This window comes from Vidua chalybeata, chromosome 8 (assembly GCF_026979565.1).
Source record: "Vidua chalybeata isolate OUT-0048 chromosome 8, bVidCha1 merged haplotype, whole genome shotgun sequence".
In the NCBI taxonomy this organism is placed as follows: domain Eukaryota; kingdom Metazoa; phylum Chordata; class Aves; order Passeriformes; family Viduidae; genus Vidua; species Vidua chalybeata.
The window spans coordinates 16989635-17050100 of record NC_071537.1 but is presented as its reverse complement, the minus strand read 5'-3'; the positions used below and the strand labels follow the sequence as shown (position 1 = coordinate 17050100).

General features: G+C 39.9%; 1 protein-coding gene across 2 annotated transcripts; it reads right to left on the bottom strand.

The window, feature by feature from the left end:
• Positions 1 to 21150: 21150 nt before the first annotated feature.
• PANK1 (pantothenate kinase 1) lies at positions 21151 to 47466 on the bottom strand. 2 transcript variants are annotated; one of them, XM_053948886.1, is made up of 7 exons: positions 47055 to 47466; positions 39176 to 39528; positions 30254 to 30507; positions 28516 to 28692; positions 27994 to 28117; positions 23237 to 23362; positions 21151 to 22623 (listed from the first exon to the last, which is right to left on the bottom strand). In XM_053948886.1, exons 1-7 carry the CDS (start codon positions 47305 to 47307, stop codon positions 22564 to 22566), a joined length of 1347 nt encoding a protein of 448 aa, XP_053804861.1. In that variant the 5' UTR covers positions 47308 to 47466; the 3' UTR covers positions 21151 to 22563. The 2 variants fall into 2 exon arrangements, with proteins under 2 accessions (XP_053804861.1, XP_053804862.1); XM_053948887.1 differs by lacking the exon at positions 47055 to 47466 and adding an exon at positions 46608 to 46685.
• Between the last annotated feature and the right edge of the window lie 13000 nt (positions 47467 to 60466).

The following is a 60466-nucleotide window of genomic DNA, read 5'->3' as shown; positions in this document are numbered from 1 at the left end:
AAAGTCAGATAGCCCTACTATCATGTCAGAGCCACAAATTATTTTTCCTTTAATAATGCTAATATATAATCATTGTATTTTGTAATTGTGCATTAAGATAATCCCCAGCAGGAATGGTGGAAAAATCTCTAAATATTGGACAGACAACTGTTCAAGACAAAAAAAAACAGGATGTCTGTAATTTCCTGAAACAGACTTTCAAAAGCAACTACTGATGAATGTGGCTTTACAGGGTTAGGTATTTCTGAGAAGTCATTGCACAAATCACATTTACCTTATTAAAAAAGCATAATATATTATAACAGATCCATAGGTACATTCCAATGAACACATCTCTCTACAACTAGGCTCACGTGTGTCCCTGCACAAACCCTTCAGAAAGTAACAAAAGGGAAGCTACTAAGTTGGGAAGGAAACATTAAACACTAAAATGATAGGCAAGGAAACAGACTGAAGTCAAGAGGAAAAACACTTACTAGGCCACACAAAATATTCTTCTGACCAGGAAGAATGCATTTGACAGCATGCACACAGTGAAATATGCATCTACTCACAAGTAACTGTTTTGGTGAAATCACATGCTGGAAGTTAACAAACAACTGAAGTGTCTTGGGCAGATCAACACATTCTTCATGCTCAGTCTTCCATTCAGCCTCACTGGGCCATCCATTGTTTCAACTAGATCCTTGTTTAATACTGTATTTTAGTTTTTAGGAAAACTTTAAAGCCTTGAGAGAAGTACCCCAGGTTCCCTGTGCTGAGTGAATACTGGTGCAGCTGCTCAATGACATCATTTTCAAAAATGATCAGCAGGAACTTTCCATGATACTTAAGGGTGTGCTCCTGCTAGTCAGCATTGCAGCCCAGAAATACAGTTTCTCAGTGTTATGTTAAAGAACATTTCTCTTCATTGAATGTTTTTGCTTTGATAAGTGAAACACAGAAAAAAAATCACCTTGTTATACCTTAAGTATGTTTTACTATTGCTCTCCAGATTTCTATTTTAATTTCTTTAAAAGTTAGCCTCCATTTTCATTTTCTCAGATGTTCCCATACATATCCTTAGCTTGTATCCTCTCAGCTCCACAGACAAACACAACTGTCAGCAAGCAGAATGTTAAAGTAAGTGTTCAAACAAGCCTGGGATGGAGATGTGATTGGAAAGAATATTTGGAGAAATATCTGACCACAAGAAGCACAGGATTATCTTAACTCATAAAAAGCATGAGACCAAGGGATTTGCACCTAGGAACCCAAGGGTGCCTCTGGCAGGAAAACAAACCTGTAAGTAGTGAGGGCAGAAATTTTACAGAAGAGAAGTTTGAGTTACTCTAACAGTAAATGAGACACTATGTAGAAAAACAGGAAACCACTTTCCCCAGATTGTATCACATTTGTCTTTTCTCTTCACCATCTACACTGTAAAGCCAGATAGCTATAAAAGAAGGAGGAAAAGAGCCCATCTGGAGGAGCAAGACATCAGGGAGTCATCTTGTTAAATGTTAGAAAGCAATGATAAGAGAGCCCATAAAAGGTGAAATTTTAATGTACTTGAAAAGGGAAAGAAAGAAAGAGGCTGATGCTATCTAAGAAAAATAACCTAGAAATTTATGTAAGAACTGGTTATAAAAACATTGGTAAAAATTCTCTGTTTCTTCTTCCTATTAAACCCAGTCCTAATTACAGCAGCTGAATATTTACAACCCCAGAATGAGCACAGCCTGTCAAATCTCCCATAAAACACCCAAAGGCTCCTATGAGCAAACTCTCAAATGGAAACACTTCAGAATCAAACTATGCAGCCTCTGCTTTTTCATCTGATCCCACAGGCCAACTTGCTGGCCATTTATCATAGCTCCTGAAACACTGAATTGGAAAGTTTATAAAAACAAAAACCTGGATAAATAATTCAATAATAGATTGTAGAACTAAGTATAGGCTTTCAACCTGGTACCATGCTCCAGGATGTACTCCATACAAGTTATAAGAAAGTTTAAAAAGAAAAAAAAAAAAAAAAAAAAAAGAAAAAAAAAAAAAAAAGCAGTCCTGGCTTTTTGCTCTCATCTTCGTTATTCACATTACTGTTAAGGAGCCATGGTGAAGAAATGCATTTGCTGCCTGTTTAGACTGGACAGTCATATGAGGATCAATCATTCGGTCAAAGTCTCACCACATGTCAGCTTGGGAATGAAAGAACAAGATTTAAAAGGACGACCCAACAGTTATCCTCTTATCCTGTTATTCCAGCCAACCTTGTGAATGTCTCTTACCTAGATCTTGTTATCAATAATCCTTTTAGTGGGATCAGTTTCACTTTAAACTGCTTATTACATGGATGAAAAAAGGAGCAAAATCAACTCAAGAATTATCAGAAAGCAAAAACCATTTCTAAAACCAATGTTCATATATTGATACACAGAGGATGATATTCCTTAAAATCTTCTCACTGTGAAGCTCTTTTCTTTCTCTAAAAATGAATAGGTCCTAGTGATTTTTTTCAAGAATCTCTTCTATTTACAATGGAAATTCAGCCCTTATAGGGAATAAACTGTAACTACCAAGAAGGTATTATTTAAATTGCATCTTCTGAATTACCTCAAAGAGTAACTTGGAGCATCCCAAAGAAGAGTTGTTGCAGGGAATTGTTGGTTTACCCATAAATTCATTGGCACCCTAAGAACAAAGGGATAATCTTGATCTCACACTAAAACTGATAAACAAAAACAAAGGTCCAATTAAATTATTATCTTGTTTTTTAGCGACGAGATCTCTCACTGAGTTAAGTTTCCACTTCCAATTCAGTACCACTGGTGTATCTTGGTACCCTGAAAAACATTGGAAAGATGTTGGCAGCAACACCTGCCTATGAACCTACCTAAGAAAAGCTCTGTTGCACTCTCCAAATCCTTCATCATTAGATATTTTTTCTTCTTGAGTGGGCATTTCATGTTAGAGCAGGTTGCATTTAATAAATTTTAAATTGCTACAAAGTTCTAAATTCACCTGAAGTAAAAATAGAATCCCAACAAACTTTTAATGAGTCCACAAGCATTAGCAGATTTCCTTTTCCACCTCCACTGCCACCCTAAAACACCCTCCACTGGTTTCACACACTGTCCTGTCTGTCACCACCTTCACATCCTCTGTTTTTTTCCCCAGACAGATTTTAGTTGGTGCATTGGTCTTTCCTGTCAGAAGGCATTGATACACTGACAACAGCGTTTACAAGCTTGCTATATTCTCTAGAAGCAATAGAACTAGGAGATTTTATTTTCTTGGAGTTGCTTTGTGTATCAAGTATTCACAACTGTCACCCAAGATTTACTTTCTCATTTAGGTAAAAGTAAAAATTGCCTACTTAAGGAGTACTCTGCAAAGTACCTCTGCTGATACACCCAAGGTGCCTGTGCATCTCATCTGAAATAATTTGTTAACCCACACTTTCTGGCAAACAAAGCTTGCAAACTGACAAGTGTCATTTTACCATCAGTCACATGTGGGCTGATTTTATGTAGCTTGCACCATAAGCCAAATGCAGAATTACATCATATGGGTTGCAATCCCTCAGAGATCACCCTCCACTCCATTAACTTCATTAAAAATAGACCAGACGTGTGGGATAATTCTATTTATTCTTTCCAACTTGCCACTCCATCAGGCTAAATTAAATGGGCACTGATAGAATGAACTCTGACCACAAAGAAGAGATTAAACACTGGCTTCATGGAGAGCAGAGGATGGTGGAGCAGGCAGGGAATGAGTCACAGTTCATCCTAAATTTCCCGTTCTCACTTGCACTGCTTTGCTCCACTGCCCTGCCTACTCTACATGTGGATCCCTAAGCTAACCAGAAGGGGAACTGTTCAAAGCTTTGGATCTGTGCTGTGCCCCACAGAGCTAAACAGGGTACAGAAATAAGAGTGTTTGCTTCTACAGGAAGCTGGCTCTGGCTGGGATTCACCGGGATGTCTCTGCTAACAAAGCATTTTTGCTTTGCCAATTTGCATCACAGCCACGTGCCAACCTGCAAAAATGAAAATTAAATATGACCAATTTAATTGTTCTCCAACTGCATCCTGTTTTGACTGCTTAGATTTTCACGTATTTAGGGTGGAAGCCAGGTCCTTCAATACATAATGACAGAAACTGCATATTTTTGCTGAGAGTTTCAGGGTCCTTGGTGATCAGCTGTGATGCTGCAATCAACACATTGTTCATACAATACTAATTTTTCTGCTGTCATCAAATTGTATTTTATGGCAGCTGCATTTCCCAAATTAAATATCTGGGCCACTTTCAATGCAAAATACCAGATGCACAGAGAAATAGTCTGAACTGGAAACAAAATGAGGAATAAAAAAATTGTTGATTCTATACTTAACACTGAAAACAGCTTTCATACAAAAAACTCCAGCTGCTATTGGAGCACAGTATTGATACTGGTCAAGTGAAGAAACTACCTGGTCTTCGTAGCCACTCAGTCCTTTCAAGAGGGAAAGTGCTACTCCTCTCAGCTGTCTTTTCTTGCTCAGCTGATTTCCATTCCAATATTCTCTCTGCCCACCGGAGAGAATTTTTTTCAGTCTGTTTAAAAATGCACTTTGGATTTCGGCTGGTGTTATCACACTATAGCTGCCCCAAGGACCATTCAGACTAAATAAAGAAAACTTACTACAAAAGTTTAGAAAGAGAACAAAAGGGAGTCAACAGGCAGAGGGCACTTTATGGAGAAGCTTCCCAAATGGTCTTTAGTCAAAACAAGTAAGTGTTGGCTTGTTAGATGAAGCAGGTCAGATAATGTATCTTTCAAGCTTTTATGGAAGAAAGTGTAATTTAAGGAGATGTTTGCATGAAAGCAGGGTTGCTGAGAGACAGTCAACAGGGAGAGAACTCTCCAGGAACGTGTGGCAGCAAGGACATGATCATGGTCAACATTGATAGGCAGTGGTTTGTTATACAAACTGACAGGATTGCATCTGGAAGGCTGCAATGTTTGAAAATAAAAAAAACAAACAAAAACAGCTAACTACCAGAAATGTTTGTTTCTTTAAAAAACTGAAAAATTGCTGCCTATGAGAAGTGTAACAACATCAACATTCAAATGGCAATAGCACATCAATTCTTCAAGGGCCAACTCAGACCAGTCAGCCCATATGATGAAAAGGGAAACCTTTATTCCCATCAAGTTCAGGGCAGTAACTCATTTTAAAACCAGCTGGGGATACTTATTGAACACTGACACTGAGGCACACTGGTATGGCTGAATGTGATGTCCCTGGCCCAGCAAATTGCAAGCTCAGTAGCCGGGAGACTGGATTCAGCATTTCAGTGACAGAAAGCACTTGAATGTGGAACCATTTGGGGTTTAACTCTCCTTATTCCAGGCTTTCCTTTTCCTGTTCTCTTAATGACTTTTATGGGAAATAAAGGTGATGAGCTTGAAGGGCTGATAACAGCGGCCTCTGGAGGAGGGAAATAAACACAAAGTCAAGAAATTACTAATCCAGATACTCTGGTACTTTTGGGAATGCATAGGAGTAAGATAAACATGGAACCCATGCCCCATTGCAGTATCAGCCAAAGAAGACAGAGCAGAAAGGAGCTGGGACAGTGACCCCAGAGTAGCAGCACAGCCCTGCACTGCTCCCTTTTCAACTGTGCCCCCACCACCACTGAAACAGCCCCCAAAACACTGTGACCAGCAGGAAAACCATTTGAATCAGGAGAGATGTTAACCAGGAAATCCAACAGCACCACAGACTACAAGAAACCCCTAGAGAGGCAAGGGTTAGATCCCACTTCCTACATTTGCATTTCACATCTGGGAAATGTGAATCATTACATCAACATTTAGAAAAATCCAGAAATAGCAGCAAGGAAGGAAACTTTGCATTAAAAAAAATAAAAAAAAAAAAAGAGAAAAACAGGAGACTGTTTTCATCTTGAACTAAGGGGGAGAAAAATGTCAGCACTGTCCTACTGAGGATGAGAAACTGAATTCTCAACTCTGAAAATACTTCCAGGTCCTATTCAGAAAGGGGGATACTGGAATTTGGTGGTTGCTAGCTAAAACATCTTCTCTGTTTTGATACTCAAAATCTGCCTCTAGGATCTTCTGCAATAGCTGGGAAACATCTTTCATTTTTTAAATATACAAAAAAAATGTTTCCTTCTTCTATTTGTTTTCTATCAGGGACTTTGCTTCTGACATTGCAATTGAGAACTGAAATTTCTTTTACCATATTTTCATCTGCACTCTCATCTAATGCTTCAAATGGATTTGAGAAAAGATTTCAATCATTAGGTACACAGTTACCCCAGAAGAAATGGAGTGTAATGTAGAAATGTAGAAATGGAGTGTATGTAGGCAAGTACACTGGCAGTCTGTGACAAAAGTTGAGGAATCCCTGAAGTTTGGTCACATATCTTGGCAAGATATGGCAATAAATTTGATGGTATTCCAGCCACTCACAGATTGCACAAGAAACTTGGAGAGCTGGAAAGAAAAGGATGGCAAATGGGTTCTCTATAATTTACCTACCAGTAGGTTAAAAAACCAAATATGTACATTATAAATAAATATCCACATATGGTCTAGAGCTTCCCATGATCATTATTTCTGGACAATTATGACAACCCTATGGTAGCAACTAATGTATTTACCATTCAAAAAGCATTCAAGGACAGTATTCCCCAGAAACTGAATAGATGCTACTGACAATGAGAATTAAAGAAAATAATGTTTAATAGTAAAAGGAGCCCAGATTATTTCCCATGTCTTGTTTTTAATCCTATCCACTTAAATAGCATTACCCAACTTGCAAGTTGATGCAGAATGTAAGTCTGATTCCTGGTGCATATAGGCATGGATGTACAGTCCTTACACAGACTAGACATATAACACACATTAAAAAAATACAGTTGCTTCATTTTTCTCTTATTTGCATGATGCTCTGAGGCAGCATTCACACCAAAGCCCAGAAAATCATGTTACAATAAAATACCAAAAAAAGAAAAAAGACCAACAGTTTTTCAGTGCAAACTGGTAATGTTGTTTAAAAGTAAACACTAAAGACTCTTCATTTACTGCTTTCTTGCTTCATTATCTCATCAAACAAAACAAGCAAAACCTAATAAATATGACACATAAACCAAATAAGAATAAAAATACTTTTACTTTTTTTTTTTAATAAGTCAAATAAAAGCAGCAAGAATATCTTGGTTTGTGGATAACCTGTAGTTGTCCAACAGTGAGCTGCAGTTGAGAAACAACTCTGCAGTAGCATTAGTATTGTATGCAAAGTAACTGACAGAGTTACACTAACTAAGACTAAATTCATCCCAACTCACAAAATTGCATGCCCTCAAGCCAGTTCTATAATTCCCAGCTGCTGCAGGCTCTGGGGAAGAAATCTGCCACAAATTGCTGGCTAATCTTACCAATGAAGAGCTCATCCTGCTGCTGAAGAGATTATCTGCTGACTCAGGGGTCTGCACAGTTTAAACTGCTGCAGAGAGAAAAGTGATGGATTTTGATCTTACAGTGTAAGGAAAGATAAGTGCCTCCTGGCTATACCTGAGCTCTGTGGGCTCCTCTCTACTGCCACAGTGTGCCAGACAAGTGTCATCTGAGCGGCACCCAGCCTCCAGTGCTGAAAAATGCTTCTTCCAAAAACAGGAGGATGAGAGACCTGAACACCAAAGATTTCATACTTAGAAGATCACAGCTTTCCCTGCATGCAGTTATATCCAGCATCCTACAAGCTGCAGAGAGACAAGGAGCCAATCCAGGAAGAGAGAGTCTCTACCTGGGTGTCTTCACCCAGAGCAGCTGACTCATTGCCCCACTGCAACAGCTCTCCCACTTCCCAGCAAGTGCAGAACGCTTCTGCCAAGGAAAACAAAACTATCAGTTCAATAAGCTCCATAGGATGCACCTTCATTTCCAGTGAAGAAAAACAGAGTGATTCGTTTGGACAGCTTCAGTTTTGGTTTTTAAAAATTGCACCTTTCCAAATGTCTTCATCCCACAGGCTGGGAGCTGCAGGCAAGCTTAGCTTGCAGGTCTACTGCTCACAGTCACATCAATGTGTGCCAGTTACCACAGGCAACAATACAGCTCATAAAATAGGTCTTTTGCTCTTGTAAGGCTGCTGTAAAGAAAACCCTCTTAGGAAAAAATTGATAAAATTAAGATTTTTATTTATTTTAATCTGCTTTTTTAAATCTACAAAGATAATCCAAACAGCTGCAGTGTACCACCACAGGATAGAAAAGGTAAGATATTGTTCGTCAATGCCATGAAGTTTCCTGTTTCAGGTTAGAAGGAAAAAGTTATTTTTCTCTGTTGAATAAAGACACTAACAGCATGGAATTTCTTCCTCAAGTTCTATGAACAGGAACATGTACCATCATCCTCTAAATATGCACTCCTGCTAAATGGACAATGTGCTGTTTTCTTACTGGTTACAATAGGATCATGACAGAGAAACAAAGTGTCTAAAGTAGGAATGAAAACAAGTCCTAAAACAATGCAGAAAAGCATCAGTGCTTTCCAGACTAAAATAAATGGTAGCAGATTATGGAAAGCTTACATTAAACTGACTTCTTAGTCTCACCATATCAATTAAAACAGTGCTATTTGTCTAATTGCTTCTGACATTCATAATTTAACAGCAGGTCTACACTACATTCAAAAGTATATTTAACAATTTATGTAAATGTAAAACAGAGTAAAGTGCATGCATGTAACAATTATGATCTCTAGGATTAGAGGCACCCTCTTAGGGGTGGTTTAATCTTCACTTTCAGAATTGTAGGCATTCACCTATTCCAGCTAAATCGAATCTGATTAATAAAATTCATACCCCTATCATGCCTAGATCTGTTTTCCAGAAAAGAGAGAATATACTCCAAGAGAGAACAGTATAGGGAACATATCCTTTAGTTGCACACATGGCTGTATATCATGGAAGTGAAATCATTAGGTGAAAACTCAGAGTTACAACAGAAACAGAGAATCCTATCTTCGTGTATACAGCTAACTAACTGCACGTGCACACAACTGCATTAAGCTATCTGAGCATTCAGCTACATTTTTCAGTCAACTGCCATAACCACATGTCATCCTCCCCCTCTGACCACAGTTTGATAAGCAATTACTTCTTTCAGCAGCAGTGATGCCAGCAGAAACAGCCCTTACCTCCTGCTCCCTGCCACGTGTTCCTTCCTTTCAGGCCACCTTCTCAGCCCTTGACAGCAGCCACACAGTCAGATAGATCAGGGTAAAAAGTTATGAGTAAAAAGGAAGAAAAGGTGCTTTTGAATCCAGTGCAGGCCCCCGATGCAGTTCCCCAAGAGCCCCACAAATGGTTGTGCTAGTCCAGCTCAGAGGGTGGCAGGGGGCTGCTTACGCAAGCACGGTTCTCTCAGGAAACACGTGCCAAATCTCTCCCTCAGGAAGCAATTGTGTTTGCACCAAAGCATCTGAAAAATCTTCCCCCCCTGTGCCCAGGCTGTTGGACCTTGGCCTGGGAATATGGATCCGGAAGGGATCCCTGGGGGTGTCCTCGTCCCTTCCTCACAGCTGCAGACAAGAACCAGCTCAGCAAATCCGATCAGCCCTGAGCCCGTACTGCAGCAAGGCAGCTGTCAGGTGAACGGTGCACAGCTTGAAGCTGAAGTGAATGTGCAAGCTGGGGCAAAAAGAAAGTTCCTAAGGTTTCCCCTGTTTACATATCAGCTGAATCAATTCTGATAAAGCTTTGTAAAATCAAATTACACACTGGGCTATATTGTTTTTCATCATCACTTTCCACCTTCAGGTGAAGGCAAAAGTTAATGATTGAATTTTAAAGTAATTAACGTGGAAAGCCCTTAGGGAAGCCCAGAGAAACCTTCCATTAAAACACAGCTTCTGTTACACTGCTGCAAAAAATGGAAAAATAAACATTAAATACAATGCAACTGAAAAAAAAATTAAACAAGAACAAATTATGAGCTACGTAGGACTAAAAAAAAAAAAAAAAAACCAAAAACAAAAAGACAGTAACAGCTAATGATTTGAGGTGAGCAATAACATGGCCCTAAATGAGGCATAATAGAATCACTCTGAGGAAAATGCAATCCTGTTTCACTTCATTAAGTTTCATGTTATCTTCCAACTTCCCAGCACTAACAAAAACGTTTCCTCATTGCCATTGTAGGAGTGGACTTACAACAGACTCAGCTGTCCCAGCCAGCTTTTTAACTTAATGAAATCAATTCAGTCAGAATGCTATCACAAAACCCCAAATTCATCCCAAATACCTAATTAACAACTTACCTGTAGACATATTAAACAGAACAGCTCAATACATGAGCAGCAAATTATCAGAAAGTTCAAAATAAGGATAATACTCACTGTATCTTTCAGCTTATTTTTTTCATTGAATAGATTCCCTGAATTTAGTCAGCCTGTGTGAACACACAGTTTTCTACAAGACACGAACCACTTAGCCCGAGTCTATTACTGCACACATGATTGTCCTACAAGAGACTAAGAATTCTCCTGGAAATACACTGTGTTAATATCCCAGAAGAAAAATCCAGGCTGTTCAGGACACGGATCGCTGTGATTAGCTACTTCCACAGGTAACTGTCCCTGCGGAAGGCCAGAGGGCAGCTCTGCAGCCCGTCAGGGAGCAACCTGTGCCTCGGGTTTCGGAGCCCTTTGGGGAGCCGCTCACACACACAAACACACACACACACACACACACACACGCACACACACAAACAAGCCCACGAACACAAACACACAGAGCCGTGCGCGGGCATCCCGGTGACAGCCGCGGGTCCGCACGCACGGGGACGGCGACAAGGCGCAGCACTGCCTCTCACACCTGCCTCGGAACAGGTACGTTTGTTCTGCTTATGCAACAGAAATAAAAGATACCTGAGCTTCCTCATACCATCCAGCAACTTGAAGCGCTGTTTATCCTTAAACGCTGTTTACCTGACTAGCATCTTCTAGCATCTTACCTAACCTACAGCTTTTACATATATGCATGTATATACAGTTCTGTCATTAAATACTGCCGTTTACATTCCTTTTTATTGATTTTTCAATGTTTCCGCAGTTCTAAGGCTCCACGACACAGGCAGGGCTCGAAAGTGACTCGGCTGCAGGCGCACCGCCGGGGAGCCGCGCTGCCCGCCCCGCTCCGCGCCCCGGCCACGCTGCCCGCGGGTCACCCCTCTATCCCCCCCCTCTGTCCCCCTCGCTGCTGCCCGGCCCCGCAGCCCCCACGCCCTACCTGCAGGCTGCAGCCCCCACCTGCAGGCTGCGGCCCGGGAGGAGCCCCCGGCCGCCCGTGCGCGCTGCCCCGCGGGGGCGGTGGCTCCGCGGGCCCGGGCGGGGGCCGGCGCGCCCGCCCCGCCAGCGCGGCCGTGACCGCGGCCCCCGGCGCAGGAGGCAGGGAAGCGGCTCGGTTTCGGCTCAGCCGCCTCCCCGCCGGGGTTGCCCGGCCGCCCTGGTCGCCCACCTGGCCGACTGGTTGCCCCTCCCCGCAGCGGGGCCCGGTGGGCTCGGCCGAGCGCTGCCCCTCGCCCGGCTCCGCTAAGCTGTCATCGGAGACAGCCGGAGTCCCTCCTTCGCGGCACCTTCACCAACACGAAAAAGTGCGTCTCAACAGTGCCACGGGAGCTTTCAGCGCATTAAGAGGGATTTTTTTTTTTCTTTCCATCGTGGCAAAGTCAGTACTGGGATTTGTGGATAAGTGCTCTCAGGCTTGTTCTAAGTTATTTTAAACGGTTCCCAAGTCAGGCAACATTCAAGAGTGGAAATAACACCAGAACTTGTGCATAAGGATGGTCCTCTCTCACACTCACCAGCCCTTCTTTGCCATTAGGAATCATGCTGCTGTTTGGCAGTTTTTAAATTTTCAAACACAGTTCAAAACCCCAGACCAGGGAAAGAACTCATGCCGATTTGGACCCTAGACTCTTGGAACAAGTTTCAAATTCCAGCAGCCTTCTGTTTATCCAAGAAAGATAAACTAAGTGGCCTGCTGAATACTGCATGTGTTTTTGGGCAAGATCTGGAAAGCAGCAGGTCTTTGCTCAGAAAGGACACCAAACATCCTGTGACACTTTCCATGAGATAAAGTGGGATTTTTCCTTACCCTTCTTCTTGCCAGACAAGAGCTGCTTGGTCTTCGTCTTTCCCCAGGACTTTGCTGCCTTTCAGTGCTGCTATGAAGAGCAAGTGCAAAGCTGCCAGGAGTGTGCAAGCAGAGCCCTTGGAGGGTGGCAGGGAGCTGTTTGCTCTGCTGGTCTTCAGGATAAGTTCAAGCATACATGATTTGGGTAAGCATGGCATCTTCAGGGCAGATTATTAATTGGAAAAGACTTTACTTTCTAGGTGACATTAGAGCTACTCTGTGCCACACAGCAGCACAAGAGAGCCAGGAGAGACTGATCTTTCCTCTCCTTCTGCACACTGTGTCATGAAGCTGCACACCACCTATGCAGACCTTCCCTAGCACCAGTACACGTGCCCCTGTGGCATGTGGCCCACAGCAGCCCAAGAGAAAAGGGGCTAGGTTTTCCCCATCATGCATGTGGGTAATAAAAAACCTCTTACCTTGCAGCTCTTACTTTCTTGTTGAGTTTTTAATTTTCCTCACCCCCCCCCCCCCCGCCATCTTGTTTATGGTTCTTTAATATTTTGGAATGATTTTTAATCTTACCTGTATTAAACTATGTTGGAAGATTTCCTTTGCCAAAACTACCCTGATAACATAATTGCAGCATAATTTATTTGAACTGCTTAACACTACAAGATAAAATTCTGAACAAGAAGGTCTAGGCATTAAGCTGCTGATCAAGAGATTGGGGATCTCAACATTGCAGTGATCTTCCTCTGCAAGTCTGGTTGGCAGGACCTCTGTGACAACTCCCCATCAGCACGGGGAACAGCAGTGGTTATCTGTATTGGCTACTGACATTTTGACATCTGGCTCAACAACAGGTAACACTTCTCTGTGGTGTGGAAAGGATATTGTCAGAGCACTACAACATGTTGTGCATTGTACATGCCAGGGAAACTCAGACAGGCAGAAAAACCACTCATGCTCTGCTGACCTGTCCTCAGCGCTACAACAACAACTTTAAAACACTTCTGTGCTAATTAATTTTCATATAAATTCATTTTAAGCACTGAAGTGTCAGAAGCTAGATATCGTCAAATTGAAATACATGACTTCATTTGGTTCTTGGATCAAAACTCTAACACTAATAGAAATACCAGGATTTGGGTTACAGGCATGTTCACACATTTATGACAGGCTTCCTTTTCTCACTAATGTTTCTCATGCAAGTTTCAACTGCTGACACCACATAAATGACCAGGCAACACGAAAGAAGTCACAGCCTTAATCCTTCCAAAATTGCAAGACTATGAATGTTGCTTTCCCTAGAACTGCAATCAAGATAGGAAAGGAGCACACGCCCTCACCTGGAGTGCCCGACCAGGCAAAGAAAACACAACTGGGCAAGGGCTTATTTTGGTTTTGGTTCTTGTGCAAACAAGAGTCATTCCTTTACACTCTTTCACGCATTGCAAACCACAAAAATAAAGTGTAATACTAAAGAATTCAACAGGTAAAAGAAAAGTTTTTGCAGTTTGGAGAATGGTTAGGTGCCATGAAACAGTGGATGGATGGCCTTCCTACACAATGAATGTTCTAAATTTGAGCCTTTATATACAAATACCTGTTAGACACTGAAAACCTTACTACCCTCCTCTCCCATCTCTCTGGGAGATCAGCCCTGCACTTGCAGCCAGCCAACTGTACAGGGACAGGCTGCAATGGCGTGCTCAGAGGAACATTTCCACATCTGGTCACTAACATTTGGATCTACAACCTTTGGTATGCTATAGCCAAAGAACCCAGCTTCCCTGGCATCTCTAAAAAATTAAGCCAAAGCCTAGAGAAACTACAAGTCCCTGTGGTTCCTTCAGCCCTCTCTCTGTGTCTATAGTCTAAATTTTGCCAACTCCAAGGCAAGAAGGTAAAGTACCCAGCACTTGAGAGCTGAGGCTCCTTTCTGGAGGTGAAAGCAAGCTCTGTTTCATACTGACACACAAGATTTTAGCAAGATAGCAAAAGACTCTGATGCATTCCTAAAAATATGTGGCTGTGTAATTCATATATGTAGCCTGGGATAGAAAAAAGAGAGTATGTAATGTTCTCCTCACTTTTTCATGGCCACTAGCAATTCCTGGAACATAAGGCCATCATTCGGCATCAGACCAAAAGATGCATTTAAAACCAGGCAGTTTCTAATGACAATCTAAACTAGATGAGGGTATGCCTTGCTACCTACAGCATGTATCATCTTCAGAATATTGAGAAATTTTGGCAGAAGCATCCTCTCTTTCTCAATATGAAATAAGTATAGGCAGATCAATACTTAGTATTAGTTGAACAAGAGGATGATTCATCTCCTTTTACTGATTACAAACTTCCACATTTCAAATCTTTAATCCACGTCACAGAAGTCCTTGCTCCAAGCACACACTGTAAGATTTCTGGACGCATTTATATGCACGTATTTTAAAATATTTACATTCCAGCTAGCAAGTGCAATAATTTTTCACTGAAAAACACAGATTCATCACTAAAAATGTCCTATGGAAACATAATTTAACAAAATTTGGCTGTAGAAATGCAGAAGCTTTAAAAAAAAACTTGTATTTCAAATGACTTGCTTTTGGCAGCCTGCTAGGTTTCCTTGCTAGCAGGCTTTATTTTGGTGGAGAAAGTGAAATGAAATGTAGACATTTTTAAATTTCCCATCAGAAGAAAAACTTAATTAGACATTGGAATTTTTCACAGCATGGGAATAATAAATTTGAATTAGTCTTACTTGGAAGCAAGCCTTTGCACAGCTATTCCAGTTTTTCTTCCATATTCACCAGAAGCTTGGGCTATTTCAATCCATACAGGAATCTGACACCAAATACAGGCTGTAATGTCTCTCCAGTCTGAGGAGACCTAACCATTGTCATCATTCTACAACTTTTCAGTGCATCCTGGTTTTGTTCTTCTGGGTGACAAGTACGGCTTGCTGTGCTCTCAGAAGAAATGGTGTTGGCAGCTTGTCCTGCTCATCATCAACACCCTTGCCTGTAGCAGCTCCCAGGGAAGCACAAGCTAAAGAAGGGTGAACTGGGAATCAAGGCCTCAAGGCAGTGCAGGTGGTCTTTATCCTGTTCACCAAATCAGCACACAAAACCAAGTAAAAGAAGATGGTACACCACCACCAATTCTTCACACCTCCACAACACAGAAAACAAGTCCTTTGGCAAGAATTTTCTGTACCTCAGACAAAACTCTGGCTGGTAGTTGCTGCTGCTGGGGCTTTCAGAGAGAGTTCCTACCCAGCCTGGGGTATACTGTGCCCCTGGACAGGTTTTTGCTCTAGCTCACCTGTAAAATACACAGCTTAACACTTAGGACTACTTTCAATTCAGTTTTTACTACCTAATTGTTGTATTTGTTGTGTTCACAGGCTGGGGGAGAAGCTTCTTTGGTTTAAACTTTAATACATTACTTTAGATAAAATATTCCCATTGATAGTATCTACAGCAAACATTTACAGAGTTAACAAACACAGAAACTATTGTCATTCCACACAGAAAGTTACAAGCATCAAAGACTTCTGTTTTATTTGGAGAGGTACCAGATTAGTTCCGGGGCACTTAACGCAACACAGAATCCTACAGATAATTTTTTTCCACCAGTGCTTGGTACAACAATTTTTTCCCCCATTCATTTGCTTTTTCCTCTGTGAGTTATGCATGTACAGACACAGGCCTAAACCAGAGCTAAATAAAAGAAACTATCTGCTCTGAGTAGCCCAATATTTTGGTAAATATTACAACACTGATTACCCATGGCCTTGCATTTCAGTATCAGCCACGTGGCTGCAAGGGTGCTGCCATCCCAGCACTGCCAGGGCTTGGCTCCCTGTCCCTGCAGGGCAGCAGCATTCCACACCTCAGTGCTCTCCAACCAGTGCTGCTGCCTTTGTAACTGGTGACAAACTTCATCGACAGATTTCTGATTCAAGCCTGAATCATATTTTAGTACAGTGTTTTCTTGTTTGTGTTTTTAAAAAGTTCTCTGCTGTTCTGCCTTTTTGTGAGTATGTCCCAAATTTCCCTTTACTGAGTTGCCAGTCATACACCACTGCTTTCTAGCACAGCAGGGGAAGTGGAATGGTCAGGGGCTGAAAGCGAACTGCTCTAAATTACCTTCTCTCCTCCAGTGGGTCTGTAAGGCAGTAGGCTAGAAAAGGAAGAGCCAGTTCTTACACTTTTGTGAATAAAGATATTTTAATGGCATAACAATCTCCACACACAGGACAAACTTCTACAGTGTCTCACACGCATAGTCAATGGACTCCAGAGGGGTATCAGGAACAGCTCTTTTGCTCCTAGCCTGATCAAGGGGCTTATCATGCCAGACTTGGTGTCTTAGAACTTCATAGTAATGTACACAAAACTTTAAGCAAATTCCCATAATGCTGTGAACCAGATGTTCACAAAAACCTCACAAAGGCACTTTTATAATTGCCTTTCAGGTAGGAGAGGTGGAATAGAGAGAGATATGTCGCATGGCACCTAAAAAAAAAAAAATCAAGCTCCAAATTAAGGAGGAAAAGATTAGAAATTGAAAAAGGAAGCCTTCTTGACTAAAAGTAAGCTGACCTCTATGGTTTGTCTAATGAATAAAAGGTGAATTAGCCTGCAGGGTTTGGTGCCTTTTCTGCTTAATTTTTTTTTATATAATTTCTTATGTGATGAGAGCAAGGAGTGGAGAGGAAATATAGTTCCTGAATGTTTTCTGCCCTAGCTGTAAAAGAGCAGGTGTGAAATGTGTTACAGGTCAGCCTGCAGCCACCACGAGGAAGAAGCTTTAGCTTTCCTTGCACTGCTTTTCTCCCTTCTAAGAGGCAAACCAATGATGCTTGGGGGCCACTACAATGCACAGGCAAACCTGCTGGAGAGAAGTCTACAAACCTCCTATAAGTGAAGAGAAAACATACTTTCTAAGCTAAAACAGAAGTGACAAACACTGGGAATTTGGGAGTGTTTTTGGCTTATCTTGTAAATACTTCTGGATTTTTTGTGCACAGCCTTTTGTAGCCAAGTGCAATATGCTGAAAGCTAGCTGGGTAACAGCATGCTCCACGCTTAGGACATAGGAACAGCATGTTTTTGTTTACTTATTCAAATAGCAGTAGGGGTGAGGTGCTCAAAAACCAAAACAATTCTACTAAAAGGAACTAAATTTTTTTAAAGTACACTCAGCATTTTGTGATTCATTTAGCCAGCCACCTGTGAAAATGCTAAATTCATTTGTTTAGGGGCTTTTCAATTAATATGCATTATTTCACAGTTAATTTTTAAAATATAAAAAAAAGAGCAACTTTCAAAAGAAGAGAGTGTTCTCACTGTTCAAATCAATACCAATAATAAGGTTTTATCTCCAGGTGAAGCCTATCCAGTCTTTTCAGAGAAGCCTCTCATAGCTTCAGTTGCCTTGTCCACATTACACTACTGCATTTCACAAAACAGATGTTCACAGACCACCTTGGCTGTGCTGCCTCCATTGCCTCCTGCTGACAGTCAGCATGTCAGTGGGGTAGTGCCAGCAGGAGGACAGAGGGGGCAGATGTAGATAACACCACTACCCCAAATCAGTATTACATCTACAGCTTGGTAATGGTTTACTGTCTTACATGAGAATATTTCCATTGCAGTCTCCTAACTGATGCAGCTGTTCTAAAAGCTTGTAGGAAAGCATTTTGGTCAGAATCTTTCCTATGGGCTTGAGATACTCATCTCTTCATCCTTACTGAAACACAGGTATTTCCACTTCCACCCAACCTAGCATCTGCATTAGAAACTCCTACAAGCTGAGACCAGCTGTTTTGGTTTTGTGCAATTTGTTAACATATTAATGCAAAACAAATCCCCTGACCAAGTCACAGCACACCAGTGGCCACACCACCTTGTTGCTTGAAGCAGTGATATGTCTGTTGTGACAAAATGCATTATCAATCCAGTGCCTGCCCATGATGAGACTTGCTCTAAGCATTGCTCCCTGATGCTTTCGAGGATGCAACAGAAAATCTGTACTCCCTTGCAAGGAAAAGTTCATCTCACGAAAGATTTTAAACCCAAAAAAGCATGCCATTTTGGAAAAAAAATTCCTAACATATTGTATGAGAAAGTGGTAACATGGTTAGCTGAGACCACATCTTCACAGATGGGTATAAATGGAGATCTCAGTAACGAGTGAACTCTACTCTGTGTGTGCACTGCCAAGGCTGCTTTGGTACCTCAGCATTTGCTAAAGGGAAAATTCTGCTTTGTATCAAGTGCCCAGATTCACACAAACTTTTAAGTTTGAAAAGAAATGAATGGATCACCCACTCAAAAATCTGGAAAACTACAAAGTTGTCAACTTGGAAAGATGTTTCTGAAGGTGGAAGTGCCCTGATCATCACAACAAAATAAGCAAAACGACTTAAGACAAGGGAATGACACATTGTTTAAAGTATAACATGACACCATTTCAGGCTGTTTACCCCACCTTCATTCCAGGTACCAAGACACAGAAGAGACCATGGTCTTTTTCATAGCCTGTGTTTCATTTAATTCCAAATTCAAAGACACCTTGTACTTTAAAAACAGAACCCAGTAGAACTCCTCATCCAACTGGAAACAATAATGTATGTTTATTTTGTCATCAGTTCAACCCCATATGGTTCTCCCATCTCTAAAGTTCTGCTGTGTCCTGCCAAAAATCACTTGCAAGTATCTTGTGACAGTCTAATGGGAACAGAAGTGCTGATAACAGTGAAACACCAGGACAGCTTTGCTGAGGTTGGAATGAACTGCAAGCACCCTACTTGTCCTAGAAGTCAGATTCTTGTACTGCCCCCATGCACCCCATGCTAGCCTTCTCTATCAAATCTGATAAAGTAAATACTCTTAGTTGTTTCTCACTCTTCATCCAGCACTAGGGATTTCCCCCCCAATACTTTAGTCCAAAAATCTTACTTTAGATCGCAGACCCTTCTTCCTAGGGGATGTAATTAGACTTTTTGTCAAAACCATTTTAAACTGGGCTGTCTTGCTGGTGGTGGGGAGAGAATGAAGATAATGTGTGATTCAAGAACAAATATTCAAGTGCCAAAGAAGAATAGGCTATGACAATTGAGAGTGATGAGTCTGACTCATTCTGCTTCAACTTACCTGAATAATTACCGTACCGTATTTCAGAAAGAGAAGCTAGATTAACAAAGCTTGGTCTCTTTAATTTATACCAGTATTTTCAACACATACTAAATCTGCAGACTCACTGATCTCTCTTAGGGAAATCTGCTTCTTCAACTTCATTTCCAAAACAAAAAAGAATCCAACAAGAAAATCCAAGAATCTGAATATTTCTAGGTTCTCAGTAATACTCTTGGATAGTGCTGGAGTTGAACTTTGCTTGCACAATCTTCCAGTTTGTACCAGTTATAGTAGAGGTTTATCTGTGTAGTTGAGCAAGAATGTTTTCAGACTCTTTAGATACTTCTGGATGAAGTGGGGCACCTTGGGGAACCCCTTCCAACAGGTGACTGTAGACAGCAACTGGATACCAAACACAAGCAGAAAAATTCAAGACAACACCAATGCTCTCAGAAATGCCCCAAAGTACTCCCCTAAGGCAAAAATATTGTAACAGTGGCAGAAGTCAACCACACTGACATTTATCCAATACCTTAATTACAGAAGGGGGACATGAAGGAGGAAACCAAGAGCTGGGATTAGTTGAGGCAGGCAAAGTCTGAAGGTAAAGCAGCAAGTTACAGTACTAGCAGATTCATATGATGGTACTGATGGGGAAACAGGAAAAAGTAGTCAACTGTGGATTTCAAGGCAACAAAGAAATTAGGCTTTTCTCCTTCAGGAAGGGAAGAATTGAACATACAGTGTTACTTTCCTCTATTTTTTCCTACTTTGTGACTTTCCACGGCTCTCTATCCTAGTTAAGGTCTGCTAATATTTTTCCCAATCAGGCATGCACATTTATGTAATGTACAATTCAGAGTACTTTTTCTCATTCTTTAACTACAGAAATTCACCTATTAAACTCTTTAAATTTGAAATCATCATTTTTAAGGTAAAGTTCTATTTTGTGTTTTTCTTAGAACTCTGATCAACTTACCTGACAGTCCCTAGAATCTCAGAGCTAACTTCAGGGCTACCATGACTGTGCTTTTCTTCTTCAACAACACAGCCTCAATTTGTGCATTTAAAGCCCTTATATATTTCTCTGAATGGCTTGCTAGGATTTTTTTCAATGTGTGTGGATTTTTGGGGGTTTTTTTGGGTTTTTTTTTTTTTTTGGTGGGTTTTTTTTTGGTGTTTTTTGTGGGTTTTTTTGGTTGTTTTTTTTTTTTTTTTTGAGAAGGAGAGGACTTTAATCTTAAAAGAACAGCAGGTTTTTCATATTTGTTTACTTATCACTATAGTCTTCCTTCACAATTCCAAATGTGAAGAATGCAAAGACACCTAAGTGACAGATATTCCCACGTCAAATTCCCTTCAGAAACAGGCAATGGACAGAAAGAAAGATCTTTCTCTGAAACCAGCAGTTCCATGGCTGAAGTCGTGCTTCCCTCTACTGGTTATTATAAGAAACACAGCTACCTCTTAACATTCTGAAATTTTCCTTAGAAAACCAAAACAGTGTACAAATGAATCTTTATTCACAGGCAAAACTTAGCCAATAACCTTGATAAAAGTTTTCTTTTCTTTATTAAAAAAAAATAGAGGCACTGAGCAGAACCATCTGCACTTATCTCAAACTCAATATTACAGAAAATATCAACATCAACATGCTAATATTATCTCCTATTTTTGTTTACAGCCCTTTAAAGTCAACTTCAAGCAGGCAAAAGGCTTCAAAGAATAAAGCTTTGTTATGAAGAGTAAAAACATGTCAAGAACCAAACCATTATCATAGAAATAAACAGCCATGTATGTCACAAAAAAGTGCTATGTATGTCACGTCATTACTTTCATGAAATGAATTCCACAGATACATTAAAACTGTCAAAACAGTAGTGGTCTTTATTTCCATCACACAAGTTAACACTTCAGTTAATATTACCATCTTTCAACATTTGGGAGATATGTCAGTTAATGACTTAAAAAAGTGAAATATACCCCCTTCCAAAAATATACTGAATTTTATACTGTCCCTCTGAGGAGTCATTTACATTATATTGCAAGGACAAAATAATTTATGAACTGTTTTTCAGCCTCTCATTTGTGAGCCCTCAAGGTGTCTGAGGAGACCAAGTTTATACAAGCTCTGCAGCAACCTAAGTACATGGATTTCAAAGGGATCTCAATTCAACTTGGGCAAACAAATCTAGAGAGGTTCACAAGTCCGAAAAGGTAGAAAATACTGTCTTGGAATAAACACTCAAATTTTAGTGTCCTGGAGAGGAAGTTAACACTGGTTTAAAAGCAGAAAATACTTTAGTCAGTATTTTTCTAATTTTAGTAATTAGGCTTTTAAAAATGTTGTTATCAGTTGTTTTCAATTAAGAACAAGTTAAAACTTGCAGACTACAGAAAAATAACTGAAGATAATCTCCCTTTCCCATCTAATACCAAGTGTGAATAACATCTTTACTATAGAACTCTTCATGTTGATCAGAGGTTTTATTCAGAAACAGATTCTCATTCTAGTGTCAACTGAATAATTAAAATTTTAGCTCACAACCTCTTTAAAATTTTTTATTATAAAGAAGAATCAGCCCTGCAGAACCAGTTGGCAGTCTCATCCTGTTGTAATTCATAACCACCGAAAAATTACAATCTTAAACCCCCTGCTATTACGAAGCTTCCTCACAGTCCTTTGAAGAAATGCATTTAGCCACAGAATGATTTGCAAAATTTTTTGGGGGGGAGTGGGCAGAGAGATGTTAAAGTATCTCATCTAATGAGGAAAGGAAAGGCAAGAAAATCAATGACTAGTCTTCACAGTAAAATGCATCAGCTTTGTAGTTTCATTTGAAACCAAGAACAAATCATGAAACGTCATGAAAATAAGATTAAAAAAATCTCCTAGAGTGATTACTAAATGAAGTTAAAATTACCACACGAATCAGTAAACCCCAGAAGAAAAGCAGATGCCTCGTATCACAGGTCCTATATTAAACAGTATCCATTTTTTAAAATAAATCCATAAAATCTGTATGTTTGGCCACTTTGCACATTTTCCCCCTATAAAATACAGTGTACAGAAAAAAAATCTTGTAATTCCCAGTATGAATTCTGAAGTATAAGGTCAAAACTCAGAAATTAAAGATCAGCTAAAAGGATTTTAAATTATTTACAAATCCAGCAGGTAGAACTACCATAATGGCTTCATTTCCATCCTTGTAGTGGCTTTCACTCTTACCCAGCAGCATCTGCAGTAGGAATCTCTTCAGACAGGTTCATCACTGATCATCTGTCATTTTAAGCATTTCTAGAAGAGCCCCAACAGCTCCAAAATAACCCTTTGAACAAAGGCAAAAGAAAACCAAAACCAATCAAATTCCAAAATAAGACATAACATGAACACAAAGTTTTCAGTTCTGTTAAGGCAACTAAAAGAATGTCAGCCCTGCCAAATATTTGCTCTCTCTAAAATATAATTTAGTAAAATCATCCTTAGGTAGAAGGGCCTGATACTGGAAAAAGTCTTACTTAGTTCTCCAAAATTATAAAAAAAAATAAATTACAAAACCATAATACTGATGGCTGGAGTAAGGCAGAGCAGTTTCCATTATGGACCTGTTCATCTGGTAGTCACCTCAAAATTATGCTTGCAAAAATGAATTATACTTGAGTTTCTCCTATACCAGCCCACACAAATGAACATTGCTGCTATCAGGGTCAGAAAGCAAACACAAGAAATGGGCAATGTTAACAACACATATCACGAGATTAGTGATAAAACCAAGGAGTTAACAAGTAGAGTTTTCAAATGAATTTGTAAACTAAATAACATTTATGCAGAAATTAGCTTGTGCATTCAATTCAAAACAATGGCATTTCTCCCAAGTTCACCAAAAAGAACTACAAGAATTTTGTACTTACAAATACAAGTTCAACACATTATTTGCTTACCTCATGTTCCAAAAACAGAGCTTTTAGCTGTCCCTTGGACCAATAATCCATAGCATATGCTAGCACCTTCATAGAAATCATATTAATTCTGAGAAAGTTGCCAACAAACACCACCTTATCGATATTCTGTAAAATTGAATTTGAAAAACATACCAGAAAAATTATATTCAGCTACATTATTTGGCTCATTTAGCATGTACCTCTACCTCTACTACAATGCTAAATGGGAATTTTAGGTTACATTTAAATACTTCAAACTGAAAAGTCAAAAAATATTGCAGTTAGTGACCGCTAAGTAAGAGACATTGCAAAAGCAGGGAGGTGCAGAGTTTTATTTCAAAGAAAGTGAGAGACTATTATCGTAGATAATCAGTATTTGTTTAAAATATTGAATAAGTGTCACAACCTTCCCAACATGACTCAGAGTAGGTGTCTTTTGGTATTTTTAATTGTATATGGCTGCACTGAAGACATCTTTCCCCCCTTGCATGTTAAATGACGCAACTTTCCAAAGATCACTATGATTATTAAATCCAGATGGAGAACCTCTGAAGGGTATCTGACAAGGATTACATTAGAGATGAGAAGGAGCATCTTTCATTATCTATTATCAGGACTGTGACTCCATTTTCAAAAAGCAAGTGAAATGAGGCCAACATAATAATACTTGATATGTATGGCATTCCTTTGTTTCAAAGCTCATTTGAACTCAGTTGTCACAGGAAATTAAGATTCTTTCAACCATCAGCACTAGGCTGCCAGTGAGAAAGCCACAGACCATCCTTACTTGTATGTACATCACTGCAGTAAGCAGTGGTTCTGTGTGGTGTTTAAACAATGCCCCTGACTATTTAACCAAGCCCAGTTCTGCCTGTTTCACACTAAATTGCACTTGCATTTTGCATTGGTGTACCAGATGATGCTCACCAGACACTAGAACTAGTCTAGAAGATTCAGTGGGAGGCCACATGCTGGACATAAAAGCTTTTTAAGGAGTCCTGAAGAGCCCTAGGAATGTATCTTCTGCAGAAGTTTGCCAGAAAGGCTGCACAGGGGCTAGAATTAGCAATTCTCTACCTTGATCCAGCTCCATAAAGCCCAACACTTGGCTCTGCAGCAATTCCTGTGCTACAGCCGTGCCATGTCCAGGGCTGTGTCTGTGTCACAGCCCAGGGGACATCCTCACTGGAGTAGCCAGTGCTGGAGAGAGCCCATCCCAGAGAGCGGAACTCATTCACCGGCCTGCGCCGACTGAGCGAGGGACAGCCCTGACTGCCCTCCGACAAACACAGCAGCAAACGTCACTGAAACCATTTCCCTTCAGCCATCTATCTCCTCAGGCTCTGCAGTCACATCAGCATGCATTCATACTCAGGAATTTATGAATGAAAATAAGAACTTCTGAAATTTCAAAATGCTGCTATGGAACATGGCCAAGAGCACCCTGCATCCTTGGATAAGACAGTTTTGTCTCTGAAGCAACTTCAGACAAAGGAGGGACAAATGTGTAACTAATTAATTTCCTGTAATGCCATAGCATAAAACTGTTTAGAATCTACATTTCAATTTCACATGCATATGATTTTTTCTAAATATAAAAACAAAGCTACTGTTACCAGAAGCAATACCTAACACAGAGTATAAAAATTACTGCAAATTTTGAATCTAAAAGTACTAGTCGTATCTATTAGAATAACAGTGTAAACCAGCATGCAAATTTCAATTTTGTTTCAAACATTCCTTGAGTTGACAAGGTGAAAAACTGTATTAATGGAAACTTTCCTAAATTTCTGATCTGAACTAAAAACAAGTTTAGCATTTTTCAGAAGCTGAAATGCTACTCTTAAGGGAGTCTTGTCAATTTACTTTTAAATTGTTCACTGCTGAAACTTTCAAAGCAGAAATCTTAAACTGCTGAAGAGATGGTGGTGACATACTTATTTAAGCTAATGAAATTACAGCATCCTGGAAAAGACATGCACTCTTTCACTCTGGGGGGTCTTGTTAAGCTATTCAACTACCCTGCAGCAGAAGGCTATAGTATAGCTTTATTACAGCATATTCACAGTATTTACCAATATAACTGAATAGGGAAATCTATATCAATAACACAATAAAAAACCTGCACATGTTTTTGCAAGGCAGCTTGTTCAGATGCAAACTTACATGTTCTGCGAGTAAGAAAAGTATAAACCAGGAGATCAGTTTCCTTTATGCAGTTCTGCTGTGCCTAGGACAGGCCATTTCAAAGGGTTTTTGGCCAAATGGTTCCAGACTATGGAATTTTTCTACCCCACTGCCAACTTTGTGCAAGCAAATTTGCTTTGAAGTTCTGCAGACAGAATATTTCATTTATTCCCCAGCCTTATTTTTTCCCCGCACATATGCAAGTCATTTTCAACACAATATTAAAGCTGCAATCATTGGGAAAGACTTATCAAAAGTCATGCTTCAGGGCATAAATTGATTCTGTCAACCTGAAAGTGAGCTTTACCATAACCCTAATCTAATACATACAAGCTCCACAAAAAAAATTCATATTCAATTGTTTATTTAGCTCTTATTTGAGGATTTGATTCATCAGGCCTGCTGTAAGTCAGAGCATGTCTCCCAAAGGCAATTTAGGTGTCTAGATTGTTTAGCAGAGTGATAGCATTAGTTTGTTTTTTTCTCCCAAGAGCAAGTTATCTGAAGATTAGCTTACTTGAAATGATACTGCATGTTTTTCTTTTTAACAGTATGTAAAGCAACTAAGTGAAGTTTTCATTCTCTAAAATTACAAAATCATTTACTTCAGGTGTTGGAGAAATTCTGCTTTGACACTGTGAAATGAAGAATATTTAACACATCAATTCATATTCCTCCACCAAATTCTATGGATCGTATCAGTTTTTAAGAGACCTGCCCCCAGAACAAAGATGTCAAGAACTTTTTCAGAGTGACTCAGAAGCATTAGTTTGGTTAGCAGCTTGTCTCCTCCTCTGTGGCTCCCTGCTGCAACTCTCCATGCTTTGATAGCCCTGTACAATGCTGCTTGAACTCCATGCCACAAGGCAACACTGTAAAGAAGCTGAAAGCAAAGAGAACACCGAAAGAGAATCATCCTGACTGAAAGAGACAAATTATCAAAAAAGAAAAATATATAAGTCTGTAGCCACTTTTCACAATGAAGGAAGGTTATCAGTGGCATTGGATAGGGGCATACACTACAACTTCTGCTGATCAGGTCCTCCAGAGAGGAATATGAGCAAAAAACATAATAATGGCATATAAAGTCAAAAGAAAATAAAAAATGAACAGCATAGCAGTGCTGAAGAGACTTAGATCCCATGACTGAGGAAAAGATGGCAGATGAAGTTCAAATTAAAGAAGTGAAATGACACAACTGAGAGGAGGAAAGACAGACACTTGATTATGCAGACACAATGATAGGCTCCAAATTAGCCACTTTTAAGGTGATACCATGGAGGGACTGTTGATGATTTCTTAGAAATTAGTTCCATGTTCACAAAAATGAAATATTATGAACTTATTAGCAAAGGAGCTCTGAACACAAAATCTATCCATATGTCATCATATAAATTCATTGAGGAATGACACTCTGAATATCATATGAAGACCTGATAATTCAATCTTAACATTACAACCATAAAAAGATTAAAAAGACAAGCATAAAAGGGCATCTTGTCTTTTTGTAGGTAAGGAGACTAAGTATTAGGACCTTTTGTCTTGGAAAGACCAAGAGGAAGAAGTAGCAAAAGTTGATTAAAAATCAAATCAAAACCCACATCCACAAAAAGCACTAGTGATTAATTATTTACTATTTCTGATAAAGCCATAAGCTAGATGGGACCCAATAAAGTGATCAGATGGCAGTTTGGTGATATCCTTGGGCTTGTTTTGTTCAATTTTTCTGATTCTGTGTCTGTGTTGTTGATTAAAAATATAAAAGCAGCAGCATTTTTTTTTCTACCAACAGAATGCTGTGCAGCTAAAACATTATGTATTATAAAATTATATAAATTCATTATCTGCTCAGAACAGATGAAAGGTATTAGTTACCACATAATGGTAAAGGATGAAATCTGCAGATAAAAGCAAGGGCCTGAATGTTTGGGTTTGTGGTGGGGTTTGTGTTTGGTTTTGGTTTTTTTTAACTGCTGGAAGCTGTAGTGTATGGATGGAACAATCCATCCCTATTTATCATGCCTAATGAGAAGAATGTAATAAGCGTCTGATAGGCGTCTCAGGCAGGAAAATGAACTACATTTTTCTTCCTTCTGACACAATGCAATGGAACTTGCATGTATCCAAACATTTAACACAATACACAATTTGAACCCATCCTGCTATGAAAACAATCCAAACAAAATAGAATTAATTTTGGATACTATCATGCTATAGTAAAACCTGTAAATCACAAAGTAACAGAGTAATAATTAGTATTAAAAACATGTTAATATCTATGTATTACAGCTTGAGAACAAGTGAAAACTCCAAGATGAAACTCAATGCCTCAAAGAGATCTTTACAAATAATTTTTCTCCCCTCTTCCCTAGCTTTGAAGCTTGAACAGCCTTACACTTTGCATCAAAGCATACACATAACAAGCCACAAGAGTTATGACATGACATTAAATATATGCATATTTACCAAGGCCAGTGACACACCTACCATATCAGCAATTTGCATTTTTGCATCCTGATAATCTCACTATGCTGTTTTTAAAGGTTTTAAGCTCCTGGTAAATAACTTACCTCATTCAATGCACACATGCGAGCAATAGAACCTATGTTGTTGGTGATGGTGACCAAAGTAGCTCTGGCCAAGTCCTCTTTACTGATGGAATCTCTCTTTTCTTTACTCATCATATGACCAAAGCTGTGTGAGGAAGATCATATCTTTTAACATGAGATATTCAGGAATGATAAAAGCCCTTAAAGTTTCCTCATTTAGCAAGCTTTGCTTGGATTTGATAACCATTCATTTGTGACAGATTTGAAATGTGAAAAGGGATCTCATTAGAAAGGCAGAACAATGAGTAAGGACACTTCCAAGATAACTGTAATTTAAATGGAAGCAAACTGTATCAGGCATTACTTACACCTGTTTAAAAAAAAAAGCAAGAAGTAGGTGAGAGAGCTAAGGACAAACCCCATGACACACGGAGTGACATTTCCACATGGACACAGTGCATAGTCCAGGGATTATGCACTCAGTTTAGCATGCACAGGAAGTTTCCCAAGGGACTGCTTACAAACAGCTCAATTAACACGCACCTGGACGCTACCGCAGATCCTTGAAGGCCAAAGCGCTCGTAGTCTCCTCCATAAATATCCTTCACCAGCTTATCCACATTGGTGCTGTCTCCTTTCGCTGCCATTTCCAGCGCTTCTTCAAACGTCTCGCAGCCAGTGAGTAAACAGCACAGGCCCAGGAACGTTCCTCCTCCAAGGCTGCAAAAGCACAGTCCCTTCAGCCCAGCAGCTTGAACCAGCTTTCACCACAACCCTTCAGAGTGCCATTTACAACGTGCTGTACACAGGTGCCAATTGTATCTCACAACTCCTCCCGCAGAGGAGCAAACACAGGCACTCTGCGCTGAGCTCCTATTTAACACAAGTGTGGTTTTAACAGAACTAGACTTGAGTCTTTAATCCCTGAATAGCAAAAATTATACTAAAGGGTTACCTAAGAATAAGGTCCAATCCAACACCTCAGATAGCACTTTGCTATTTGTAGCACTCGAACAAGTTTTCTGCACAAGAATAATTAACCAGCATAGCACTCAAATGAGTGAGGAAAGAATGAACAGTGAACAAAGGTAAATCTATAAGGGCTGGCAGCCAAGACAGATTTTGTCCCCCCAGCCAATGGCAGGAAGGAGTCTGGTTGGCTTCTTTACAAAGCAAGCCCAGCATCAGCCCTGAATGTTCTTTCCCTGCAAGAACTCTGAGCAAGGAGCACTCACTTGAATATTTTGTAAAGGCTCAAGTACAATATTTACCAACTACATAAATTTAGCAGGGAGTATTTAACTGTGCATAACATGTTGCTAACTCATTAAAGCTCTACTTTGAACTTTTCAGTCTTACAGACATGAACTTCAACTTACTAATCTCTACATCCTTCCTCATTCTTTTCTTGGCCACTGACAAAGTTAGCTTCTTTGCAGTGACTGTAGTCACAGTGACTGAAGCCACTGAAAACAAGGGGCTCAGTGAGACACCACACTTGCACTTCCTGAAAAAAGCACAGGAGGTCACATAGGAACACTATTTAGTCCATGTTCTTGGATTATTGGGTTTTTCAGAACACATCTCAGAGAACTGTAGCATACTCAGTATTTGAACAGTAGAAAGCTCTGCATACCAGCCACAGACAGTATTGATTTCATCACCTGTAACAAGTCAACAACACACTGCAGTCATGTTTTTCCTTCCATAGTGGAAAGGATTAGAAGCATGTCTACCAAAGATGCCAAAATCTCTGTGCTTGAAAAAGATCAACAACTGCAAGAAACCCAGTGTCTCTCACTGAACTTGTATCCATCTGTATTCAGACAGAGAAATAGCTCATGGCTACCATTGTGACAAAGGTCTGCCCTAGGTAAGGCAATAGAAGATACAGAAGCACGTCATGTGCAGCATACAGGAGAAACTTTAATATGTATCATGCACCAAAAAACAGAATGCAAGGGAGAGAAGACTCATTTGCTGGGACAGTTTTATTTTGGTAATTCACAGCAAGAGATGGGAAATAGGTAAGAGACTATTATAATAAGACTAATAAGAAGAGACTAAGGCAGGTCTAAAGTTGAACAGATCAATGATTTCCCTGAGATAGATTCTCTCTCTGAAGGTATCCTAGGATATTTTCGGCCTTGCTACTGGTAGGCTTCTCAAAGAAATGGGAATACATGCACAATTCGGAGCTGTAGCTACTTATCACACTCTCTAATTCTACCTGTTCAGTTGTGAAGGAGAAAACAATTTAAAAAACCAAAAGTAAATTTACCTGGATCCTGTAACTCTTTTGTAATTGTCCTTAGAATACACAGCTAGGATGCTGACCCCTGAGCCTATGTTAACGAGCAGCATAGGATACGGATTATCAAGGCAGTAAGGCTTTTTCTGGCACTGTTCAGGATCTGTAGGATTTTCAAAATAATAGCACTCTGGTTGGCCATTGAAACCAACAGAATCAACATAAAGGAGGCCCTGGATCAAACAGTCCAATTCATCCAGTTTATAGAGCTGTAGATCAGCCATCTGTAAAAGAATAACAAGAAATTAAGACACACACATTTCCTAGCATAATACAACACTGAGAAGGACAAAAGGTTCCACTGAAGCACTTGGATCACTTTAATAGTAACACATTATGCTATTTAAGCAGTACAAAGATCTAAGCATGGAGTCTGAAATAAAAATTCACTATCTGCCTGACAACAGGTACCTCCCAAAACAATGACATGCTGCTACACAGTAATGCCATCCAGTTTCTTTGCCTTTGAGACATGCTGGGCTCTGCAAGCAGGAATTTCTCCTCCTTCTTATTCTGAGGTAATAAATGTCTTCCCCCTCATTCCCAGCCCAAGAGGAGCTGTGTTCTGCAGCTTTTCTGCAGTATCAGACATATGCCTACACAGCAGCATTCCTCAGGATGCAAAGTACTTTAGCTCATCATCCAACTACATTTTCCAGCAATTTAATGAAATTTTCAATTGAAGAATTAAGATGTTCATGTTATGTAAATATGCATTAAATATACAGTGGATTTTTTTTCGTACATATCAGTAGTTATTCTGGTTAGTTTTTAAATTACAATGAGCAGTTTAAAATGCCACATGAAAACGAGAGGCATAACCCCTATGTTTAGTGAAAAACCATATAAAAAATCCAAACAAAAAGATTGTCAGGCCCATGCCCCCAGCAGAATATAACTTCAAGAGAAGACAGACGAACAGTAACAAAAGCTGACAAAAGACATTTGCTCTGAGATCTCACAGGTCATCATGACTGTACTTCAACAGACATGTCTACTTGCCATAGCATTCTATTCACTAGAATTAGAAATAACGTCCCTTTCTCAAAACAGGATACACTGACCAACTGTAGAAACTCTCCTTTCCATTGTTAGGTAGAGGAGAGGGCAAAAAAAACCTGTGAAGTTGTCCATCCAAATCCAGAGGTCATTTTCATCCTCATGCATGAAAAGCAGGTCATGCCTAACTCTACTTTCTAGCAACAAAAAAAAAAAAAAAAAAGAGCAAGAGTATATATATTGGAGTTATACAGTTCACAGCTGGTTCTTCAGCATTTGCATACGGCAGGATGTTTTAAAAATGGCTAACAGAGAAGATATACATGGGTAACTATGTCCTATTTTTAATTCTGGAAGCTATATTAAGTCACTATAAAGAGGGAAGATATTTCTGTGGAACAGGCGTGGTCAATAGGTTACATTCTTTTAAGCTATTTAAATCTCCCCTGTTAAGACTTTGCTCTACTTGTACACAGCTCTAGCTTGCCCTAAGTGAAAGCCATCCCACTCTTTGGGTCTGTCCTTTTGTTTTACTTGCCACTCCTCAAATCCTAACCAGGGAAAAGAAATAAGACCAAAAAGACCCCAAACCAGCAGTCTCAAAGACTTCAATATAGATTCAGTTACTCATAGGACAAGCGAGAGAGGTGGAAATAATTTCCTCTTGTTTCCGTCTTTCCTCCTGCAACTTCTGCGATCCCCTCTTTTTTTTTTTTTTTTTGGTTAACACATTGCTACACTAATTAAAATTAGAGAAATGCAGCATAAAAGAACCATTTAGCTAGTAAATACAAAGAATCAGCATAATTTGTGAGAAAAAGTTTTTCAAGAAGTATTAGAAAATTCTTAAGGGTACTTTGCAAATATCTTGGATTTAATCAATTTCTAACTATTAGACCAAGAGGAAAAGCTCCAAGACAAGGTATGATGCAAGGTATCAACATAATAAACCCTTCATGCACTATTTATCACAATGAACATTGCATGGAGTCCCCTAAGCCATCACTCCTTACAGGATTTATTTAGTTCAACAAACATTGCACATACCTTTGACACGAGGAAATATTCTGTACTACCCATGATCTTTCCCTAGGCTGTGTGCTGTACAGTGTCAGTTTCCTCACCTGGGTGTGTAAGTTGGATGCAGCATGACCAAACACGATCTAACACATGCACAAATGTGCTGTGAACCAGGAGCTGTCGCACAGACGAGCCATTAGCAGGTTGATGGCCTCTACTGTCCAAACCTCCATTCTAATGTAACCCAAATGCCAGCCACAAGCTGCTTTTGTCTGATCCAAGCTATACTTTTATAAACAGGCAAGCACTAGCCAGAGACCTTGCAAGACACAAACAAGTAATACAAATCAGAGTAGAACACTTCTGACACCAGTACAAAACCACAGACAAAACCCATTGATTCTACAAACGCTCCAGTCACCTCACCAACTCCGTAAGAACGGAACAAGAGAAACAAATCAGGTTCTTTCTCAAGCACTACACATAGAGGTTTTATTAAGTCCAGCCCTCCATGTATAAAAGACACACTAAAATTTGTTCTGCTTTTTATAGCTCTGTGCTATATTTAACAGTTGATATACTGTAAGCAGAGAAGTCCTATTACTGCTTTCTTTTATGTATGATATTCATAGCAGACTGAAAAACTATTTTCCTGTGTCATTGCAACAGTCTGGTTTTGATTTTTGGAATAATCAACACAGGCATCAGTATTCTATGTCAAACCACCTTTTGGTTCTTTGTCAGAACCAAAAGCTCTGCAGCCACCAGACACCAGGCTCCAAGTAGCTTACTGAGCCACCACTGTTCTTATTTCTAAACAGAAATTAGGGCAAAGTTTCAAGAGATGTAGTAACCCAGTGTTGTACAAGAAGCCACGATTGAGCCACGGTCACAATTCAGTCCCTTTCCCTGCCTACACAACTGTGCATTTGCTCACAATGTCTCAAAGCACCAAAACTGCACTGCAGAATAGAGGCACCTGTAACCATTGTAACTAATTTACAAGTAGGCAAATATTTCTTCCTGCTGCCATAACCTTACCTACCACACTCTACTCACTCTCAACTTCCAGCTGTTCAAACCTCTTCTCCTTAGAGGTACCAAAGTTTATGTGCAAATATGCATAACAAAAATGGAAGCTGTGGCTAGAAGCACATTTTAATAGGATGTTTTTCCTACGACATTTACAAAATGCATTTGCAGGTATTTTCCAGCCCTTTACAATTCCTAACGTGAAGGCAGACAGCAAAATGGTCAACTTACCTACTCTGCACTCCTGTACCTATATTGAGCACAGTGCCTCTCTAGAGGTTATGTCAGAAGGTTGTGCTATGAGAAGAGCAACTGCAGAACAAAGTAGTATACAGGACCCTGGAGGGAACATTTATTATGATTACAGAGAAACCACATGTACATTTTTTTAAAGAATATTTTTTCTGCATTATAGCTAGACTGTAGCTATTCCTCCTTTTTTTAAGACTGCGTTTTAAATACTGGGAAAGAGAACAAAACACTTTAGACCTCAAGAAACTCTCCAGGACCATAAAAGGAGTGACTTAGGACTTCAACCATGCTTGCAAGCAGGTGCAACACACCAAGAGAAAATAGCCAACATTTCCCCTTATGACCTTAGCATCAAACTCCTGAAACACAGTAGATTTCAAGGATACAAAAATCTGTTGCTACTGTGTACAGATGCTATTCCAAGAAGAATGAAAGACCATCTCTGGTACTCTTGCAAGAAGTGCTGGAAAATTATGTTACCTGCTGAAATTTAGATTTGGATTTCTTTGTTATTTGCCATGTTTGTTTTTTAAATAGAGCGCATAACATTTTAAAAAAAATTATCTGCATTCATGTATCAAGCAGGAAAAAAAAAAAAAACCATGATACCAGCTTGTCTGTGCTTTCAAGTATGGAAGCAAGTAAGTCAAAGACTTGGGTCCCATTTGTTTCTTATTAGAGGTGAGCAAATACATCCACTTCAGCAAGGTAAACACGAAACAGCCTCTACAAGTGAGTTGAGGGCAGCCATGACATACATGCTCTGGGGTTGAAGTCTAATGTATCACCATTGGTGTGCAGACATATTTTCAATGAAGCTCCAGCTCATTAAACATTTCACCCACTTTTACTGTATTCTGATGAGTACAGGAAAGTCTGAACCTAGATGCAGTTGCAAGTTCATTTTTTGCTTAGATTTTCCATGAGAAATATGATTTTTTTTCTGTTAAAAAAAACTGTTAGAAACATAACATCTTGCAAGTCTTTAATTATCAATTACAACAGTCTCATTTACTATATCACTCTAGCTTTTATGTCTGCTGGGCATTGCTCCAGTTTTTATTTCTTAGAATAGCTTACAATCTAGCTTTTCCTTCTATCTCCTCCACTTTCATAAAGACTTTATTTTCTTTATATTTTGATTATCTTCATTTCAAACCCCAACCATGCCACTATATGGAGCTGAAAATAAATACTCACATTCAAACAAGACAAAGTCTAATGCAAATAAACTGCAAGTCCAACATTCACTGAGGCAGAAGATTCTCTCTATATCAGCTTTGGGCAAAAAAAGCACTCATCAGGAATCCTGTGCAGAGCTCTGCCCCCTTGCAAAGCAAGCCCTAAGGATCTCTCCTCTCTCTTGGCAGGGAAGATTGCACATTGTGCAATTGTGCACATTGTTTCTCCCCATACCCTCTGAAGAGGTTACTTTACCTGTTCTCTGGATGCCTCTTTCAACTGCAGCCCAGCCCCTACAGCCTGAACAGCTGCTTCCAGCCTCCTCAGCAAGAAGATTTTTGAGTCTCACACTAACTGCAAAAGAGTTACACAGCTTACTCATCCTACAACACAGGACAGTGCGTTTATTTGTTTTAAGATGAACACAGTCTACAAGTCATCCTCAGGCATCCGGCTCATACCACAAAGTCAAGCCTTAGAATTAGCTAATAACTGGCACAAGAAAATCACTATCCAACAGCCAAGCTCAATTTAAAACATTTTCCTTTACAGGAAGGTCAAGGCCTGAGTTTGAGTCTGTGTTGGTAAGAGATTTCCTTCTTCCCCTGTCCCAAATGTTCTTGATTAAGTGATTGGGTGTTTTTAGCACAGATGCTGCTCCCACTGAAGACAGCAGTAAAATTTCTATTAAGACAAATCAGGTTCTGCAGGTGTCTGTTCAGGAAAGGAATACAGAGATCCCACCTTTGAGCCATTGCAATCAACAGCAATTTTATAATAGAGCAGGTTTTAATCATAAGTCTGAATAGTCCTATCTCCCCTCATCCTGCCCATCCTTTACATTGAGTTGCTTTACAAAACTGAGTGGCAGCCTAAAAATTTATTCCTCATCACATTAACAGCAAACTTCTGTGCAAGTAACATATCTGTGCTATCATGGAGGAGTCACAGAGCACAGAGAGATTCATCTCAAAGCAAGTCAGTCTAAGTACTCCTTGCTTTTACAGAAGTGGTTATCTGAGCATTTACAGAATATGTGAAGTGACAGTACGTAGCTGGGGAAAGGAGGAAGGATTATCAGAATTAGGCTGCAGATTCATCCATGCCTTAACACCACTGTTACCTGAAAATAAACACTGCCAGCTATAAAGACCATTCCTCTCCTTCAGAGAGGAAGTAAAAAAAAGAACAAAAATGCAAGAAGAAAACCCCTAGGCTGGAAACAGTCCTTTTGGTGAATTACTTACTGTTGCTCTCTTCAATGAACATTAAGTATAACCATATGGTTGGTAAAATTATTTTTGTGGTCTAGTTTAATGAACAGAGTCAATTTTCCTACTTCTAGGGTAAGCACTCAGATCTTCAGAGCGAGTCACATGATTTTCCAAGCTACTGACTGCCAAAAGATTCAACTTACTGCCAGCAATCAGCAAGCAGACCATGGAGACTTTTCAGGTATCCACCTCTCCAACACTGAAGATCATATGAGGGAGGTGAAATAGTTAAACCTAGGTAGCTTTGTAGATTTAGTTGCCTTTTTATAGAAAAATAAACAATCTTAAGGTAAACAGACTATATGTATGTTATTTTTTAATACACAAAAGCAACAGAGATCTCTAGATCAAACCCATTTAACTCATTTAGGGATTCAGAACCAGACAGAGGAACAGAGACAAGTAACAACAGGGTATTTGCCTCTCTATTTTAAGGAGAAAAAGCTTCTATACTCTTAGAAGGCCTCCTTCCTTGGGATTTGAAGGTTGTTTTGCAATGTATTGGATCTTTTGTCCGAAATCTATGCAATCTTACAGTCACATTGAGAAATACTGTGAAAAGATTTAAAAGCATGTACAAAGGAAAATAAAGGGCCGGAATAAAAGCAAGTTAGCTAGATCAAATGAATTTACTAACATTTAGACAGATTTTTTAATGAAAATAACAACATTCACAAACATACCTTAGTTTTTCCACACTACTTCTAAGTAGAAAACAGGAAGAATTAGAGTCTCCTCCATATAAAGCATTTTACAAAACTGAATCCTGCAGTAGCAAGATTTAGACTTGGCACATATTCTCTATTTCTAGAGGTGAATTAGTAGCCAAATACTTGAAACAGATATTTCAGAGCTTTGACAGAGCAGTCCTGAAGCTGTTGTCCAGTACCAATTTATACACAGCAGAACACACTGATAGCCAGCTGCTGTTACCATGGCTAATGAAGGGTGACAATTTAAGTGCCAGTACCCAGAAGACACTGCCCTTTGAGAGAGATTAAGCAAGCAAACTTCCATGTGTTGGATAATAGTCTGCTTCTGTAATTCTCTGAGGATATTAAAGTTTGAACCAAGAAACACTTGCTATAAAGGAAGCTATGGAACTGGATAGCTGTAAGAGGCGTCCAAAGCACTCACTTTAGTGGGAGTGTACTTCACTGATAGCTTTATGCTAGAAAACTCCCCAGCCAGCCTTTATAGGGTTTGTCTTAAACAACCTACAAATGTTGTAGCACACAGGATGTTAACAACACTGCTGAGGTGTGGAATTTCATGCCTAGGTCAACCAGTCATTTGCTATGTGACCTCGTATTTGTGTTCAATAGCTGGCAAAACAGCCCCAACTCCTCCAGCCATGGCTTCCCCTGCTATATTGACTACACTGCAGCTGAGACAAGACTCATCCCTCACCATGGATTGCATATTTACAACCTGTAAGGCCAAAGCTACAGAGAGAAATGTTCAGCTGTGAGAGCCACCAGGTAACTTCCAGTTCGGTTCTACAGCTGTGGGAGCGAGGGACATGAACTTCCTTACTAAGCAGTGGTAGCTTTTATTACATGATGCAGGAAAAATGAATTTTTGGAGAGACTGACCATTCCAAGGTGATACTCAGCCTCTTCAGAAAGTCCTGAAGTGACCTCCCATTGTCAATAAAGAATATGGCCTGGATCATTCCCAGGACATAAGAAAAGATTCTCAAAAACACCTCAGCTGAGGCCACACTGACTAGAACTAAAACTCACATCCTACTCTGGTGCCAACATCCTTTCACAATGCAAGGCAAACAAGTTTTTGAGGACTAAATCATCAGTAGACTCTAACTTGTAAGGGACTTGCAGTCAGCCTAAACAACACAAAATCTTGCACTAGTAGTGGACTACTACACCAATTCAGAAACTTGATAGTCCTTCCTTGGACATGAAAACAGTCTAATATTCAGTGAAAGTGACTGCCCAACAGCCTAACATTTGAATTCATGTTGAGCTCTTACAGCATTCTTTAACCCCCTTAGAATCCTGGTCATCTGGTATGTGAGGATATTGATGACGGAAGGATATTGACACAAAAAAAAAACCTCTTGTACAGAGGAATGGATGCTTGGGAGTTAAAAATGAAGCACACAGAGCCAAGGACTGCAGTCAACAGCAGCTGGTGATTCAGCATGAGAGCTCCCTGGACTGAAGCAGAGACAGAAAAGCAGCTGTAACCTGCCATACCCAGTAGCCATCCCTCTCCCTCAAGATCAGGTCAGAAGTCAGGGACAGAAGTGCCAGACCCACCAGCCAAGTAAATCATTCACATTAGTCTTAGTGACACTGTTCTGGGACAATCAGATTAGTCTCTTTTTCACAGAAAATAAATGAAGATATGTCCCAATGCAGATGGATACACAACAGACAACTGCCTCCTGAATGCTTTTTCTTTTCAACACGGTTTGTACAACAACTCTTCCGTGCTTCTGCACCACAACCAATTTTTGAAGAGTACTTCAGTGCAAAACTTCACATTTACACCAGCTTCTGGAGTTCCCTACAAAGACTATTTTTACATCCTTGGGGATCTGAGACCTACTCATCTCATTAATTGCCTTTCTTTAAATGGCACGCTCACAGAATTGAAATCAAAAGCCCACTGATAGTATGCTCCCACACACTGTCTCTGCCCCCATGCTCCAGGAGTCTTCCAGACTCTTCACATCAGTCTGTTTGAAGGTTAATACAAAGGGAAGGGAACCGGAATGAAATCTCCAGCCTGTACGGTTTCATATCTGGTTTCCAACAGATAACCAGAGTACCTATAGTGTTAGGCTTCTAGGTTGTCATAACATACCCTAAGATGATTATGAAGCATCTGATCATCGCAGCCATTGTCTAAAAAAACTCCACATTTACTAAAAACATCCTGCACAGCAATACTTCAATAGAATACCTAACAAGTAGAATACCCTCCCCTCCCTGCTCCATGTTCTCAGCAATGTCACCAATTAACAAATGTGAATTGATTCTGTTGCTCCTATTCAGTTAGGATGGATTTAAAAAAAAGTTATTTTCCCAGCAAGTTTTAACAGACGGGCTCTCACGATATTTTTCCACAGTACCTCCCACAGAACCCATGTGAACTGTTCACGTACCGTTCTAAAGTCTTCCTCAAACTTGTAAGCGCCACCTCCCGTGGCACAGAGCGTAGTGTGCAAACTGGAGAAGTTCTTTTCACTACCCATCTGTATGAACCTGTGCATGGCGCAGCTGGGAAAGCGGATGAAGTGCAGGTTTCCTTTGCGTCCACACATAGTCAAATTTTTCAGTTCCAGGTGGACATCGCGAATGCCAGTTTTACCATAGGCTGTATTGGAGGTCAAGTATTTCCTAATGCTTTTCAGGTTTTCCACCTCCTCCTGCTCCTCCTCTGCAGTAATGTCCTTAGGTTCAAAGTAGACCAGTTTAACCAACGTTCCACCGATATCCATCCCAAACCATGGGAATGCTAAAAACAAGGGGTTTAGGGAGAAAAAAAGAGAATGTTACTATAAATATACAGGATAGACAAATCACTTAAACCATTTGCTGAATGACAATTCAGTGCAGTCACAGTAGCAGTATCTATTCCTGAGAACTGCAGGCCACTTACATCCAACACATAGGCTTTAAACACATCTCTAGGTTAAGCCTTCATAAAGCCTCAGTGAAGAAAAAGAATAAGGAAAATCTCAAAATATTCTTGTCTGAAAAAGCAGGCTTTAATAAAATGAAAACATTTTTTTCCCAAGAAATCATTCTATTCTTCAGTCACCACCTCTTGACAGAGCACATTTAGTGCATTTCACCCAACTGGCACCAATGGGTGAGAAATGAAATGAAATTGTATTTCACCCAATTGGATCCAATTCTGCTAAGAATTAAGGGGATGAGGAGGAAAAAGAAACAACAAACAGGAGGACGAGATTTCTCAAGTCATATTCCCACTGTGTTAACATCTACGACTGCCTTTCCAAGCTCAGTCAGAATTTCCACTGTCACAAGGCTGTGTCTGAAGAGCAGCAATACAGAGCTCCATTATGCTGGAGGCCTCCAGACTCCAACCCACCAGAACCAGCAGCTCTGTTGGACTGCAACACTTGTATATAGTAGCCAAAAGTGAGCTGGCTTATTGTTCAGTGTTTACCACTGACAGACCCGTCCTTTGAGTGTAGACTCCCTTTGCTGGTATATGTGTTAGTCTATCACATAATTATATAAGAAACGCCACTATTTGCTTCTCAGCTTGCCACAGCTGGCCTCGGTCCTCCAAAATCTTTGTTTTGTTAATAGCAGGAGAAAATTACCATGGAGAACACCCAGCAGAGGACAGTAACTGAATCAAGCTGGTTTACCTGTTCCACTTATATATATATATATATATATATATATATGCATACATTTTATATAGCAAGCCAGGTAAGTTTATGAAACAGTAAGAATTGAGAATACAAGATCTATACACAGGCACTGCAGATGGAGGGAGCTAGCAATCTTTCTTATAAAAATTAAATTAAAAATACTGAGTATATGATTAACATCTAAGACACACTTCTAAAATAGCAGTCACACAGTCACCTTCCTGCTTTTTAGGGAGAATCAGGCGGACTTGCTAGAAAAATTATTCTACCAACTAGGGCATCTCAACTTAGTGTTGATACAAACTTGAAACCATAAATACCATATGCATAGCTGATTTTTCTGCCAGTGAAAGTAGAAATAAACAACTTGGGGCAAACATTTTAATAAGCATAGGAGGTATTTATCACACTGTCCTTCCTCATGTGATCACAGATCACAATTAAGTTACTCATCTTCAGGCTGAAAGAGGCTTAGTCTTTTTTTTCTTACCCCAAGTGTCTCAGCATCAGCTGGCTGAATAATTTGAAAGTCTAAATTCTCCAATTTTTAATATGCTTTCCCTGCCCAAACCAATCCTTAAATGTCAGACATTTAAAACAGTTATTTCACTTCATTGCTGGATGCCAAGTAATTGAATCATCAGTTTCTCCTCCCAGTTCCCCACGGACAAGGCAGGCATAATGCATAAACTCCAATGAAGTAGCTGTAATCTGTTGTAAGGTCTAATTTTTTTCCCATGCTATGCAAGCTGCACAAAGACAGTGAAATTAAGTCTAATTTGAGGTTTGGGAAGATACACCATGCTATGCAGATACATGAGAGTTCCCTGAAATGGGAAGAATTCAAAACAAGTGTGTTTAAAACAGGCTTTATTTTAAAGAAGAAAAATATGTTATAGACTAACCTGCAACTCAAACACTTGGGAAAGTACAAGGTAAATATTTATGTGAAAGCTGTCTCATCCACACTGCACAACATTGCAATGGAGCTCAGGCTGCCAATCCCATTAGTGATTTACACAAATCTTTATTAAAGCTACTGAGAACTTTAAATACCTGTCCCACTGGAACAGTAAGTCTCTTCCTCAGATGTATCTTAACTATGCAAGCAGGAAGTTAAATTTTAAAAGCAGCATGGTTGGACTATGCAATACAGAACCATACTGTAGCTAAGTATAAGCCATTCTCCACTATTTTTCATTAAGGGCATAAAAACTGTTACACTCTACCTGCACCAACATTTGTTTGAAAGCCATAGTGCAGATTTCATCTTTAAAAGAGGCAAGAAGTGTTCCATCCTCCTATCAAACACAAACCCAGCAATAAAAGTGTTAAAGTAAGCACTAACAGCTGAGAGTTACTCATAAATGACTGCCAAGACATTTCATTTTACATCTTAACATTTTAAAGAGTTATAACCAAATAATTCACAAAGAATAAATACTGTAGAAAATAACCATGAAGTTTCTTCAACTCTGCATAATTCTTGAAATAGCCACACATAATGTTTGCATTTATAAAGTGAGCAGAAATACCAGGACACTTTTTTTTTAGTTTATTCTCTTTGTGAATCTAAGTTCCTTTCATTTTGTTGTGAGCCAAATGGACTGCTGCAGAAAGAAAGGAACTTTGCTTTTAGAACACCAGCAGTTTTCTTAAGCACAAATAAAGAGCCCAAAATCAGAAAACAAAACCAGATATTTCAGTTATGCAGAAAAACAGCTTCGTTTTCTCTTCAAATTCTAACACCAGCTCTCTGTTGGAATTACTTGCAATAATTCAACAACCATCTTGACTGGTTGACCAATTAGGAAAACATAAGTCTCAAAGTTTTTAACAAGTCACATTGAAATTCATATAACTTCTGCACAACTGGAGTGACAGTAGAAACACTTCTCTATTCCAGTGATTATTTTAAAACACATCCATTGTATCTTTTGTTACTATCAGTATGTTCCAAATCAAAATGCACCACTGACCCACCATCAGTTCTTTTTTGTATCTATATATAATTCATCTCAGGTGGTTCCTATACACTTCAGCCTTCCTGGTGCCACTGAACGTGGTGCTAATGGAAGTGTGCACACAGACTGAAGGCGCTCCTGGCGTTTGCTGCCTCTGTGAATACAGAGTAAGAGGATTCAGAGGTCACCAAAATTAACAGTGGCTGCCCAGTACTACAACCAGGGGGTATGAAAGAAAAGTGTTTGTGTAGATAAGTTTTCCAGAGACTTGAGAGAAAATGGGGAGAAAATTGTGCAGGTTGTTCTTTTTTTGTTTGGTAGGGAGTTTTTTTTGTTTGCGGGGGGGGGGGGGGGGTTTGATTGTTGGTTTTTAGGGTTTTTTTGGAGGGGAGTGGAAGGAAGCAGTGTTTGAGGTTTTCTGTTGGTTTGCTTTAAACTGGAAGTCCAGCATTTCATTGATGCCCTGAATAAGTGTCCCTGAATTACAAAAAGACAGGAAAACAAGGAGGGGAAAGTAAAATCCATCCCATCCACATCTCAGGCTGATCACAGTTAGTCAAAACTGTGTGATTTACTGTGAGCAGTAAAGACACCAGATATGTTGCAGAAATGTTCTCACAATGTAAAATAAATGCTTCTTAATTAAATTTGTCTGATAAGGCTAATGAGCTGATTTCTCTCTTTTCAATAGGCATGCAATATACCTATTGGATCAGTTGAATCTATAACTGTGGCAAAACCAGAACTATTCTACTGCATTGCTACATGGAAATAAGTCAAAAATAATACTGTAAAATCTAGTTTTAGGTCCCACAGAACCAATACAGAAAGCATCAAGACACATCACATGTTCTTAAAAGTCTAACATAAATCAAAGACTCTACTTATCTATTAAAAAAAATTATTTCTCTTTATGTTACTATACTATGCCAACTACTTAGTGGTTTGTAATTGTGAGATAAAAATCTGTACTAGTCCAAAATTTAGCTGCAGAAGCATGTGACAATGCAAACAGAAGGTACCTACAGCATTGCATAAGTAGGTAATCTGATGCACACCAACAGCTGTGTATCTGGGGCAAAGGTTCACTCACAAGAAATTCCATGATACATTTTACCTAGTTTCTGCATTAACTCTGGAGTATCAGGCTATTCCTACGAGGCATTATTAAATTCAGATTTCAACACCTTGTATTTTTTAAAATCTTCTGCTTAACACACAATATAACGAGGGCATGTGGAAAGTAAATATCAAATAACAACATTCTTCTCACAGACAAGAGCTCAGGAGAAGCAAGAATGAGAGGGAACTCCTGGGTCATCAAGTAACATTTACCCCCATTAAAGAAGATAACCAAGAGTAATCCTTTCCATACATTTAAACAACCACTATAATAAGGTTAGCTGAATCTTTTTACTCCTCAAGATTCAGAAAGAGATTGTGCTTGAATCCTGCTGGTTAGAACACTCTTCTCCCTAGCTGAGCCCTGGATTTACTCCTGACCAGTTTGCAGCAGTTTCTTCTTTTGCCAAAACTGTTTCAACTTATACATCTCCCTTACAATACCTGTATTTCCTCAAAGACAGACACAGTATTTCAATTTTCTTATCAATAATTTGAATGGTGGTATCAATACTCTGATATCTTAGTCATAAGTATCTCAGATGAACTATCTCAGTTTCATCTGCTTTTCTTTCTGAACGCACATATGTTGAAATCCTATTACTTCATTTACATTTCATTTGCAATGCTTGACACTTTGATTATCTAGGAACTTTCTGTGTTAATTGGGTCCAGAAGAGATGAGGGAGCCAAAAACCATAAAAGGGGGAAAAAAATCAAAACAACATACACATAACATGGCATAGTATTCTTACAGCTTCTGAAAGCTGATTTTTTATTGAAAAAATAAAGCTGTAATATCTTACACATATTTTTCAACTACTTCTTCCTGTTTTACACAGTTGTAAAAAATAAAATGGAAGCATTTTTTTTTCTTTGAATGAAACTAGACTATGTAGCTTTAAAAATGTATTATATCTGCTCAGTAATTAAAGTTTTCTCAAACCTTAAGAAGCTAGAGCTAAATCATGCACACATATCAGGTGAAGCCTTCCAGTTCATCTTCAGTAGCAGGGCCATATTGTATGTCTTCCTCCTCACCAGAAGAACAAACAGACAAAACCCAAAAGTTACAACCAACCCCACAAAGAATTCAAACCCAAAAGCAGAGAGCTTTTTGTTAAAACGGTGTGACAATCGACACAAATGTAGTTATATTACCACAAACTGATTTGAAAAAGAAAACTGACACCAGCCTAATATCCCTGACAACCCATCTAGTTAAATAAAGGAAAAAGGAAGCCAAGACAGGATTCCCAGCAGAGGCTGTACCAGGCAAGTCCTCTCTCACTGCAGGCTTATCAGCAAAGCACACTGATTTCATGGGGAACCTTCCCTTCTGAGAGGGGAAAAAGACTTGTGAACATAGAATTCTACCCCACTTTGTCAGAAAGTAAAAACAATCAAGAAAATGAAGGTTTAAAGGAATAATTGCTGCAGAAAGATAGGTTTCATTTGTTGAAATATTGGGAAATGCCAATTATCCCATTAACTTCTCCTCCATACAAAGCAAACCCTGCAATCAATACTGATCTCACATGCAACTGCACTTCATTTTGCAATCTGTCCTTAAGAAAAGAACAAACATCTGCAAAGGTCAGGATTAAAAGCACCAAACAAACCAGTAAAAATGGTACTGTGTAGTATTCACTAGAGGAGGATGCAGTGGAAAGGCATGCAGTACCAGGACATTTTGAGTAATAATGTAATGAATTTTTTAAGATGGTGCTGTCATTATTTCCTGTATGACTAATACTAAATTTCAAACTTTTTCTTGTACAAAATAAACCATATATATTAAAAAGCATATCAGCAAGCATTCATGTATGTTAATCAGCAAATAAATTGCCCAAAAATAGTTCTACAAAGCACTTCCCTCAGCTGCTGTTTTCATTAAAGCCTCATTTCACTAGAACTCTACACCTGAAGATTCAGTTGTCATTCATCTTGGGCAATATAGTCAGCCACATATGCTTTTTACTTTGATGGGCTCTTTTTTCCCTCAAGATGGGATGGAAAGTCCAAAGCCCTCATTCTTTCTTAATCAAGTGATTACACGAATCCCTAAAAGCTTTATACTTTGCTTCAAAATAGTTTTCACTATTATGGAGAGTTTGATATGCAAGTGCTGACTCTTCTTAGTTACGCCAAATCAAAACGTAAGCCAGTCCAAGTTCTGTAGGTTTTGTTCATGAAGAAAACGTGAAGCAGGACAAAGACTACAAAAACACTTTATGACAAAGAACGACTTGGTCATTGATAGATTAAATTTGATGGAGGACTAAATTAACTATCAGCAGGTACTGTAAGCACCTGCTTACAGTAATTGATGATTAATCAATGATTAATTGATGATTAATCAATCAGTGAACATTCTAAGGGAAAGTGGCAGGAGTAGCTCAACAAAAGCATTGTAAAAGTCAGAAAAGGCACTGGCTAATATGCAGTCCTGTGAAAGGTGCAGCACTTTAAGGCTGTTTCTGAATATTTTGTTCTGTTTAACCAGAAAAGTTGTTTTTTTTTTTAATATTTACTTCAAAACAAAGGATAAAACCCAAAACCCAGAGTAGCTGAATTGACACTACTTCCTACTGAGTAGAAACATCTTTAAATTTTGGCAGCAGGCAGCTGTGATCCTGACTATCCCTATTATCCTTTTGGAACATGCTGAACTTGCAACAAAGAACCAAACATTTGTGGGTTTATGTGAAGGGCTAGCAAAGTGAGAGTGAAAAGAAACTTTTTCCCCTAGATTGTTTTACTTGCAGGGTTTACCATGGAATTATTCAATACCTCCAAGTAAGCAAGACTGCTAATCAATAAACCATAGAGAATTAAGGAAATATAGAATTAACAAATAGGACGTTTGAGTCTCAGCCTTAAAACCAAACCTGAAGTAGATAACCAGTTCACGAACACTTCCTAAATGAGAAGCACCTTACAAATTTAAGCTGTTTAGAAATGTTTTTCCCCACCAGTCAGAATAACTTGTGCCGGCTTCCCAGATTCACTTTTCCCTTCATTCTAACAACGTTTGGGAAAGGAGCACACACTAAGCTCCAGAGCGCCCCGGTGGTCCCCGGCAGCCCGGCGTTACTCACAGTGTTGCTTGGGCACTATGAGCTTCATGAGCGCGGCGGGGAGGCGGCGAGACGGGCAGGACCCTGGGCACCGCCCGACGCGCGGCTCGGCAAGGAGCGGCCGCCCGCCGCCCGCCCGCGTTTGTGCCGGGCCGCCGCTCCCCGCCCGCCGCCGCCCCATTGGCGCAGGGCGGGCCCGGCCCACGCGGGAGAGGGGCCGTGCCCGGGCGGCGCCGCCGCATTGGCCGGCACGGGGCCCTCGCTCCGCCCGCCGGCAGCCGGCGCTGGGGGGGCGGAACGCCCGCGGCGCGGAGCCGGGCGGCCGTCAGCCCCGGCCGGGCGGCGCTCCGCAGGGAGGGAGGTGGCGCGGGACCCGCGGCCGCCTGACAGCGGGCCGGGCTGCGGCGGCGCCGCGCGGCGGGGGCCGGGCCGGCGCCGCTCCCCAGAGCCGCCGCGGTCGTCACTTACGTGGCCTGTGCCGCCGGCCCGAGTCCACCCTCCGGCGCAGCCTGCATTTCTTGGCCGGGGAGCCGTGGCTGAGCGGCGGCAGCTCCGGGCGTAGCAGCAGCGGGTGCGGCGGCTCCCCGCAGCCGCCGTTGCTGAGCGGCGGGCCCGAGGGGTGGAAGCCGTTCTGCAGCAGCCCGCCGAGCACCGAGCAGGAGGCGGCGGCGGGCGGCGGCCCCGCCGGGGCGGCGGGCTGGGCGCGGAGCTGCTCGCCCATGGCGGCAGCTTCTCCCCTTTGTCTCCCGGCTCAGGTCCGGCTGGGCGCGGCGAAGCCTCCGCTCATGCCGGCGCCCGCAGCTCCGAGCGCTGGGATGCGGCGCCCGCCCCCCCGCACGGCGCAGGCGTCCTGCCCGCAGCGCGCTGCAGAGGGGCGGCCGCCGCCCTCGCCGGGGACGCGGCGACCCCCCCCGCCCGGGCAACGTGCGCGCTCCCGGCGCCGCGCCCCGCACCTGCGGGCTCCGCCAGCGGCCCCGGGAGCGCGCGGGGCGGGCGGCGGGGCACGGGCACCGCGAGCTGCCCCCGGTACAACTGCGGCGACCGCGAGCCTGCTCAGCTCGCTGGTGCACGCTGAGCAGGCTGCCCCTGGCACCGGCTGCGAGGTCATTTTCGCTTCGGCGTACCATGGCGCACACTCATGTGACTCAGGTGTCTGTGTCTCGGAGGCCTCGGTGCGTGTGCTCCCAGGTAACGCCTTGTACCTCACACAAAGTTACTTGTGCATCGGTAGGAACGTTCAAGTTTTTGTCTACGAACGTTCAACTTTTTGTCCACATTGTCACGTGTCACTCAAAAGCTTAGAGGGACTAGTGTGACCTTGAATGTGTTTGACCTCATGCTTTTTTTGTATCTTGGCTTTCTCTGCACAGCACTGATAATCTTGTGACTGTGATTTATTCTCTGACCGCTGAGATATCCAAGTGCAAAAATGCATTTTCTGAATGGAATATATCAACTATCAAGTGGAAACTGGGTGAGTTGTGCTCTGGTGTCATGTGTAGGCTTGAAAACAAGCACTAATTGAATTTTGCTCTGCACATGAAGGCCATTTCTTTATACAAACTGCCAGTCACGATATGCATGGCTGTCCTTAAAGTAAAAACACATCTCATAGTGGCTCCTTCTTACACCTAGAATTAGTACAGGACATGGGGCCTCCATGGTAAAACACGTACCAAGAATTCAGAACTATTATAACTGCCTCCAGAAAGGAATATCGCATTAAGAAACGGCTTCATGAGAGGTAATCTGGAATTCTCTCCACTTCTTGGCTGGGACCAGAACATTATGTTTAGGTAACTGGGAGCAAGCAACAGAAAAACATGTACACCAAGCTCTGAAAATGAAGAAAGAGTGTTTGAGAACAAAGTAAAATTTTCTTCCTAAAAGCTTCCAAGTAATATCCTGAAGATGATTTAAATACTTAGAGTTTTCTTAATATTCTTATGCATAAGCACTGGTAATTACCAGCCCCAAAGCTATGGCCCTGAAGAGGGTAAGAAGGAAGCCAGACTACAAACATTTACTGCTACATGGGGCTTAGTGCTTCCAAAACTGTGGAATTCCTTGAGAAGTCCCTAAGTTACCTGATTATGTTTAAACTACAAAGCAGAATGCTGCTGCCTGGACTGGCACAGACCTTCATGTCATTTGACAGCAGATCTAGCTGGCTGGTTACACTTTATGAAATTGTCAAATCTAACCTCTTAGGGCATGAGGAATCCTTGCTGCCACTGTCCCCAGCTGGTAACAGTTGTCCCTTCTCACAGAAACTGACTGCACACACAGCCAGCCCGATATGGAACAGGAGATCAAACCTGTTTGTCTCTGCATTTCCTGGGAGCAGACACACGAGCAGTTACTGTATCTCAGCTGAAAGGTGGCAACTTTTTACCTTACTCCAACAAAAGCAAGAGCACCTTTAATTGCACACTTAAATTTCCTTCTGCTAGCAGAACAGTCCTTCCACTGACTCACTGGAATACTGTACTCAAGTATTGTGTCCAGTTTTAAGCTTCTAAAAAACTTTTGGAATAAAAAACAGAACGAAATGAAAACATCAAGTTTTAGTCTGTGAAATGAAAGATTTGAAGGGGTATACATTCTGGAACAGGTAGCAGCAAAGGAAATCATCACAGTTGTTGAGAAATAAGAAAATTCGTAAGTCGTAACTGCAGGAAGGGAAATTTACTTTACACTGGAGGCAGACATTTCCTAGCATGAACTTAGACAAGGATTCAACTGAACTGGAAGACTCAACTGTTCATTGGTGGCAAGTTTTTAGGGGAAGCTAAATATCTGTAAATATCTAGGTTTATGTAGAATCAATCCAGACTTGAAGCAAGGAGAAGGCACCTTCCAATCCTTTATTTCTAATTAACTATTTCCCTAGCATTTTGCTGTTAATTTTGCACAATTATGCCACAGATAGAAGTGGATTGAAACATATAAAATCTGTCAATGAAGTCATGGCATGTATTACAAGTGAAGTTTCTAACACCTTGGTGCAACTAAAGTAAAGTTTTCCTCTTCCTTTTACCATAGCTTTCTAAACAAACCCTGTTTGCCAGTTCAGTTTTCAATTAAACTTGTAAGACAATCTAAATAGAATCTAGGTGCAATATTGACAAACAAAGTCAAGGATGATTTCAGTTCTTGCACAATTAACATTTACTCCATATTTCTGTCTTTCTTCTTCAACTGAAGCAGGTGGAAGCTCCTAGTTTATATTTTAAAATATTTTCTATATATCTCACTGTAAGCCAGCAGTCTGGTGGGAAAAGGACTACAAACACATTGTATGCTCAACAATCCAAGATACAAATGACCTTAGATCACTGAACAAGTCTGCTGTACTGATTCACTGCATCTTATACATTTGCACAGCCAACACTTCATGGATTATTCCATACCTGCCTGTGCTTCAGACACTCAGCTTTCTCCCACCTCTTTTTATTTGTTTATAAACACAGAGTGCAAGTTTGTAATTCTCTAACTCTGTCAGTTTCAGCAAACTACTGGTTCCCTTGCAGTTAGGCTACTTTGTCATGGATCAGAAATGCTGTGCTCCAGGTGTTACCGTTTCAAAACCAATGGAACTGGAAAAAACAAACAAACAAACAAACAAAACACACCACCCTTTCAGGCATATTATCTTCAGGCAACTTGGCTTGAAATTTTTTAGGAACCTCTGAGGGTTGTATCTCCCTCCTTCATTCCATGCAACTCCTATATCTGTGGCCTAAGGCTAAGCTAAAATAAGTATCAAAAAGGTGCAGTCCACATGTAAATCTGTTATCCAAAAACAACAACAAACCAAATCTTACAGAGCACCAGCGGTGTTATTCTAATTCAAAGCTAACCAGCTATAAAGGTTTGGTCATATTTTGGAGAGAAGTGATAACAAGACACATGCACATATCTTCTCAAACTACACAGATTGTTTTATGCAATGCAAAGAATGTAAGGAAAGAGACTTCTGCTATAGCTGCCTGAGGATTTCTATTCAAGGAGTTGCTGGCACTCTGCCATTCCTGTTTATATTTCTATTCAAATTATTTCCATGTTTATCCTGTTTCTATACTGCAGGCCAGTATACTAGTTCTTACTCAATTTTTCCTCTTTGAAATAAGGCAAACACAGTAAAGCAGAATAAATTAACTATTTAGAACATTCCTCATTTAAAAAAAAGATACTGTTGATTTGTTCTAGGTATATTCACATATTGCACATATCAAATAGAAAGTGCCAAGTCTGAAAGTCTGGTATTTCTTCTCAATTTCTCTTCAGAACTGGAAAAAACCCCATACTGTTTTGGTGTATGCAGGGCCTTTGGTAGACACATGTTTTTTTTCAAGTTATTTTTCTCATTAGTTGCAGGGCTAGAAGACCAACAGTCTAACATAACTGTATAATGACAAGTGATAGATGTGTAAATCAAATGGGACAAAACAACCGTAAAACTGTGTAAAATTTTTATTTGGAAAGTGCAATGTCAGAGTACTTAAAAATGGACATAAGGACCTCTGGAATTATTGGTGTGACTCAGGAAAGCTAAGGAAGTCTTACTATCACAACAGCTAGCTCACATGAGAATTCTGCTTCCCCCAAACACTAATGCATCAGAGATGGGAAACTGACTGCAAATGACAGAGGAAATGAATGGCATAAATTTACTCATGTGCCTAAATCTTTGCCAGATTGAGGCCAAGAAAGATGATATTGAGACCATCAGTTCCTTCCCTTTTCAACCACTTATTAGTACAGGCGTCTTTCTATTATGTCTTCTGTGGCACTTAAAGAAAACCTGTTGGTGTTATGAAGAAAAGCCCTGCACAGAGGGGAAGCTCATCTCCCCTCACTTTTATCACAGGAGAGAAACACGGAAAAAGGCTCTCTGCCTAAGCTGGACCGTTGCTTTGGCAGTCTGAACAGCCCCGAGGAGGAATGTTCTTTCTCTTTGTTGATGACAAATAGGGCATAGATAGATCTCCTGGCCCGAGTGCCAAGCTCAGTGGCCAGTCAAGGCAGCATGAACCTGGAATCCTGTCTGGACTAGGACATAAAATTGTTTGGGGTGGAAGGGACCTTAACTACCATGTAGTTCCAAACCCCAGCCACACAGAGGGATACCACCCACCAGATCAGGGCCCCATCCAATCTGGCTTAAACACTCCCAGGAATGGGGCACCCACAACTTGTTTGGACAACCTTTTTCAGTGCCCCACTATCCTCTGAGTAGAGAATTTCTTCCTAACAGCTAATGTAACTCTTCTCCTCTGTTCCCCCTTCTCCAATCACTATCTGCCTGTGTAACAGACGACTTACACATCTAACAACAGCCAAGACTAGGGAAGAAGGGTCAGAAGGGTACATAGGTGTAGGCTGGTCTTACCATCTTGCCCATCCCTGTGGCCAGACTTTGCAGCAGTCCAAGTGGTTTCTACAGTTCTCCTCTGGCAGTTCTGAGATGAGATTGGGGATTGTGGTCGCTGTCTTTCATCCCAACTGAAAAAAAGCACGCTGCAGTCACAAAGCAGTGATAACCTTCTCTCTAAAGCCTTCCCTGCCAACACCTCTGTTTCTATGTCCAACTGGACAATTATAACTTAGTTCACACTTACTCTCTCTTCAACTTTAAGTGATCCCTGGCAGTTAAAGAGTTGTTGGTGCTTTTCTTTTACAGGAAACAGAAAATGTAAATGCCACAGTTCAGACATTTCAAATAAATTTCCCCACATTAGTAGCATATAGGGTCCTTCATTATTTCTTATGAGTACCAGACAGTGAAGATAAAGCAGCTATTGGAGGTGAATAATCTTTTTTTCTCCCATGCCACAGTTTCTATTCTGCAGAGAACTTTTTTAAAAAGAAAATAAACACGTAATGGACTCTTAGGTATGTAAAAAAGCTAAAAAAACTAATTTCCAATTCACTCTCCTTTGCCCCATAAATTCTACCTTGTACCCAAGTATTTGGCTCAGTGTACTGCTGCTTATCTTAAACTATCAAACTTAAATATACAAAATGTCATTGGAAAACATGCAAGTTCACAATCCAATGATTGAGAAATAATGTTCATCATCATAAAAAATAAATTATTGCAACAAGTGGCAGAGCACTTAGTAGAGAAAACAATGGCCTTTGCTCCTGACTGCTCCCCCACAGACAATTACCCTCATGTATGTATACATACTGGTTTTGCTCAGCTGAATGTCTTCACTTGCTTTTCAACTCAGCATTTTCATGTGGTCCTTCACAATGCAATCAGGAGGTAAGTGATAGTTTCAAAACAAGCACTTTGAAATAATGAATGGCTGCCAAGTACAAAAGACTACCTCATCCTTATTCAGCACTGCCACATCTAAAGAGGAAGAGAAACTGGTTCTCCTATCAACAGCTGCACAAGAGACTTTTTACTTGTATTGGTCTGTATTCCCAGAGCTTAAATGCTGACATGAAATTTCCATGGATATTAATGAAAATGAATCAGGTAACAACAGGGAATCAGACTTCCCATGCCTGTGTTTGGAAGAGATAAAAAAGGCATCTCTTTAAACTATTCTAGCTGCACACACATACCTCCAATGCAGACAAAACTGGCTTACTCCTCTAACTCAGGAGGGAACACACAGTGTCCATCAGAGCCTAGAAAGGACACAGAGGTTTAATTTTCCTTCTTCTAAACTAGCCCAGGGATGGGAATTAGTGTAAAATGGAAACACACCACACCTTTAGTATTTCTTCAGTAGCAAGGAAGCGTTAGGTCTGAAAGAACATTTAAGCACGGGGCTTAAGTCCAAATAACACAACTCACCTGGAGCTAAAAATTTAGTAGAATATGTGCTTTCAGACACATAAACCAAAGATCTGTTTATGCTAAAAAAACATTATTATGTCCTTGTGAGTTTAAGTTGAAATCAGAGACAATAATACATAAATGCTAATATTTTTAAAAATACCTTTGTAATCCAGTCTTATGTAGGAAGGAGCTATGCTACAAATGACAAATTGTCCTTAAATGCTCCAACTACCTGGTAACAAAAAAGGGAAACAACCTTATGCTAGCATTGGATGGGTTTGCTATAGTTATATCTTCTGAATATTTCTGGAACTAGTGACTTTACCCTAAAGAAAGTATGTTCTATGGTATGTATTTTATTATGTTCAAGAGGCCAATTTAGACCTTTCAGGTTTTCACAAGGTCAATACAAACTATGTATACACTAAAAAAGAATACCAGAACTGTAATTATAGACTTCTGTTTTTTCATCAGATATATTGTGAAAAAACCCCTACCATTGAAAGCAACTTTCAGGGGCTCTCCTGCATAGGAGGCAATTTGTATTTCGCTGCAGGGATCTTATTTGTTTTCTTGTAATAAAATATATCTAATACAAACACATGCTTGGTCTAATGGAAATTTAAGACTCAAAGATACCATATGGGTGATCAAAACCAGTTCTTTGGCTCAATTATTAACATGGACATGTCTAAGAAACACATGCCAAGTACTATGGAGCACAAAAGATTTTGTGTCTCGTAACATACGGCGTAACACCCTGGGATGTTACTTTGACACTCACTCACATTTAAAGTTCTGATTATACGCACTTATTGCTCTTTTCAACCCAAATGGTAAATCAGACTCCTTGATCTCATGAGCACTGCTAACCAAATGTATTGTATTTATCCTTAGTTTTAACATGGATGTCAGATAAAGAAGCTACCATTTCTTTAGGTGCCAGTGATCTCAAACATGGAATGAGAAAATAAAAGCATTGTGTATCTCCTGTAAAACAGGAGACAAAGATACTTTTTCTTCAGTTTATGAAACCTTTCTGTATCCACTGAAAACAGAACTGATACAGCAAAGACATCTAACTCTCATCCTTTTTTCCTGACTGCTCTAAAAGTAGTAAGCACCAACTGATTTGCTTTTTCTTAATTTATAAAATTTAATTAATATACCAGAGGAGACATGTCTCTTATCTTCATTGCATTTTCTCTTAGAAGAAAAGGGGGAACCAGACCCAAAACCAACCAACCAACCAAAAACCCAAAACACACACACACACAAAAATTTTAAAAAATTAAAAAAAAAAAGAAAAAGAAAAAAGAAAGATTGAGAATAAGCAGAACATGCAGATCAGGAAGGAAGGTTCACATACCACATCAGATAAAGGTATAAGAAAAATACTGATGCAGTGGTTATGAGGCATCAGTGATCATGGACTGCACATAACATAATGCCCACAAATATGACATTAATCTTCATTCACAGGCACAACTGCAATCTGATACGAGCTGAAATCAATACGTGTGACCTAAAATCCTAAACAAAAAATAAAGTTGTCTGATTTATAACCTCCTAATCATCAACAATTTTCAGACCTTAGATACTCCCAGAACAGATACAGACATACATAGACAAAGTCATTTTCAAAACATTTTCAGATTCATTCCTATATTTTGAAGCAAATGCAAAGAGCACCACTGATGGACTCATCATGACTATTTTCATAGAATGGAATGGCCAAGACAAAACATTTATGAAAACATTAAGGAAAAAAACCCTTATCTTTCCTGCAGGGAGAAATCAGGCTGGAACCTGATTTCTAGTCAGTGAACCTGACAGAACCTGAGTTCTGTCAGTGAACTAGAAAGTCTGATTAAAACAAAAAACCCAGAAGACACCACCCCTAATCACCAACCAAGTTTAGATTTGATTATAAGCAGATTGACTTCAGTCATAGCATAGACTGACATAAGGAAAAAAGAAAGAAGACAAAACATAGTTCTGAACTTACATAATTTTCACCTACATAGTGCTCTGTGCACAGAGATCTTCAAACCCTTTACAAACTGTGAATTACTGCTCTTCTCACCTTCCATTTAAAGGAAAAAAAAAAAAAAAAAAAGCAACAGTGCTGAAATACAACCTAGCAAGAGAACTGAGAAAGGACTTGCAGACAGGTCTCACTTCCAAAAGAAAAGCTATATTTGGATCAGTTTGGCCCAAACCAGAAATTTAAATGTTCATGCCCCTCAAGTGAAAAATTTAGTAGCAGAATTCCAGAGTAAGTCTCAGATTTTTAACTCATTTGCCTAGACAGGGTCAGTGCTAAAATGGAAATGTGAAAGACTTCTATTTGAAAAACATCAGAATATCTTAATTTACTTAAAAAAAAAAAATAGGAAACAGCTTCAGTTCCCCAGAAGCTGTATCCTCAGGAAAATTGGCTATTAATCTAGCAGTGCATTAGGCAGGCTGATTAGCAGTCAAACTTACATTTCATCAGGCAGAGAACATGCTGTCTTCAATTTGGCATGGCAGTGCCCTGGAAATACTCCCCCTTCATGCTGCTTATTGGAAACAGGATCCATTTAATTTTGAATACCAAACAAACAAACCCCCTTGCTTGCAGTTTCAGCAAATTAATTCATCAGTATTAGCTTCCTGTGTTGAAGTTCCTTGAGCATATTAGAAACACACGTTTTCACTTCACTGACATTTCTTGTTCTGCTTGAAAATTCAGTGAAAAGCTGCCTATTTATCTTTGCATGTACATCCACCCAAGTTATGTCATCTGGCCATTACCAGCGTGATCAAAGTTCCAGGCACACAGGTAATTGACCTCAAAGCACGGTGTTTGAAGTCCCTGTTTGACATGATTTGTGTTATTCTCTGCGTCAATAATTATTTCATCTGTTGTCCACTATACTTACAACCCAACAGAAGAAAGAGAATACAAACTACTATTCAGTGCAGCTGGCTTAAGACATTCTCCTGTCTCACCACAGGAATCATTTCAGCTATTCTAACAAATAGCCTACTTTCTGAGAATAAGGTTGTATAAGTGTCTGCAATAATTATGATTAATTTCTAATGTTACTATAAACTTAAATTCTGAATTTAAAAATTATAGTTGAGAAACATGAACTTTGCACTTAAATATGGCTGATTATTGCCTTTTCACTGCTTCAGCTGAAAATCATTCAGAACTATTAAAACAAAACTGGTTTCCATTTTTGTTGCAGGATGAACTCCCACCATGGAGGTAGCATGTGACTCCTTTAGACTGTATGTACACCTAAATGAAACTGAGTTCCCAGGAAACAGTAACACTGAACTTCAATATGAGTTAATAATACAGAGGAAGAACAGAAACTAAGGCAACCGATGGCGGGGAAATGGAAAGACAAGCAAAAGACTTGCCTATTAAGAGGCCAGAAATCCCAAGTTTATAGTCTGGGTTCTCTTCCCATCATAGGCAGGTATTGGCATTAGTTGTAGTTTCATCAGATCAGACCTGCATTATGCTAGTACTTTACAGACTGCAGCCAAGGAGGAGTGGGGAGGGCATGGAAAGAAAAAGAAACAAAATAGAGCAAGGATTACGGCTAACAGCCAGGTACTATATTCATCCCAAGCAAATATAGCATGAATCTTCCCATCACCTCCAGATCAATATTCTCAATCAATAATATTCATCAATAATATTCATCAAATAATGTATTAAGAATCTGAAGTGAAAAGTTTAATCAGAGAAATGCTCCTGTGATGAGGCTTTACCCATTCCTGGATGGAAAGAAATACATACCAGATCAGATTTTCCTTGTCCAAACACACTCCTGAGATTCTTGGTGTCCATGGCTGCTTCAGATACCCAGAAGCTAGCTACACCATCCTACCTCAAAAGGAAAAAAACACATCAGATTGAAGAAATCTGCATACGTAATACGCCCTCAACCAGCACTATGGCATAGATTGCAGGATATAGCTACGTTTTATATACCCAAAATCTGCCTCATGTTTAGTTGTAACAGGAATAGCCATAAAACTATAGCATCTATTTCTGAGTCATTTGTCTTGGATAATTAGTTTGCCAAGAGCATGAGTCACCAAGTTAGAAATAAGTTAAGAGTATGACTCATTTTTAATTTTATACTAATATTATCCTTAAAAATAAAAAGGATTCCTCTCTTCCCCCAGATTGTTATATGTTTTGGTTGTTTTTATAATGCCAAAATGTGCTTTATATAGAATATCTGGATCAAATGTTGAAATAATTATCTCCTTTTTATAATGCCTTTCACACAGAAGGATCTCACAGTAATTTTTAAATGTATGTGTGTTCTTCAGTGGTCCACATACACAATGAAGTGAGGCAGCATGACAGCACTTGGCAACACTGTACAAAGCACCTGACTGAAACTGAAGTCAGATCCTATAATTTGTTTAAACAAGACAGGAAAATTCAGATGCACAAAACTGAATTAGCAACAATGGAATTTCACCATTTACCTCAATTTTTGCAAAACAGGGTTTATTCTGACTACTGATGGTCAGATCAGCCAGTACTTAGTAGCACTCAACCTTTCAGTTTCTTCAGATTTCAGCTGTGAGCTACATTTCAGTGAGGAAGCCTAACCCATTTCAAAACTCTGCTTATCCTTGGCTGCAGCATGTTGTGACAACATCAGGCAGGGCAGCATCAAATTGAGAACAAGATTTTAAACTACCTTTGGAAATACTCTCTAACTCTGCAAGTCTGGATATGCTCAAAGGCTGCAATCCAGGCAGGCACCTGCATATTCGAGTCCTTGCTGAAGAATTGCCAAACATGCAACTTTACAAACAGTTTAGCCTTCCCAAGACTGCCTAACACAAGAGAAACAGCCTTGCCCTCCTGTTCCACCAGCATTTCTGCCTGCTCTTCTGCTGCCCCAGCATCTGTTTGGCCACACAGATCTACTGGACGATTTGGCTAAAAATAATGGCATAATTGTCAAAAAAAAAGTTAACTGCTCATCAATCTACACTTTGAGAAGAACTGAGACTTCATGAATTTTCATAGCCTTTCATCTGCTGGTCCACTTTGAGTGAAGAAGACTGTTTCTCTGCAAGGGCTGCAAGGAGCACTGCAGTCCAGTTGCATGGTACAAATGCAGGCTCTTCTATTCAGGACTGTGAGTTTGTTCTATGCAGGGCAGATGTCCAGCATGTATTAAGCTCTCTGCCTTCTGTTTTTCCTTCAGGATGGCCAATGTCCAGCTGGTAATGCAGTAAAATGTAAGCCCTGGCCATTTGCTATTGTCAAAGAATCATTATTTTCCAGTCCTTTAAAAGGTATGTCACTGGTTCAGAAATTGGTTTTCTCAATGTTCATTCCTCGCCCTTTTATCATGCTGTAGGATAACCAAAACTAGACAAACAACTAGACATTAATTTTGATGTCTAAGCTAAGAGGCTAGGGAAGAAAGCAAGGCTCCTCCAAAGGGTAATTTGGGTTACATAGCTTAGCTGTACCATGTAGTTTAAGTGCACTTCCAGAACAATAACATAGGCCTGAATCCATTCTGAGTGTTTCTCAGGACAGGCTGTACAAGAAGCCCAAGTTAAAACATCTGGAGGTCAGTGGTGTGACTTTCCCACTCCAATCACATCTTCACCTGAGTTAGAGCAGAATCCTGAGTACCCAAAGCCAGGGTGACATTCCAAGGAAAGGTATATAATGTCAGGGAATGGCACTAATTCCTGAGATCAAGACAAATGGTTGACATTTGGCAAGAATAAAAGAAACTCTGTCTTGTGTGTCAGAGCCAGCAAGATGAGTAATACTACACTATAACATAGCCTGCTCCTTGGATTTAGCCCATGTTATTTGAGCAGTAAACGTCTTGTTCCTGATCCACTTCTTTTTGAGGCACCTTATATTTCTGAGACACAGAACGGTTCAGTCCTCTGGCTTCTACAGAGAATTTACAGATGTTTGTATGCATTTCTTTACTGGAATTCTTTCAGCTTCTTCACTTAAAAGCTATATATCTGATATATATTTAGTGGTATCTTGGCCAGTTTTCCTATTTCAGAATTGCATTACTCTACATAAGTATTGAATTCATGTTCCAATTTATTTATCTTGTTAAGCTTTTAGTAAGATGATAGAGTAACAATTGAGAATGTAACTTTTAACAGAATGTCTTTGGTAAAATTTGCTGGGCTATTCTGAAGGTTCTGGGACCATTAGACAGCGATTTAGAGCCTGCATTTTACACAGAACTACAAAAAAAAAACACCTAGCAATATTCTTCAAAAAGTAATACTAAGGATTAAAGCTTGAATTTCTTACACCATGAAGAATTTCCACAGGCAGCTTGGAAGTGAAGTAAAATTTCTGAAACCTCAATTGAAATAAAACTCAAACATATGTTTCATTTTAGGAAAAGCCAATCCTGAGATTTTACCTTCAAATTATAGTAACCCTTGTTGGTATTTATACAGCTCAGCAGATGATTGAAAAAGAATCAATAACACATGGAGAGAAATAAAGTTTTACTAATAAGATTTGGAATGCACCGCCAGCCCTTAATCTGGAGCTAGCACACTGTCTGCAAATAAAATAGTTGACATCATGTATACAAAAAAGTGGCAACATACCTGGGCTCAGATCTGGAAGGTAAAAAGACATTATGCAAATCTTTGCAGAACTTAGGCACAGCTTTAGAAATAATAATTTAAAAAAAAGAAACAAACAAACAAAAAATAAAGCAGAAGGCATTTCAAGAAACCAAACAAAAGCTGGATGCAAATTTCAAATACCCTTCATGAAATATAAGAAACACACATTAAAAAAAACTTCCTGAGGTAGCCAGTGTTCCTGGACTGTATCTTCTGTATCAACAATACGACTCAATTTTTATGACAAAAGGTTATAAGAACTTGAAATCCACAGGAAAACTAAGATGCAAGATCCAGACTATGGGACAGTGCCAAAGCTCATCCTGATTTACTCTAAGTACAGTACTCAATTTATTATTCCACCTGTAGAGCCATTTCTAAGAATATGTCCTGAGGTATCAGTACAATGCTGACT

Coding starts and splice junctions, on each gene's coding strand:
- PANK1 (XM_053948886.1), bottom strand. CDS start 47,307: ATGGGCGAGCAGCTCCGCGCCCAGCCCGCCGCCCCGGCGGGGCCGCCG. Junction 30,508..39,175: donor TTGAGGAAGACTTTAGAACG/GTACGTGAACAG, acceptor ATTCTTTTACAG/ATGGCTGATCTACAGCTCTA. Junction 22,624..23,236: donor CTCTGTTTTTGGAACATGAG/GTAAGCAAATAA, acceptor CTTTGTTCAAAG/GGTTATTTTGGAGCTGTTGG.